We start from the raw sequence: 72,089 nt of genomic DNA, 5'->3' as shown, positions 1-72,089 counted from the left end.
CCTATCCAAATTCCCAGGGCAGGAAACCAATTAAGCCCTATTAAGCTGGTCCTATTCCCCTCCGTAACTATCAAATCTAAGACCCCCTTAAACCCCTTAAAGTTTACTCTAAGGCTGGTCTTTCCTTTTACGATTATTGGACTTTTTTGGAAGTCCATTAATTGAATATTTGTTGGACTAAGTGGAATTCTTTTTCCGCTTAGTTGTTCAATTTTCTCAAGGGTTTCAGTGGAAATTATCGACACTGAAGCCCCTGAGTCGATTTCCATTCTGCAAGGGACCCCTTGCAGAAGGACTGTGATTTTTAATTTTCCGTCCGGAAAATTGTGCCCCCTTCCCCGCCGTCTCCGATTGACTCGGGCCACCTCCCTTAGGTTTGGAAATTTCACCCGGGTTCTAGGGGTCTCCTTGCCACTAGCATTGGGGGTTACCTTACCCTCTGGCCACACATCGACTTCGTTCAGACGGGTGTCCCGAACGCGGTTTCTGCAGATGGCCTGGATGTGGCCGGTCTTGCCGCAAGCCCTGCACTTGGCGGTGCGGAATCGGCAGGAAGCGCGGGGATGGTTGCCGCCGCAGCTGCCACATCGGTTCTGGGTGTCGTTGTCGCGCGGTCTGGTTGCGGTGTCCCGCCACGGTCGTTGTGCCCCGGTCGGTGGTCTTTGCGGTGTTGCGGGTTGTTGCCGGCGGCCAGGTTCAGGCCCCTCGCTTCTAAGTTGTCTTGGTGCCATCTTTCCGAATCGCCTGGAGACTTCGGCGATCTCTTCCTCCCACTGCTGATCCACCTCCCCGCAGTCCACATAGCCCTCTTGGTTAATTTCGGGTGCTGCCGCCATGCTATTGCGGGGGGGGTCGCGATACCCGGTTGACTCATACGTTAGGAGTTCGTCGAGCACTTCCTGTAAATCGCCGGTAGGTTTGGCGATTATTCTATTTTGTAATTGTTCATCACGTAAGCCCAGCACGACTCTGTCCCGAATTCTAATTTCTAAATTATCGTATTTGCAACGTACTGCGGCTTCCCTGACGGCAGCGACGAATTTCTGTATGGACTCCCCCGGTCTCTGATTTCTCTTCTCGAAGATGCGCCGCCAAAAGAGTTCGGACCTTCGGGGAGTAAAGTGAACCTTTAATTTTGCGAGGAGGTCGGCATAGGGCACGCTGGAGACTGGTTGTGGCTGGCACAGCCCGACAGCAACTCTGTAGACCGGAGTGCCGCAAATTGTCAAAAGTGCCGCCGCTTTTTTCCAGTCGTCAGTGATTCCGTTCACTAACAGGAATCCTTCGACCTGACCGATGTATTCTTCCCAATCTTCGGGGAAGTTGGGGTCGAATTCCTTCAGTGACCCGATTTGCGCCATTCGGAGAATTTTTTTCCTATTCTGCCGCGGCCGCTCGGTTGACTGTGACTCGCTCTGAATTTGCCGCCTTCACGACAATTCTTCCTAATCTCTGGTCTTCTGTCAATCCCACCTTCGTCGCCAGTTGTTTGGTTCGAATTGACGAGGACTCAGAGTGGTTAACACAGAACGAGTTTATTGAATACACAAAGTCAACTGTCAACTGTCAAATGTTGCAACCCTTTTATAGAGAAAGCGTTTGAACTGTAACCAATACAAGCAGTCTGTTTTCCCGCTCCTTGGTTGTGGCGTCCAATGATTGCACCTTATTTTCCCGCTTTAAACCTTGCAAAGCTGCACTGTGTTTGCAATCTCTTCCATGGCTTATTGCTAACTATTTACATACACAACAGTTTACATTGCTAAAGAATGAAATTTTTTATGGCAGGCATGATCCTACTTGACAAGAAGGAGATTGAAAAGAAATGTAAAACTTAGAAATGAAGTAGGAAGAAATAAGCTCTTTTTTGCAGTGGAGTACTGTAACACTTCCAGCCAATTAAAAGGCAGCTGTACTATTAATAATTACAGTAGCTATTGTATCCTAGCTTGAACTACAGGAACACCATACCACTGGGTTGTGGTGTAGCTTTGGAGTCACTTTTTTACCTGCTCTACACTGACAACCTATATGGCTTGAGCCCAGCTATCATACTTCTGTAAGCCACCCAGAATCACCTTGAGTGAGTTGGGCAGCACATAAACAAACACAAATACCATATTTTCACTAGCAAATTATAGATGGCAGCAGTGGTGGGATTCAAATATGTGAACAATCAGTTCTCTGTGTGGATGCCACTTCCAGAAGTCCATTCTGGGCCTTGGCAACAAAAAATTAGCTACTGGTCCTGCCAAAGTTGTCCAAACCTGCTGAATCCCACCACTGGCTGGCAGTGATCAGAAGAAGAAAAATCACATATCCTTTAACCTCAGTATATTCAGGGTAGATTTTAACGCAGAATTTACCAATCAGTAGTAGGGACTCAGCATTCTGCAGCAGCATTCTCGTGATTTTGCCTTCCTCTAGGAAATTAAATACTCTGAAATGGCTTGTTCCCTCCCTTCCAGTGACATTGTTATTGCTTGTTGGGTTTTTAATCTTAAGGGAAGGTAGAGAAAGATAGGAGAAACAAAGTTACAAGCATATATGGTCTATAAGCTTGTCCTTTATAGATTATCCATGATTGCTTCATTTTAGTTATTAAACACTTTAAAATTTACTTGTTAACAAATGTTAGCTAGGAAGATTATACAACAAGAATAAAGACAATAAAGTCCAGAATGAAAAAAAAAATGAATACAATTGATATCATTGTTATTATAACTTTTAACAGTTTTTCTGTTGACATTTCATATCTGAGATCTGTATTCTAGCTGGAAAATATCAGATCTGCAAAAAGGGGGAAATAACAATGCTTTTTCTCTGTATAACCTGTCTAATAAATTCAGTTAATGTCACTTCAGTGGGTAACTCCAGATTCCTTAGCAGTAATTTGTCACTAAGGAACAGTTTCAGGGCATTTTGCAGTTGTATGCTGGTGTTTATTTCAGGCCTTATCACCAGCAAACATTTCATGCTAAAAGAAATTAATTCCCTTCATCTGTTATTATGCGAACAATGCAAAAGCGCTCATTGAAGAAGGCCATTATTCACTACATTAGGCATTGATACGACAGCTTTCTTCATCCCAAACTTGCATATAACAAGAAGTAACCTCTCATCGTTTGTTTTTCCTCCCTCCCCCACAATATATAACATGTATTACAAAGGCAGAGCATGTATGGGATTCCTTCCCTTCCCCCTGTGCTGCTTTGTAAATAGCAGTCAACATCAACAGTATTTTAAGATTTTGCTTTATTAAATGACCTAAATTTTTAATTAGCACTGTTCAGCAGGTTGCAGATAAGTCATCTAAGATTGGATCTACTGTGGGAATATAAGCAACTAAATTTCATTTTTAATGTGTGCCATTGTGTCCACAGGAAAAAAATGACAATAAAGATTATCTATCTAATAGATCTAAAAAATCAGTTCTTCTGTCAGAGAACTTGATTTCCCCCTTTTAAGTCTTCCACTGAGGGAAAAAATATAGCTAAGTATTTTTCCCCTCTAGTTCACTATAAACAGTACCACCTACCTGTTAAAATGGAGACTGAATTTGTACCACTGATAAAATGTAGGGAGTTACATTTCCAGTCAATGTGATTTTGAGCAATGACTCAACTTCTTTTTTAACACCAACATTTTTCAAGTTTATAAAATTCATCATTTTATCCAGGAGCTTTCAATATATGAAATCTCCAAAATCTCAAACAGGATTTTATATAGAACTTCTGAAACATCGAAGTACCTCATTGAAATTTCTCCTGAGATTTAAAATGAAAATGAAAGCATCTGTTGAGAGTTTAGTATTGTTGCATGCATTTTCTCCAAATAACAAAATAAATAAATACAAATTCTTTAATTGTGGTAAATTATGCCTAGTAATAAGCATTTGGAGTTTCTTCTTCTCTTAATTATAAGCAAAATTATATAATTTAATTTCAAGGAATTATTTTTGTCTGCATACAACTTAAAAGTAGTCTTTGGATTTTCTAAGATAAGGTTCTTATATTCTTTGTTATAGCTGCAAATTACTAGGCCAGGAAACTATGTTTTACTGAAGTCAAGGAACATATCTCACATGCAGAGATTTTTTTTCTGATTTCAGCACTGTTAATCTGAAATCTAACATTGAATCTTATGGTCAGTGTGCAATCTCCATCTTGAAAATTATTTACTAAACCCATGATCAGTTTATTAATTAGATTTTTTTTATGCTCATTCTCCCATTCTAATGCCTGACAGAGGCAGTTACTCAATGCTATTGGGGGGAGAGGGTAACCAGGACAGCAAATTTACTGTTCTTCTCTGTAGGGCTTTAGATTTCAGGAACATTCTAAATGTTGTGCTCTCAAGTGAGACAGAGGCTGCAGAACCATTTCCAATGCGAAATTAAAGTTCAGTTGCTTGTACCTTCAATTCAGGCACAAGATATCTTGTGTATCACTAACCACAGACTCAGTAATGAATGCATGCATCCAATGTGTATCTTGAATGGAGTTTGGACAAATAAAATACTATAATATACCAACTGAGGCTGTCAGACCTGAAGTGCAACAATCCCAATTATCATTAGGTTGAAATGAAAGATAGATACAGGCAACAGTCATCTGGAATTCTGCAGCCCCATTGTAAGACCCCTGGCTCCAAAAGCATTCCAAGAAGACAAAATACAGTAAATATGACTAAGGCAGGGTAAAATATAGTAAATATGACTAAGGCAGGTGTCTTCAGACTATATCCTCTGAGCTTGCTTCTTTTCTGTCAGAACAAAAAATTGCTTGTGGGTCTATTCCTATTAATGTATTTTGTTGTCAGATATTGTCTTATTATTAAGAAGAATGGGAAAATGCTTTAAAGAAATGTAACTGCATGCAGCAATTGCAAAACTACCATTGTGAACCATCCCTACCCCACCCAAATACCACAGATGAGTTCTTCATGCCATAAAGCAAGAATGAAGGAGGTTGTCTCAAAGGTGCTTTTCAAAATGCAACTGAATTGTTTTTTTCCCTGAGCAAGAAGAAGAAAATGTTTTGCTTCTCATCCAACAAGGTTCATCAGTTCTGATGGCAGGGGGAATGGAAGGATAAGTACTGACAGTTGAGACAGTGTGGGGGGAGGGGGGATGGAAGGATAGTTTCTGATAGGATGATGGTGAAAATGGAAGGATTATTATAAAACTTATTCATAAAACATGAAACTCAGTCAACTGAACACTCAAATTGACTGGCACCAATGGTTGACACGGGTTGCTGCCAGCATCCTAGGTATCAACCAGGTATCTCCTTAAAATGCAAGATGTTCCAAGTAGCGCAGTTTTTGTAGCTTTGCTGGAGTTATTGCAGCAAGCTGCAATTTCTTGATGTATTTTGCAAAGATTTTGGACATAGTTCCCAGTGCCCCGATGACAATGGGTATCACTGTTACACGTTTCATCCATAATCGCGTAGTTTTGATAGCCAAATCGCGGTATTTTGTAATTTTTTCCAGTTCTTTTTCTTCGACTCTGGCATCTCCTGGTACAGCAATATCAATCAACTGTATGCTTCGGTTCTCTATGACTGTGATATCTGGCATGTTGTGTTCCAAATGGTGATCTGTCTGTATTCAGAAGTCCCACAAGATCTTCACCCTCTCATTCTCGACAACTTTTTCTACCCTATGTTCCCATGACTTTACGGACACAGGGAAGTCATATTTTTTACACTGTTATGTATGTTATGTATGTATGTACACTGTTATGTATTTGCAGCTCAGCAAATAACACCAGGTGGCGCTGTACCGTTACCGTATTGGCTGGTTAGCTTTCGGCGGGAGATTCAGATGAACAGTTTGGCCGAGAGCGTACCTGGCAAGGTATATAAGGTGTACAGGTACCCCCTTTGTTCAGTACAGTCCTACCCACAATAAAGAGCTGTTGCTATACTCATCTGCCTGCTGACTTCCATGTGGTCCAGAACCCACTACACAATAGTGGCAACTAAGGTGGGATGCTGCTTCACTCAGAGCTGAAATCAGTAGCTGAAGTCACCAGGAACGGAGGAAAGAGTATCTTTCTCTGATTCCCTTCTACCGAAACAGCATCCACAGGACCAGGCACAGCATGGCAAAACTCAGTCAGATCCGCGAATTCGACGTCAGCCATCCCGAACACTGGGAATCGCATCTGGGCCAGGTCGAGGGATACCTGCTGGTCAACTGGATCACCGAAGACCATTTTAAAGTGGCGGCCCTGCTGTGCATCAGTGGGCCTGCCATTTATGATATAGCCATCGGGTTGTGCTCACCAACAGCTATCGGAACCATTTCCTATAGCAATCTCACGGCCAATCTAAACAAGCATTTCATGCCATGGAGGTCTGAAATGTTCTGGCATTTCTGGTTTGTCCAGTGGATCCAGTTACCTGGTGAACTGATGGCCGACTTTATAGTGGCTGTGCGACAGGCTGCCCGTCTCTGTAAGTTTCCCAATTTAGAAGAGAGGCTTCGCCACCAGATTGTTTTCGGTCTAAGTGAGCAGCAGCTGTGACAGAAATTGCTCATGAAGCCTACAATGAGCCTGCAAGAGGTTCTGGATGAGGTCCTGGCATACGAGGCGGCCAGCGGCTCAGTCCAGACCACTCACTGACCCAGCAGCAGCTCTGGGGGATCAGTCCACCATGAGAACACTGTGTATGGTGGAGCAGACGAAGACGAAGCAGCTGAAATTGATGCGGTACACCGGAGGCTGGACAATCGACAAATCCAACAGCGCGGAGACCAAGGGGCCCATCAGCAACCAACGCCATCGCAAAATTACACTGGAGGGAACGGCGCCAAAATTACCTTTGGAGGTGGAGCGACCAGTCCCAAGTGTGCTGGCTGTAGAGGGAATCATGCGAGGGCGGCCTGCAGATTCCGCTCAGCTAAGTGCCGGGTCTGTGGAAAAACAGCCCACATCGCAGTGGTCTGTTGAAGTCGTTCCCGGGATGAGGATGCATCACCGAAAGGTACTGGGAAACCCCTAGTCACCACCTCCAATTCCTTCATGAGTCTGAGAGCCGTGCCCCACACTGGGGTCCATCGGTTGCTTACCCCCAAAATTAAATTAGAGGTCCATTTGCAAGGCGTGCCTTGCAAGATGGAGCTCGACTCTGGGTCCGCCGTCTCTGTAATTTCTTACAAGATGTTTAAACTAATGTGCGGCCGGAGCAAGCGCTGGGCACAATTAAGACTGACCAACCTTAAACTAACTGATTTTCAAAATGCACCCATTAAAATTAAGAGGGAGGCCACCCTGTCGGTGGGGTTCAGGGAGTTCCATGGGCACTTGGATGTCCTAGTAGTTGAGGGCCGGAGGACTAGCCTGGTGGGGCTGGTTTGTGGCCCTGGGCATAGGGATCTCTGGGTTCCATAACACCCAGGCCATGAGCCTCGAATCCATCTGCAAAACGTTTGCAGACGTATTCGATGGCAAGTTAGGAAGGTACACTGGGCCATCCATTAAATTCAAACTGAACCCCAACATCATGCCTGTTAGAATTAAACCCTGGAGAGTTCCCTTCACTCTCAAACACAAAATTGAGAACGAATTAGATAGGCTAGTGGAGCAAGGGGTGTTAGAGCCAGTAGGAGGGGGAGAGTGGGAGACCCCTATAGTTACCCCACTAAAGGCTAACGGGGAGGTGAGGATCTGTGCTGACTATAAGTGCTCAGTGAACCGGGCCCTTAATCCTCATGCTTACCCGGTTCTGACGGTTAGCCACGTCCTCGCCTCTCTCCAGGGCGGTGCCATCTTTGCGAAGCTGGATCTCACGCAGGCGTACCAGCAGCTCCCAGTTACCAGGGAGATGGCAGACGCTCAAACCATAGTAATGCACAGAGGAGCTTTCAGAGTTAACCGTTTGCAGTTTGGTGTCTCTGTAGCTACAGGAATTTTTCAGGAGGTGATGGAGAAGACTCTGAAGGGCATTCTGGGAGTGTGCCCTTACTTTGATGATGTCCTCATCGCTTGAAGCTCTGAGGAGGTATTGGCTGAGAGACTGCAGGCTGTTTTAAGTAGGTTCTGCTCTGCAGGGCTCAAACTCAAAAAAGACAAGTGTAGCATTGGGGTGGCATCCACAGAATTCCTAGGGTTCAGGATTGATGCCAAGGGAATCCACGCTGCAGAATTGAATGTAAGGGCAATCAAAATGGCCCCTACCCCAAAAAACAAGGTGGAACTGCAAGCATTCCTGGGGCTCCTGAATTGTTACCATTCATTCTTCCCACACAAGGTAGCCATAACTGAGCCTCTGCACAGGCTCCTAGAAAAGCAAGCTGCATGGAACTGGACCAAGGTCCACGACAAGAGTTTTAAAAACCTAAAGGAACTACTATCTAGTAATTCCTCTGTCACCCACTTCATAGAGTCAAAGCCCATTTGCATCACTTGTGATGCATCTCCCTATGAAGTGGGCACAGTACTGAGCCACTTAGAGGAGAACGGGGAACCGGTGCCCATTGCATACTACTCCCGTACATTGTCAGGGGCAGAAAAGAATTACGCCCAGATTGACAAGGAAGCCCTGGCTATAGTGGCCGGGGTCAAAAAATTCCATGACTACCTCTATGGCAGGGATTTCACCATATTCACGGATCATAAGCCTTTATTGGGGTTGTTCACAACAGACAAACAAACCCCTCAAATTCTGTCGCCTAGGATGCTCAGGTGGTCCATATTCCTATCTGCATACACTTACAAACTGGTTCACAAACCAGGTAAAGATATGGGCCACACAGACGGGTTAAGCAGGTTACCCTTAGCAAATTCAGAACCTGATCCGGCGCCTGCAGCCCAAATACTGACCATCCAGGACCTACCCGAGTGCCCCTTACAGGCAAAAGACATAGCCGCTGAAACAACAGCAGACAGAATCCTGACCAGAGTTCAGTCTTGGGTAGTCATAGGGTGGCAAGAAAAAAGTCCAGGCCCGGAATTCCAGGCTTACTTCAATAGAAGACATGAACTGTCTGCTCACAAGGGATGCCTTTTGTGGGGAACTAGGGTCATTATTTCCGAGACACTGAGAAACAAAGTCATAAAGTCACTACATGAAGGACACCCTGGAATAGTCAGGATGAAAGCGTTAGCTAGCAGCTACCTGTGGTGGCCAGGTCTAGATAAGGCCATAGAGGAACAGGTTAATAGTTGCTATGACTGCCAAAGGTCCAGACCAGAGATGCCCCATGCACCTGTACACAAATGGGAGGCTACACATACCCCCTGGTCCAGAGTCCACTTTGATTATGCTGGTCCTTTCCAAGGATAGCTGTTCCTAGTGGTGGTAGACAGCCATTCCAAATGGCTAGAGGTGATACCAGTCAATAGCATGACTACAGCCAAAACTATCGAATTGCTCAGGGGCTCTTTGCCACACATGGCCTCCCTGACGTATTGGTCTCAGACAATGGGCCTCAATTCACCTCTGCTGAATTCTAGGCATTTACCAGGGCCAACTTGATTAGGCATGTCACAGCTGCACCTTTCCACCTGTCGACCAATGGATTAGCAGAACTCATGGTACAAACAACCAAGGACGCATTGAGGCGCATCATTAGTGGCGACTGGCATCAAAGGTTGGCACAATTCCTGTTAGCACAACACACCACACTTTGCACAGTCATGGGGAAGAGCCCAGTGGAACTTCGTTGGGGCAGGCTACACCAAGTTGGACAGGCTACACGCCGACAGAGTGGCTACGGAGACTGAGCAACCCAAGCCCTCTAGAGAACTTCTCACCAATGACCTGGTTTCGGCACGGAACAATGGGCCGGGACATGCATGTATTCCGGGGGTTGTGGTTGACAGAACTGGGCCCTTGTCCTACATTGTAGGGGTGGAGGGGGACCGTCAGATCAGACAACACATAGATCAAATCAGGAAGTGGGCTCCTGAAAGGTCACAGATCGATCAACCCCAACAACCGAAAACAACAGGACGGGAGGAGAACCGGTCCTTACAATAACAGGCCTAGGACCATCACGACAGCGTGGTTGCAAGGGTTGACCCTGGGATGGGTAAACCAGGAACACTGAGCCAGGACTCAACCACTGACTCCCAGATGAATAGCAAACTCTGAGGCGGTCATCCAGGGCTCACAGGCCACCTGCCTATCTCACAGACTATGTACAATCTTGAGGGGGGGGGACAGGCCTAGAGTCAAGTCATGGTTTGCCATTAACCATTGTAACTGCAGGAAAATATTATGCTTGATGTTTTGTATTAAATATATTGTTTGTTCTTTTAAGGGGGAAGGGGTGTTATGTATGGGGTTTAAGCAGCAGCTCAGCAATTACCACCAGGTGGCGCTGTACCATTACCGTATTGGCTGGTTAGCTTTCGGCAGGAGATTCAGATGAACGGATTGGCCGAGAGCGTACCTGGCAAGGTATATAAGGGGTACAGGTAACCCCCTTTGTTCAGTACAGTCCTACCCACAATAAAGAGCTGTTGCTGTACTCATCTGCCTGCTGTTTTCCATGTGGTCCAGAACCCACTACACAATATACACAATGCCCAGTGGATTAGTTTAGCAACTCGGTCATGTCTAGCTTTGTAATCAGTTTGTGCGATTTTGCTGCACTCACATATTAAATGTGAAACAGTTTCAACTTTGTCATTGCAAAGATGGCAATTTGGATTTTCAGTAGTTTTTTGTATCTTCACTTTCATGGCATTAGTTTGTAGTGCTTATTCTTGAGCAGCCATTATTAAGCCTTCTGTTTCTTTCTTGATGGTTCCCATCTTAAGCCATGCCCATGTCAAGTTGTTATCACACTTTCCTTCAATGTTTTTCAAATGCAGTCCATGCAAAGCTTTGGTTTTCCATTTATTTAATCTGTCATCCAGCCGTTTTTCCTTATATTGTGGAAGTATTATTATTATTATTATTATTATTATTATTATTATTATTATTATTATTATTATTATTATTATTATTAATCTGGTCATTATCACTCTCTCTGAGAGATGTTTAGGCCACTTGGGGGTTTATCTGTGCCCTTAATATCACCTGCATTAGATTGTGGAATCTTCTTGGAACGGCTGAAAGGGCTGAATTGTAGACTGAGGATAGGCAATGTCTTATTCCTCTCCCTCTGTTGAGGGAGAAGTGTTCAATTCTAACCTAAATGGATTCTTTATCTCTCTTTTAGACCAATGGTCTCTAACCAAAATGGATTAGATCTACCCCAAGTCTGCAACACAGCTCTTTCAACAATTCCAAGAAGTAAAATTTCCACAACCAATTGCACCCGGATTCAGGTGACCCTGAGGGCACAGAGTAGACTCAACAGCTCTTAGAGAGAGTGCTGATGACTAGATGACTGCAAAGAAATACAATCCTCCCATCCCCCCCATTCTATTAGAACCTCTCCTCCCATTTCCTACCCACTATCCTATCTCAGCTGACAGTACCTATCTTTCTATCCCCCCACCATCAGAACTGATGAAGCTTCTTGGATGAGAAGCAAAACATTTTCCTCTTCGTCTTCAAGGAAAAAACCAGACTAGTTGCCTTTTGGGAAAAAATCTTTGAGTCAACTATGATCTGGATAATTGAGAATCTCCACAGACAATAAAGGAAATTCCACCACTGTTAGAACAAACATCCATAAGGCGTAGAGCAGGCAAGTAATATCAGGCTTGTAGTGACATAATTTCATAAGTAATGCAAATGTATAATATTTCTGCCATTTCCATTGATTATAATACATCATGATTGCGTTACATTGCATTCTTTGGAAATGATGTTGCACATCTGACTTTTGGTCTGCTATATTATCAGTGTCAAAGCAAAATTCAGCTGCTATTTCAGATGGTTTCAATAACTGGACTTGCAATGACATTTTGAACATAGTCAATCATATATGAACCTATCATATTGTATGACCCCAGTCTGTGTTTAGTTCATAGTTTAGTGTACATGGGAACTCAAAGAATTGAGTTGATTGAGTGCAACATAATATTATTAAGCATGGACTAGCATGCTATGAGAATGAAACTGCATATGAAATGAAGAAAAATAAAATTAGATAACCAAGAATCTTGTACTTGCCTGTGTTACTGTTATATTCCTTGTTAGAAAGAAGTTTGGTTTCTTCTTCTAATCTTTCAGCCTGTCCAGCAGACTTAGGTTGAAGTATAGTGCCACAAAAATATGGTAATAAATTAGCTAACATCACATTCTGGATCCAATTAATCTTACCTAGCTCCTTGGTGCAGGTATTATCAATTGTTTCTATCCCAAAATTATCCTTCCTTTCAAAAATTATTTGTTAGGCTTCCTCTTATAAGCAATTACAAAATATAATGTTGAAAATTCTCTAAAGATTCAGTCCTCCTTTCCCATCAATTCTGTTTTGTTACACCTACAACTGTGAAAGTGAAAGTGACTCCCCTTTGTGGAGTTGATACTCTGAGGTTCTAGCTATTTGTTACCACGATCTAGATGACTATAGATTATAAAGCAAAGGAAGGATTGCCTGCTTTTTAGGGATGAAAGAGGAGACAGGCGCAAAGGATGTACCATAGATAGAAAGCTGTGCTTGCAAGAGTTTCCACTTCTGTTCCATTCATTAAACTATCAGAGTTCTCATTTCTATACTTTGTTCATTGTAGCTGGTCCCAAGTCTGATCTAAACTAGGTTACTTAGGCATTAAATTTAAGTGGGTTCAAATGAACTCTTCCTAGCATGCTTAAGCTGCTATTCTCAATTGCTTAGATAGCTGGAAAAAGCTGCCTCTGCATGCAGTAATCATGTCTATTGGCTTGCTGTGAGAGTTTAATCCCTGAATATGTAACACTTTAAAATGTCCCTTTAAAACTCTGTTTAAGGGAAGCAGTATTCTTCCTTGCTTAAGAATATAACAGCCTTCATTAGCCTGCAAAGTGACTCACTCTGTGAACTGTCACCTGGAAAGGCCAGCTCAAAATTCACCTCAGCCATAAATTGAGGAAATTACTTTTGTCAAGACACTAAGCCTAGAGTCCCTAGACCTTTCTAACTCAAAGATAAAAATACCGGTCTGCATTTAGGAATTGTTGGAAGGCTGCTACTATAGTAAAAAAGAGGGGCATAGAAAGCTCCCCATTCAATTCCAGTCACATTATTGGTCAGTTTATGTCAATGTTGCTTATAACAGGAACTGGGAGCTGAATTTGACTCAAGGACAGTTAATCCACCTTCTTGATCATTTCATCAGAGACAGAAGCTCTATCAGTAATAAACATTCTCTACTCTCCATTCCTTCAATCTGGACAAGGACACAGGCCTGATTTCGCCCTGCTAGGGGCCCTAAAAAGGGCCTAAAGTCACTCTGAAGAGGGGTGCCTCGTTGATCATGGAGAGATGGAGATCTTTCCATTCGATCTGAGGAAAGCCTTCCAAAATGGCAGGGGAAAGACTGGCTACATTCCTGTGGCCAGCCATTAGCTGCTGAAGAAGAAGAAGTGCATCCATTAGCACATCATAAACAGCATGTTTGGAACTGGGTGAGAATGTTGATACTTTCTTTACTATTTTAGATAAGATAACCTTTATTGTCATTTTTTTTACTGTGGGCACAATGGCACACATCAAAAATGAAATTTAGTTGCCTGCTCTCAAAGTGAAACACATACATGACACACACCTAAACATACTATATACACATATGTATAGACTCACACCCCTACATATACTGTACATAAATAAATATTAAATACTGTCCATCTTGAATATATAACAGAAGGAGGAAGCTTGAGAGTTCACAAGGTTAATGCTGTATGGAATGAAACTATGGCTGAATCTGGATATTCTTCTGTGGATACCATGAAGCTTCCTCCCAGGATAGTAATAGTAGTAATATTAATAGTAAAGTAAAGTTGGAAGGGACCTTGGAGGTCATCTAGTCCTGCCTTGCTCAGGCAGGAAACTATACCATTTCAGACAAATGGCTGTCCAGTCTCTTCTTAAAAACTTTCAGTGTTGGAGCATTCACAGCTTCTGGAGGCAGGTTGTTCCTCTGGTTAATTGTTCTGACTGTCAGAAAGTTTCTCCTTAGTTCTAGCTTGCTTCTCTCCTTGATTAGTTTCCATCCGTTGCTTCTTGTCCCACCTTCGGGCATTTTGGAGAATAGCTTGTTTCCCTCTTCTTTGTAGCAGCCCCTGACATATTGGAACACTGCTATTATGTCATCCCTAGTCCTTCTCTTCATTAGACATACTCAATTCCAGCAGTCATTCCTTATATGTTTTAGCCTCCAGTCCCCTAATCATCTTTGTTGGAAAACAATTGGTAACAATTTTACAATTGAATTTCCTGGGAAAGGCTCCCAAGAAGCTAAAAACCTCTTAATGTGAATAGAAGTGGTGTTTTAATTTCTATGGGGGACAGAAATACACAATACTGAAGTGGAAGTAACATAAAGCTACAGTTTTGATAAATTTGAGAACTGAGATAATTGTTAAGATTTTCTCTTTGGAAAAAAAAAATTAAGGTGAAATATAAGAAACCAATCCTTTATTTTAAGGGTGGAAAATGAATTTTGAATGACACAGTGATGGATTTGAGTACAGCACTATAACTAGCTTCCGGACTGCTTGGTGATTCCTAGCTTAAAGGAGAACAGCTGGCAATAAAGGAAAATATTTTGGCATACTTATCACCCAGATCTTCTTGGACTATAAACACCTACTGAGCTTGGACTTTTAATCTCAAGAGCTAGTAGAAGAAAAAGAAAAAAAAATGACTTGACTAGATCTGGCTAGGAGAGACTTTTGAGCTGTTTTCAGGAAGGTTGAACATTTGGAACTCTTTGAACATTTGGATTACAACCTTGACTGACTGACAATTTTTGGACACCTGAGACAAAGGATCACTATAAAATATTGCTTTTAGAACTGGAACTTTTAGAATTCTGGAACCCATTGGATTATAAAGGCTACATAAAAGACCAGAAACTTTGTTCTACTCTTACTGAGACTGGTGATACTAGAGGATCTCCAGGAATGATGCCTCAAGAAAAAACAAATACTTTTCAGAAGGAAATATACTCTAAGTTACAACTAATTCACCAAACAATTGTTGCATACAAAGAGGACATAAAAAGAAATCACAATGAAACTAAAATAATTTAGATAATATAAATGAGCCAATCTCCAAATTAAATCTACAACTAGAAAGTTCCCAGACAATGACTACAAAGTATGACCAAATAAACCAGAAATCAGAATATGAAGCAGAGGAAATGGACCTAAAGACAGAAGAGATAAAAGGAGGGAAATATAAACTACCATATACAAATAAAATACTGCAAGACTTACCCATAACAATGAAAATGCAAAATACACCTGATGACAAGGAAGAAGATTTTAAAAAATGGAACATAGAGCTGTCAGGGGAAATGTCACAATTTGGGAGATAAAAAATGAAAAGAGAAATTGAGGGAGAAGGAAAGTGGGAGTTGCTTAAATGGGTGGAATTCCCTCCCCCCAAAAAAATACCCTACCTAAATTGTTTTCCTCATGCCAAGCAACTTTCGCAAAAATAGAAAGAAAATTCCTGGACAATGTAATTGCCTTGGCTTGGAAAGCTACTTGGCAAAGAAAGAAAGTGAGAGAAGATTTGACCTATTAGAGGGAGTGTTATATGTTTGAATACTTGTTTGAATATGATTAAAGAACAGATGACCCTTAGATATAATTAGACTTTTATAATGAAAGTTATGATTTAGAATTAAAATAGCTTTTTTCTCTTTTTTTGATATGGGAAATATGAAAATAAGAGGAGGATTGGTATGAATAAAACTTTTAGCTATATAAACATAACTAATATTGAGAAAATCATAACTGACAAATATTGATGGGAAATCAAACTTTAAGAAGAGCACGAAAAACAAGATATTGATTTATGAATTGATATTATTATTTGTATAATATTAGTAAAATATCATGAAGATGTTTATATCTAACTTTGTATACATCAATAGTACCAAGAACTGTATTTGTGTAATGAGGGGAAAGTGGAAAAAATATGGGGAAGAAAGGAGGATCAGGCAAAAAGTACTGGATTGTGCAGTACTGAACAGATTTATATTGAAGAAATTAATGTCAAATATGTGAACCCAGACAACATGTTGTTTACTAAGCACTAAAGATTGTAATTCTTAAAACTCAATAAAACATTAAACCACAGAAATTAGAGGAAATAGCCCGGTAGGATGAACAGGACTAAATGGGTCAGTCTTCGTAAGAACACACTTGAAATATTGCATCCAGTTTTGGTTGCCATGATATAGAAAAGATGTTGAGACTCTAGAAGGAATACAGAGAAGAACAACAAAGATGATTAGGGGGCTGGAGACTAAAACATATAAGTAAAATTGTAGGAATTGGATATGTCTAGTTTAATGAAAAAAAGAACTAGGGGTGACATGATAGCAGTGTTCCAATAGTTAAGGAAATCAATCTATTCTCCAAAGCACCTGAAGGCAGGAAAAGAAGTAATGGATGGAAACTAATCAAGGAGAGAACCAACCTCAAAATAAGGAGAAATTAAGGAAAACAATTAATCAGTGGGATGGCTTGCCTCCAGAAATTTTGTGTGCTTCAACACTGGAGGTTTAAGAAGAGATTGGACAACCATTTATCTGAAATAGTATAGAGCAGTGGTTGCAAACCTTTTAGAGTGCCCAAACTGCAACCCAAAACCCACTTATGTATCGTCGGGTGCCGGGTGGGCATGGCCCGTTAGCTATGTGTGGCCCACTGGGTGGGCATGGCACACTCGGTGGGTATGGCTACGGTGGGCATGGCAGACTGGGTAGGCATGGCCAGCTTGATGTTGCTCCTGGGGTGGGATGCCTGTGGGAGCCGGGCAGGGTTGAGGGAGATCCAGGGAGTCTTTGGCAGGTGGGGCAGTGGACAGGAGGCATCTTGCTCAGCTGATGGCTTGGGGGGAAGGAGGCAGCTATACCTCCTCCCAAACGCTGCCGTCTCACGAAAGCAGGATGAAAACTCCAAAAAGCAACAAGGAAAAAAAAGTTAAAACAGAAGAGTTTCTCACAATGGTTTTCTTCCCTGGGGTGGAGGGCATGGGGGGAAGCTCCTGAGCCCTGCAGCTCTTCTGAGGTGGGGGAGGAGGAGAGTCAGGATGGGCTGTGCTGGGATCGAGGCTCCTCATGCCTTCCACTGCCCACCTGTGCTCTTCTGTCACAGATGCCGCAGCTCCACTTGCCTGGCAGGGCGGGGGTGTTCTTGCTCTCGGGGACGCATGTGGGGCTGCTACCTCGCTTGCTGTGCCAAGGCTGGACTGGGTGAGGAACATCCTCACCTCTTCTTCCCCCGCGGACATTGGGAGTGCCTACCCCACCTACCACTTGTCCTGGGGCAGCTGCCGCTGTCCAGTGCCTGTTGCTGGCCAGCCAGGTGCACCAAGCTCAGGCCTCTGGAAGATAGAGGGTGGAGGGGACCAAGAGCCGCAGCTGCCCACCTGTGCTCTTCTGCTGCAGATGCTGAGGTTCTGCTTGCCTGGCAGGGCAGGGGTGTGCTCGTGCATGGGGACGCACGTGGGGCTGCAGCCTTGCTTTCCGTGCCATGCCAGGTTAGTTCTCGTGAAAGATCATGAAGTTGGAATTGATTGACCTTTTTCCCCCAAAAAAACCCTTTTTCCGTTTCCTTGTACATGGCAGCAGTGGCAGATCACGAAGGAGAAGTGGCAGCAAGAGAAGAGTGCTCTGCAAGGGTTGGGTCGGGGCAGCAGGAGAAGGGCACTCTGCGAGGGTTGGATCAGAGTGGTGGGAGAAGAGTGCTTTGCAAGGGTTGGGTCAGAGTGGCAGGAGAAGGGCACTCTGTGAGGGTTGGGTAGGATCAACATTAGGTGCAATACACAAGGCAGCAAACAACTGTGCCATGCCAAAACTGGCCATTTGCTGCCTCCTGCCCAATGCCGCTGCCATGAGGCTGCAGAAAAAGCCAGGTGGAGGTAAGGAACCGGGTCAGGGCAGCGGGAGAAGGATGCTTTGTGAAAGCAGCATTGGGCAGGAGGCAGCAAATGGCCGGGTTTGGCATGATGTGGCTGTTTACTGCCTTGTGTATTGCACCCAATGCCACTCCGACCCAACCATTGTAGAGCGCCCTTCTTTCGCCACCCCGACCTGGTTCCTTACCTCCACCAGCTTGTTTCATGGCCTCATGGCAGTGGCTTTGAGTGCGATGCATGAGGCAGCGAATGGCCGCGGCTGGAGGCAAACAGCTGCGCCATGCTGAAACTGCCTGTTTACTACCTCCTGCCCAGTGCTGCTGCCATGAGGCTGCAGAACAAGCCTGGAGGAGGTAAGGAACCAGGTCGGGGCTCTGCGAGGGTTGGTTTGGAGTGGCAGGAGAATGGTGCTCTGCGAGGGTTGGATCAGATGGTCATGGAGCTGCTGCCTCACTTTCTATGCTGTGCCGTGGCTTGGTGTGGAGCCTTCATGCTGCTTCTTCCCCTGCAGACACCGGGAGCACCCACCCTGCCTACTGCTTGTCCAGGGCAGCTGCTGCCCTCCGGCGCTCTCCAGCCCATCGCTGACCAGCCGGGTGCACCGAGCTTGGGGCTTGGGTGGATGGAAGCCAGAGGGGAGTGAGAGCCATGACTGCCTACCTGCACTCTTCTGCCACAAATGCTTGTCTGGCAGGGTGGGGGTGCACTTGCGCACAGGGATGCACATGCGACTGCTGCCTCGCTTTCTGTGCTGTGCCAGGGCTGGACTGGAGTGGGCTGTGTGCAAAGCCTCCTTGCCGCTTCTTCCCCATGGATATTGGGAGTGCCACCCCGCCTACCACTCATCCCAAGGCAGCTGCCACCCTCCAGCGCTCTCCAGCCTGTTGCTGGCCAGCCAGGCTCGCTGGATATCTCTCTCCAGTCTCTCCCCCCCTCCAGGCTGGGGCTGGTCATATTCTCCCCCTTGGGCAGTGCTGCACCCGTCCCTGGCCAGCCCTCCTACTCCACCCTCCTGCTCCTTCTGCAGACAGACCGTGGCTTACTGAGCCAGGCGGCGCTTCTCCTCACATGCATCCTCAGGCAGAGGAGCCAGGCAGCCATGGCTCTCGCTCTCCTCTGGCCTCCATCTGTCCGAGGCCCAAGCTCTGTCCACCTGGCTGGCCGGCAACAGACTGGAGAGTGCCGGGCAGCAGCAGCTGCCATGGGATGAGTGGTAAGTGGCACTCCAGATGTCCACAGAGCACCCTTCTTCCACCGCCCCAGTTCCTTACCGCCACTCGGCTTGTTCCGCGGCCTCATGGCAGCGGCATTGGACAAGAGGCGGCAAATGGCCGGTTTCGGCATGGCATGGCTGTTTGTTGCCTCACGTATTGTGCCCAATGCTGCTCCGACCCAACCCTCACAGAGCACCCTTCTCCCTCCGCCCAGACCCAACCCTCACAGAGTGGCCTTCTTCCACTTCTGCTTCTCCTTTGGGATTCACCACCACTGCCATGTGCAAGGAAACAAAGGAAGATTTTTTGGGGGGGAAACGGTCAGTCAATCAATTCCAACTTTGCAATCTTTCACGAGAATTTGAAATTGATTCATAGACCTTATAATGAAGCTGTCATTATAAGTAAAATTATTATATAGATTATACTGTCAATTCCACTCAAAATCTATAGAAATGAATGGACAAATATTTGTGGCAAATTTCCATTCCAGTTTTACAACAAATTGCATTTTGAATCAGCAATAGAATGTATATCCAATAATACTTATATGTATTTGCTTATTATATTTATTTCCCATTTCTTTACTTAAAGGAAGACTCAAAGCAATAAACAACAATCTTAGCTTCTGCTTCTTCATATTATATGGATGCCATTCATAAATTCTCTCTCTGCACTGAGAAATTGAACTGCTGCAGAATAGATCTGCTATAGGCTCCCTAGACAATTGAAAAGACTTACCATCCAGTGATTTGGATTGCATTGTGAGCTACAATGAATTTGTTGTTGTTGTTAGCTGCAAAGTCGTGTTCGACCCATTGTGACCCCATGGACAATGTTCCTCCAGATTCCTCTAGAATCTTCTGGAGTCCATTTAAGCTCACACCTACTGCTTCAGTGACTCCATCCAGCCACCTCATTCTCTGTCATCCCCTTCTTCTCTTCCCCTCAATCTTCCCTAGCATTAGGGTCTTCTCCAGTGAGTCCTTCCTTCTCATTAGGTGGCCAAAGGATTTGAGTTTCAGCTTCAGGATCTGGCCTTCTAAAGAGCAGTCAGAGTTGATCTCCTCTAGGACTGACCAGATTGATCACCTTGCAGTCCAAGGGACTCGCAGGAGTCTTCTCCAGCACCAGAGTTCAAAGGCCTCAATTCTTTGGCGCTCAGCCTTTTTTATGGTCCAACTTTCACTGCCATACATTGCAACTGGGAAGACCATAGCCTTGACTATACGCACTTTTGTTGACAGGGTGATGTCTCTGCTTTTTAGTGTGCTGTCTAGATTTGCCATAGTTTTCCTCCCCAGAGCAAGTGTCTTTTAATTTCTTGGTTGCAGTCCCCATCTACAGTGATCGTGGAGCCCAGGAAAATAAAATCTGTCAATACCTCCATTTCTTCCCCTTCTATTTGCCAGGAATTGAGAGGGCAGGATGCCATGATCTTGGTTTTCTTAATGTTAAGTTTCAATCCAACTTTTGCACTCTCCTTCTTCACCCGCAACAAGAGGCTCTTTAGTTCTTCTTCACTTTCTGCCATTAGAGTGGTATCATCTGCATATCTTAGGTTGTTGATATTTCTTCCGGCAATCTTAATTCCAACTTTTGATTCATCTAGCCCTGCCTTTCTCATGATGTGCTCTGCATATAACTTAAATAGGCAGGGCGACAGTATACAGCCTTGCCGGACTCCTTTCCCAATTTTGAACCAATCAGTGGTTCCATGTCCAGTTCTCACTGTTGCTTCTTGACCCGCATATAGGTTTCTCAAGAGACAAATAAGATGGTCTGGTATTCCCATCTCTTTAAGAACTTGCCATAGTTTTTTGTGATCCACACAATCAAAGGCTTTAGCATAGTCAATGAAGCAGAAGTAGATGTTTTTTCTGGAACTCCCTAGCTTTCTCCACGATCCAGCATTTGTTGGCAATTTGATCTCTAGTTCCTCTGCCTCTTCGAAGTCCTGCCTGTACTTCTGGTAGTTCTCGATCCACATACTGCTGGAGTCTAGCTTGTAGGATTTTAAGCATAACTTTACTAGCATGAGAAATGAGTGCAATGGTGCGATAGTTTGAACATTCTTTGGAATGAACATTCTTTGGAATTGGAATGTAAACTGATCTTTTCCAATCCTGTGGCCACTGTTGAGTTTTCCAAATTTGCTGGCAAGTTGAATGTAGCACTTTTACTGCATCATCTTTTAAGATTTTGAATAGCTCAGCTGGAATACTGTCACCTCCACTAGCTTTGTTGTTGCTCAGCTTTCCTAAGGCCCACTTCACTTTACATTCTAGGATGTCTGGCTCAAGGTCAGTGACCACCTTATCGTGGTTATCAGGGACGTTAAGCTCATTCTTGTATAGTTCTTCTGCATAATTTTCTTCTTAATCTCTTCTTAATCTCTTATGCCTGTGTTAGGTCCCTGCCATTTTGGTCGTTTATCATGCCCATTTTTACATGAAATGTTCCCTTCATCTCTCCAGTTTTCTTGAAGAGATCTCTGGTCCTCCCTATTCTATTGTTTTCTTCTATTTCTTTGCACTGTTCATTTAAGAAGGCATTTTTATCTCTTCTAGCTATTCTCTGGAATCCTGCATTCATTTGGGCGTATCTTTCTTTTTCTCCCTTGCCTTTTGCTTTCCTCCTTTCCTCAGCTATTTGCAAAGCTTCCTCAGACAGCCATTTTGCTTTCTTGCATTTCTTATTCTTTGGGATGGTTTTAGTTGCTTCCTCTTGTACAATGTTGCGAACCTCTGTTCATAGTTCTTCAGGCACTCTGTCTATCAGATCTAATTCCTTAAATCTTTTGTCACCTCTACTGTATATTCAACAGGGGTATGATTTAATTCATACCTCAGTGGCCTAGTTCTTTTCCCTACTTTCTTCAGTTTAAGCCTAAACTTGGCAGCAAGAAGCTCATGATCTGAGCCACAGTCAGCTCCTGGTCTTGTTTTTACTGACTGTATAGAGCTTCTCCATCTTTGGCTGCAGAGCACATAGTCAATCTGATTTCTGTGTTGACCGTCAGGTGATGTCCATGTGTAGAGCCATCTCTTGGGTTGTTGGAAAAGAGTGTTTGTTATGACCATCATATTCTCTTGACAAAATTCTATCAGCCTGTGCCCTGCTTCATTTTGTACTCCAAGGCCAAACCTGCCTGTTATACCGGTTATCTTTTGGCTTCCTTCTTTAGCATTCCAATCCCCCATGATGATAAGTGTTAAGGAATTTGTTGTGCAGAGGTCTCCTTGTGCTACCAAAGAGTTGCACAGACAAGGAAGGGTACTGAGAGTAGTAAAAGTCACACACAGGAATACACTGAGTTATAAAAACAAAAAGTAGTTTACTTTTGAGGTGGTGTAAAGACAAAAATGCACAGTCAAAAAATAAACAGTCCAGGTCATAAACAATAGCTAACAGTCCAAACTACAAAGTCTTCTTACCGGTCCAGAGGTCAAATACACAGTTCAGGTTACAACAGTAGTAAACCAACAGCAGAGCAAAAACAGTAACAGTAGAGATCAGTGAATTCAGAGAGAGAGAGAAGCTACGTTCCTAGCTTCCTCTTATGGCCATGAGAACACTTACACACCCATTGGCCAATTAACAACTTAAAGACATAGCATTATGGTTAATATATTTTCAACCCAACATTGTAGGCTAACACCATATGCCTAACAATAAGGACATCATTTTTTGGTATTAGTTCTATAAGGTGCTGTAGGGCTTCATAGAACTGGTCAATTTCATCCTCTTCAGCACCGGTGGTTGGGGCATAGACTTGGACTACTGTGATATTGAATGGTTTGCCTTGGATTTGAACTGAGATCATTCTGTCATTTTGGGCATTGTATCCCAGTATTGCTTTTCCTACTCTTTTATTGACTATGAAGGCTACTCCATTTATTCTGAGGGATTCTTGCCCGCAGTAGTATACCTGATGGTCATCTGAATTAAATTCACCCATTCCTGTCCATTTTAGCTCACTGATTCCTAAGATGTCAATGTTCAGTCTTGTCATCTCTTGTTTGACCACGTCCAGCTTTCCTTGATTCATGGATCTTACATTCCAGGTTCCTATGGAGAAAAAATCTTTACAGCATCGGACTTTCCTTTCACCACCAGATGCATCCACAGCTGAGCATCCTTTTGGCTTTGGCCCAGTCGCTTCATTCTTTCTGGCGCTACTAGTACTAGCCCTCTGCTCTTCCCCAGTAGCATATTGGACACCTTCCAACCTGAGGGGCTCATCTTCCAGCATCATATTGTTTTGCGTTTTGGTACTGTCCATAGGGTTTTCATGGCAAAGATACTGGAGTGGGTTACCATTTCCTTCTCCAGTAGATCACGTTTTGTCAGAACTCTCTGCTATGACCTGTCCGTCTTGGGTGGCCCTGCACGGCATAGCTCATAGCTTCATTGAATTACGCAAGCCCCTTCGCCACAACAAGGCAGTAATCCATGAAGGGGCTATAATGAATACAGCCTGCTTTATAGATTTATTTTGAATATATCAAAAATCACACAGCATAATAACAGGGAAAGGCTAATTTCCCGTTCGTGCTCTTTATGTGACTAATGATGGAGCAGAACCTTACTGTTGTAAACTTTTCTCACTCTTTACTGCATAGGGTAGATAAGTTATGACTCTTCGGATGCTTAGGAGTATGCTTTCCACAGTCCTGTGTCACTGACCACATTGGCTGGCATGACTGAAGTTTCTGCAAAATGTTATTATGAACCACCTCTATCTAATTCAGAGGTGAAGCTGGAGATAAATTTCAGAGTTATCTTCCCCATCACTTCTTATCTTCTTAATATTTCTATATTACCACAATGATATCAAGCGTTACACTGGGCTCTGAAAACATGAACCCTGAGGATATTGTATTTATAGATATGGGTTCATGGAAAGAAGCAGACATTTTCTGCTTGTTTTATTGAAAATCAATCTTTTATTTTAAAAAGTGTTATGCATCAGGTATTATTTAATTGCTGCAACCAAAGGGACCTGCCCTCTCCTGATTCAATTAGGAAAATATATTAGATGCTCTTTTGTCACTAAACGTTATAGACCTTGAATCATTTCATCAGTTTTGAAGAATATACACACAGAGAGAGACACACATGAGAGAGTATTTCTTCCTTCTCTTTCTCTGTATGTAAAAATCAAACTTCCTCTAGGGTCCTTATTTTTGCCCGCAGTTCTTTTGCCTAAATATTTAATCATACTGAAAAAACTTTGACTCCCCTCTAAATGTTCCTGCCCCTCAAATCTCTCAATCTCATTTTCAAAGGTAAATGCCCAAAGGGATTTTATGTGATTTCCAGCTTAGCATCTGATACATTATTTTTTTATTTATCCTTTGTGCTTTTCTCTTTTTTAATTCAGTCTTTATTTAAGGGGGAAAAAATGAAGATTTTCAAAGTTGTTCTTGCAATACATACATACATACATGCATATCTTTGGATCTGACTATTTTAATCTTGCTATTTATAATAGAAAATACACAATGCACTTGCCTAAAACCTTATGGATGTCTGAACTGGAGGTGGGCTAAGTGAAAAAGAGAAGATGGAAAAGGAGTTGTTTTTATTGGAGTCATACAAAGAAGAAATAAGGAATTTGAGGCAAATAATGAAAAAGAACTATTTATGTAGCACCGTGATAAACCACCAATGATTCACAAACTGTCCTGAGAGTCCACATAATTTGTATTGCTCAATTTGGGGAGAACAATACCCCACTATTTAAGGGAGAAAGGAACAAAAAACTGCTTCCCCAAATTGGCAAGGCTTGTTTTAGATTTGGAAATTATTTACTGTCAATAAACTTTCCCAGTATTTCAAAATTCCAAGGTCTTCTTAATATCAAAATAACAGTCACTTCTTTGGCTATCATGGTTTGAAGTTGCTCCATGACTGTTCAAAATGTTGCATATAGTTTGATCTTTTCCAACCTGATAATACAACTAAATGTGTTGGATTGTGACTTCTAATATCTCTAGCATCCCAAAGCCACTATAGAACACAATATATGGGCTTATGTTCCTTCATCTTTTTCAACAAAGAGGAAGCATGGCTAGTTTACTAGCACTTTGTGTATTGGTAAAAGGAAAAGGTAATTCCCCACTTTGCTCTTTTCAAGGCAATAAAAATATCATGCTGGGATAAAAAGAGTCCAGAATTGAATGTGTGAAGCTTTCCACAGTGTGAAATAAAGTCGTAATAAGATGATCCAGTCCCTGCAGGAGAGTCAATTTTATCAAGAGGAGATGCCAGAAGGACAGATTTTATCAGAAACATGGTGAGGTGTGATACATGACTGATGCATTGAATGAAAAACAAAAGTGGAGAAAGCCTTATATAAAATATCATTTGTGGGAAACAAAAACAAATACATTCCTAACTTTTCATTTTTCTTAATTTTTATTCAATGGGTTCTTCTAAATGCTATACAAAATAGGGAGATGCCATTCCATTGAACTCTTTCTTGCTCCATGGTTGCTGAGCAAAGATATCTCAACATATGCAATGCCATTTCTTAAATCAAGGGACCAGTGGAAACCAGCAGACAGTATCGAAAGGTTATTTGACCTATTCTTAATGGTCAGTGGTACTTTACAGAAGGAGAGAGTACATTTGAGGATAGCCACATGGAGATAATATGAATACTTTCAATGGACAAAGAAGTATAAGATTACTAACTAGGATGATCCTTGCATACCCATAGTTTGAGGAAGAGTGGTCCATTATAAGTTTGAAAATCTCACTTGGGTTTTGAAAATAAAGATTCACTCACTTAACTATAGCTTTATGTTATGTGTTACTTTCTCACTTTAATTATGCATCTCTGAACACAGCCTAATGAGGCTTAGCACAAACATGAATGAAATAAAAGGATTAGTTCAACTCTATTTTAGCTTCTATTATTTAAAGCCAATATTTGAGATTCCAGGGATAATGAGCATAGAATTATATATTATGATTCCATTCATTTAGTGTCCTCAGTCTTCGTTATCATCCATTTTATGTTTGGGACATCAGCAGATCTGAGACATCAATTCCTGACCAGGTCATTTCCTTTCCCTACCAGATCATTCAACATCTATTTAGTTTATTAAAATTATCTGTTGGAGTTATAGATGAAGCTTTATTTGTTAACATTTCTTACACAGGATGCCGTAGCAAACAATTCAGTCTCTCAAATCAACATATGCAAAGAGAATTCTTGTTTGCACAGCCTTTCCATTCTTTATCCTGCACGGCTTAATTAAGGACATAATGGTGGTTATTACAGTCATTTTTTTAGACTGGCTGAGAAGTAATGAGGTCAGAGAGGAAGCACAGAATGCTATTTAATTCAAATCAGCTTACATTTTTTTAAATAGTACTATTCACAAAAGGACTTTGTTGCTATCATGTTTGTTTCAGAATGAATTTGTAGCTACATTTTTCTCTTTAATAATCAAACATTTATAATTTTTCTTGATTTCATGGTTCTCTTTCCCTCTCCATGTATTTCAGGAAATTGCCTACCTGAATTTAGAAAATAGGGAACAAAACCTCTTTCCACAAAAAATAGATCCAAATTATTTGCCTAATGAAGAAAACCCTACATCCTTATTCAATTAATTCAAAATGGCTTTAAGCAAAGTACGCCTGGCTATTTCAGCTGTTACAACTATCCATCCCAATAGCCATTCATGCACAAGTCTAAAAAATTTAATAAATCATGCAAGTAAATCCAATGAAATTCTTACAGTAAGCATCCAAGAACAAGAATTATTGAAAAATGGTGCATTTGCAGTGCTTGTTTCATAAATCATGAATGGTCTAGCTTATGACAGCTGTCTCCTTTTTTGCTACATTTCCCACTTCTTTGAGCATTTTTGATAATGAAGTTATGTTTCAGCTCAGGTAAAAAAATTAAAACTTTCCACAGCAGTGCACATGTAAAATAGCATAAGAAAGTAATGGGAAATTATCACAGCTACCAACAGTGTGATAAGTAGAGACTTCCCTGAGAAGTATAGCTTTCTGCATGAAGAAATTACCATGTAACTGACTTTGATGGAACACAGAGAAGTAGAATAACTAATGTGTGAAAGTTCTGCCTGCAATATCTTCTTAGGTGAAATTTCATTAATGCCTGTAAATCAGGGCTTTTCAACCAGTGGTACGGGTACCATCTGTGGTACATTGGCACCTGGCAGGTGGTACGTGACCATCCGAGAAAAGTGGTAGCAGGGGAGGGGAATGAGCTAAACTGGTGGTAGCACCATACAAACCTGAGCAAGAGATGGCTGGAGCTGTAGGGCTGTCAGGGCTCAGCGGAAGCGCCAGGATCAGTGCCAGGCTTCAGCTGGAGGTCGGCGCTGATCCTCATGCTTCTGCTGAGCCCAGAAGAAGTGCCGATCAGCTGGAATATTGCAGCATCTGCAGGGTCTTGTGATTTACATTCAGATGCTTGGCAACTGATTCATATTTATGATGGTCACTGTCCCAGGGTCATGCAACCACTCAGCAGATGGGGGGAATAAAAATCAAACACCCACCCCACCCTCATTGCCAATCCTCAACAGAAATGCTCACTGTTATGTATTGGGCTCAATTGTAAAACCGTGTGATTAGCTGGGGCAGCTTGACGTCAAATTCACAAAGACTTCCGACCTTTGGTATTCTGTCTTTGGCTGGTTCCTGTGGTTTCCGATCCTGCTTCCCAAGGCCCAGGGAATGAATCCACTGAGCACGTGGTCGCTAGCATGGTTTGCTAGCCGACCGTATGGGGGGAATACCTTTTCCCTCCAGGCATGAGCTGCCTCTCCCCTAGTGGACTTCAGCTCTTTTTGGGAAGCAGGATCCCACCCTCATTGCCAGTGTTATGTAGCGGGTTCTTCACGCAGGAAAAGAGATGAGGCAAGTGAGTTTAACAAAGCTCATGGTTTATTGCTTGCAGGATCTGAACTGAGAATTGGGCTGCAACTAGCAGCAATTTATAGCCTAGCCCCTAGGTGGCAGCCAATAAGTTTAAAGCAACCATTGCTGCCTAGTTACAGCCAATAGCAGAACTGGATCGGAAACCACAGGAACCAGCCAAACACAGAATACCAAAGGTCGGAAGTCTTTGTGAATTTGACGTCAAGCACCCAGAGGGATGGCCTTCCTACTTGTCCCAGGTAGAAAACTACCTCCGGGCAAAGCAAATCGCAGAAGAGGGGCTGAAGGCCACCACATTGCTCTGCATGTGTGGCCCAGCCACCTTCAACCTGGCTGAAAACCTATTCGCTCCGACACCACTAGAGTCGATTTTCTATGCGGGCCTCAAGAAGATGCTGGGAGAATATTTTCAGCCAAAGATGTCAGAGATTGCCTGGCACTTCACATCTGATCAACAAGTGCAGCAACCCAGCGAAACAGCATCAGAATTTATCGCGGCCTTGAGACAGGCCACACACCTCTGTAAATTTTTGAACCTTGAACGATTGCAAGACTGGCTCCTCTGCGACCTGCAGAACCGAACGCTCCAACAAAGACTTTTTGCCAGACTGAAATTAACATTTTCAGAAGCTCAAGATGAAGTTATGGCAGATGAGGCCACCAGGGTAGCAGTCCAAACAGTCCAGCCTGCCCAAATGACAAAACATGAAAAAACAGTCCACCATGAGGATGCCAAGCGCTTATAGGAATCTTCGGAGGAAGAAGATCCTGAAGTCAACAAGCTTCACAAGGAAACGGATGTGTAGCAACACAGCAGAAAACAGCAAGAGAACACTTACAAGGCAGTTCTCTTTTCATTCATTATTTATTTCCCCTGCAGGAGACCCTTTCTTTCTGAGAGAGTTTATTTGTTTGTTTGTTTGTTTATTGGTTCAGTTTCTACAGCCACTCATCTCAGTCAATGGCTCTGGACATCTTACAATTCATAAAATATATTACAATTAAAATTAAAATAAAATAATAAAAACAATAAAACCAGTAAAACATTAAAAACACCAATTTAATGTATGCAACAGCAGTTAACAATTTGGCTAGTTAATAATATAGCCAGGAAATAGGGCCTTGGTACATTCAGTGCCTCAGGCTTGGAAACATAGCCAAGTTTTTCAGTGTCTTACAAAAGGCTAACGGGTTTGGGACCATTCTGATCTCCAAAGGGAGAATGTTCCATAGAACAAGGGCTACTGCAAAAAATGTTCATCTTCTGGTCCATAGCAGCTGACATTCTTTGGCTGACAGGATCTGCAACATGCCCATTCTGATTAACCTACTTGGATGAGAAGACACTCTTGAAAAAAGGCAATCCCTCAGGTACCCCACTTCCAAGCCATGTAGAGCTTTATAGGTAAGTACTAGCATTTGAATTGCACCCAGAAATATATCAGTAACCAGTTCAGCTTAACACAAAAGAAGTGTTACATTTGCCATATGGCTGTCACTATCCATGTGAATGCATTTTGCACCATTTGGAGTTTCCAAATGGTCTTCAAGGACAGCCCCATGTGGAGCATATCACAGTAATCTAACCCAGAAGTTACAAAGGCATAAATTACTGCGAGCAGGATTTTTCCATAGTGGTTACACGTAAATCTCTTTGGAAACCTTTTTGAATTGAAAAATGCTTTAACTAAGTAAGCATTTAAAAAGAACCTGCGGCAATTAATGTTTTAATCCCATTACAACTGTTTCTTTGCTGTGTTTAATCAGTATGCAAAAGTCCATCAGTAGCAGAGAAGAGGAAAGATGCCAGTGAACTAATGGAATGGAAAGCTGTATTGAAGGAGCAAACAAATTCCACTCCAACATTCATTTTAGAAATGTTTTGGCATTCAGTTATATCGAGAGCAAATGAAGAAAGAGAAAATCTATTTTTTCCCCATTTCAAAAAAATGATGTATTCGGTAGCAAGAAGACACATAGCTAGCAGAGTGGATGGATGAGAAGAGGAGAAAATCTCCAATTATTGAGATGAGCATCTTTAAACTCGACTATTTGGATGTCAGCTTCAATCCAAATCACCTAACTTTACCTTCTCTTGGGATAGAAAAATGAATGGCTCAACTCTCCCACTTGATTTCCATCACAAGATATCACCCACTCTTCCCTGTGAAACATAAGCAAGAAATTGTCTCCTAGAAGCCAGGTGGCACTTCTTTATTTTAAAGAATGAGCCAAACTGGAATATTGTTTCTTGATCTAAAGAAATTAATTTTGGAGTCATGCATGCCAGTGCACTTCATGTTAAACATTAGGCACTGAATGCAGCTAGGTAGCACCAATAACACCTGAGGCAATTTCCTTTTTATTCACTCTCTTTCCTCCTGCCAGCTGGAGTCTGGACTAAAAATAGCATTGGTAGTGACAGAATAATGAATCCTGGTGATAAGTGTATTCAATAGCAATGAAATGAGCTCATTACCTATGTGTTAATGGATGAACAATGTTGAAAAACGGGAGAGATACAAGAACTTACAATAAAACCTGAAAATCCACTTCTTTTTTGATCCAAAAACAGAGGTAGTTGCTTGAAGGTTAGGAAATGTTCAGCCCAACTGGCAGTAATCAAGATATTTAATTAAAAATATGTCTAGCAAATAATTTTTAATCCAAGACACTCCTCTGTATTAGAAATAATTGGCTCCTGTGTTGGCAGAAATTATGGCCATTTTTTGTGCTCATTAGTTTTGTGCTATTAGTTTTGAATTGTGTTTGGTTTGTTTGGAATGTTGCTTGTGGTATTTCAGTTGAAGAAGCTCTCTCAGTCTCAGTGGCTGGTAGGCGGGGTCAATGTCAATGTGCCTGTTCACTGATTGGAGAGGGAAAGAGAAAGCCTCAAAGGCTGGTTCTCCACCTACCAATCAGTGAACACTGTGTTATCTTCAGTAAGGAACACACGAGACAGCTGGCTCAAGTAACAACCTTTAATAATGGCATGGAACCGGGCGCTGACAGACTTTCTGCGCCGATATTTATACTCCAGCTGGCACGCTGGTGACCAATCAGGAACTTGCCAGTTTCCCGTGGACAGTGAAGTCCAATCCGCGGCAGCTGGCTTTGACAGCCGGAGCTGTTACATTTTGTCGCGACTGCGCTGTCTCCGCAACTTGACAGCTGAGAGCTGTCAAGCCATTGCGGCTGCGCATAAGTCTTCGGCAGCTTTTGACAGCTGTCAAAAGCTGCCGTGTGTGCCGGCCGGGTTTACCTCATAACCCTTTTTGTAATGTACATAACCATAACACATTAATACATAGCAAACACATTGATATTGACCCCACCTACCAACCACTGAGAGCGAGAGAGCTACTTCAACTGAAATGCTGGAAGCAACATGCCAAACGAACTGAACACAATTTAAACTGCACTGAAGATGTCCCCCCGAATAGAGACAAAATGTTTGCAACCTAATTACCAAGCCCGGAGATCAAACCAACAGCCCAGCTACCAACCCGAGCTACTAGTTTTCAAACACATCTCAGATAACAATGAATCATTTAAACTCAGAAAATATAAAAATCAAATCCTGGTTGTTGATAGCAATAAAACTTCAAATTGCTTAATTTTAGCTTTGTTGTGCCATTATTATACATTATGTCTTCTATGAATAGTTGTGTTGGCCAATATATATATAGAATGATTAGGGCCAAACTTTTCTTCCTATCACAATAGGTTTATTGAAATACGTAGAATTATAGTTAATTACAACTAATGTTAAATTCCATTGGTTTTACTGATTCTACTCAGTTGCTTTATATCATAAATTATCTTTTCTTCTTTGAAATGAAAAATTTATGGAAATCAAATGGTTCTAAGTTTTTTTTTGGGAAGTTCTGAAGACTGAAAAAAGAACTTGCATCTATAACAATATTTTTATTGAGTTAATTAAAGAATTGTTCAGAATTGGATTCCATATTGAAAAACTTAGTTCCATCTGAAAACCCTTCCAAACTTTGAATTGTTGTTACTGTGGAAATACTATGGAAAAAAGCTCAGGAAGATTTTCAATTAACATGATATACATACTTTAAATCCAAAAATACACTAAGGCAGAAACTTGTCCACCCCAAGGATGAAACACCCAGACACAAACTAAGCAATGTGATATACTGTATGGAGTACAATGCAGTGAGACATGAACATTGGAGAAACAAAACAACCACTTCACAAAGGTATGGCACAACATAGGAGAACAAACCTATCTGGACAAGATTCAGCAGTCCATCTGCATTTGAAAGGACAGTCTTTGAAGACTGCAAAGTGCAATTCTGGACAGAGAGGATTCCATTCTCCACCACTGTTTTTTGTTTTTGTTTTTTGCAAGGTTTTTGGAAGGGTTTGCCTTTGGCTTACCTCCTAGCAAACTAAAAGCAAAGAGCGAGTGACTGGCCCAAGGATACCTGGCTGGCTTCATACTAAAAGTAAAATTAGAACTCATAATCTTCCAGTTTCTTGACAATGTTTTAACCATTACACTAAAATGTCTTTCTGAAGACCTTTAATATTTTATTGAAAGGATCTCTCTATATTCATTTCTTCATTACCTGGCATCTGTAGGTGTAACCCTTGCTATAACATAGAAATTGGTTCTGAATTTGAGAAATAATTCTGTCAGAGATTTCCCAACCAGAATCTTTCATCATCTACAGAATTTATGTTTAGCCAAGTCTGAGAAGAGACTGGAAAGCCATTTACCTGAATTGGTATAGGGACTCCTGCTTGAGCAGGCGGTTGAACTAGAAGACTCCAAGTTCCCTTCCAACTTAGTTATTCTGTTATTCTGCCAATAGCCAGGACTCTAAATGAATCTTCATTCTGGGGTATCCAATAAGAAAAAATATTTCACCTCTAGTTGTGAATTTTTTACAGCTTTTACATATACCACTGGGAAACTGTACTTAGACATGCAAATAGTACAATACAGATACAGCATTATTCAAAACCAAGCTGTTGTCTGACTGGAGACTAATATGCCCAGGGCGATTTTTCCCCACTGTCTTGGTGAATATGCTTACTATAATTTTCTTGGCATAGAGACGGAGGTGGTTCCCCAGGATTTCCAACTAGACTTTCTTTTACTGTACCAGGACTCTCTGCAGGCAATGTATGTGCTACATTACTGATGAAGGAAGAGATAAGCTGACTTCGTAATAATGCCGCTGGGGGGGGGAGGGCGAAAGCCCTAATAAGCAGGCATATACATAGAATGAAGGCTATTGCTAGGCACATTTGATTTGTGCTTAGATTGTAAGCCGCCCTGAGTCTTCGGAGAAGGGCGGGATATAAATGGGATTAAAATAAAAAAAAATAAAAAAATTTTTTTTGAGAAAACTAGTAAAGACTAATTGCAAGCATTATTTTTCCTTAACTTCTAACAATGTAAGAAGCAGCATTTGATCCACCTGACATTTGTGATCAGTCCCATTAAAGGGAATGTTAGTTATTCTAGTTCTTTTTATGGCAATTGATAACAGTATTTATTCTGTGAATTGTTCTTCTATAACTACCTGATTTGGTACAGTAATCAAACAAAACAGGTACAGACTTTAACAGATAGTTAGGACTGCAGAAAAAAGCAATTGCAAATAGACTGCCTTCCATAAATGACCTATATACTGCATGGGTCAGAAGAAGGGCTGAGAAAATATCCACAAACCCCTCACATCCTGCACATAATCTGTTTCAATTCCTGCCCTCAGGACACCGCTCTAGGGCACTGCATGCCAAAACTACCAGAAATGGGGACAGTTTTTTTTCCTGGTGCCATTAGTGTGCTGAACACTTAATTTTCACAGTTCTGTATTATGTCTATTATCCCTGTAGTATGGCTATATTACTTTTATCCTTCTCATCTGTTTCACTACCTCCCTGTTGGTATCATTATTATGATTATTATACTTTTTATATGATTATTATTACTTTGTTGTTTTGAATGTACACTGAAAACATGCACCAGAGACAAATTCCTTATGTGTCTAATCACACTTGGCCAATAAAGTATTCTATTCTATTTTATTAACTGAATGTTAATCAAATATCTGAATTAAAATGAAATGCTAGGAAAATCCTGAATCCCTTCAGTGCACACTTCCTTAAATTAACTTATATCTTAAGAGCCACTTTTTCCCCTAAACCAGGGGTGTCAAACTCAATTTCATTGAGGGCCGCATCAGCATTGCGGTTGCCCTCAGGGGGCCGGGTGGGTATGGCCAGGGTGGGCATGGCCTACTGGGTGGGCATGGCTAGAGTGCATATGGCCTACTGGGTGGGCATGGCCAGCTCTACATCGTTCGCATCAAGGGTGCCTATGGGGGCCTGGGCAGGAGTGGGACAGATCTGAGGGTCTCTGGCAGAAGGAGGGTCTCTGGGCCAGGGCCAAGGCAGTGGGGGCCGTTCCCTCACTGTTTCCAGGATGGCTTCAGGGGCCCCATGAAACCACTTTGTGGGCCGGATCCGGCCCCCAGGCCTTGTGTTTGACATGTCTGCCCTAAACTAATTTGTTTCCCAAATCAGCTTCTGTCACCCTCAGCTAAAAAAACGCTTCCTGTGTTTCTATTTCCTTACTGGTATGAGTGTAAGCATGGAAAAGGGTACTTGTTCTCTATTAACAGATGTGATGTGCAGTGTGTCAGGATAATGACACACTAGGATAATGACCTAGAAAGTTGTGGCCTGCAAACTTTTTTTAAAGTAAAGGGAGAAAATCCACCAGAACTGATATTTCTCTTCTCTATTAAAGGTCTGGATGTTCACTAAGACCAGCCAATGAGATCTTGCTTAAACATTGTTTTATCTTGTCATCTGCAGCTACTCATAGATAGGTCCTATGCAGTGTATTGACCCTCTTCCATCAGTTATGTGAGACCCCCATTGTTATAGCCTTCTGTGCCTAGTGAAAAGCTATTTCTTCTTTCATATCTTCCATGTGGAACTCTCAAATGAAGTGAGTCCAAACTAACTTTTTTAATAATGTTTCATTTTTATTTTATTTTTTAATTAAAGTATGTTTTCTTAACACTATATGATAACGAAGTACTCTGAATAAACTGTGGGAAACCATTGACAAAGTATTGGCTAACTCCAATGGATTAATGTAGTGCCATTCCTATTTTGGTCTTATTAACAATTGAAATGGGATAATGTAATGATTCATATTTCAAAGCAGTGAGAAGAGCAACTGCAAGCTTGTAAATGTTTTGACAGGAAAAGATCTAACTCATAAACCTTTTGTCCATGCTGCCAATATAATACATGTACTTTTCTATCTTGGAAAATTTACCATTCATCATGGAAAAACAAGCAAACAAATCAGCACTTCTAGTGCTAAAAGCCTTCAAAAAGAGGGCTCTCAGGAGACAAATAGAAAATGTATTTAGGTAAAGTAGGATATATGACCATCTTCATTTAGTTCCCTTTGGTTGAGAGAGCCTGGTTTCAAAAATACATACACTGTAGAAAAATAGATCTAAAATGCAAGGTCTTAAACTCTGGCTTAGAAATTAATGAAAAATAATTGATAAGATGAAACATAGTTAAATAAATAATAATAATACTTAAGGTGATATAGTTAACATATTAATTTCAGCCTATTATGATCTATTCTGAACCATGAAAACATGAATTTTCTGTTTCCTCTTTTTTCTATATAAATCATTAAAAGTTTATAATAGGTTTGAGATTTTGGAGAAGCTGTGGGTTAGATCACATGAACAACTTTGTGCACTCTGGACATTTTGTACTTGAAATATCAACAGCATGACTAATAACAATAGATTCATAGAAGATAAAGTACACGATATAGAAGAAATCCAGTTTATCTCAATTCTGAGTATAGAGAACACTCAACTAGAGGCATAAAAGCATGTATTTACTACAAAACAGGTGAAAACATTCCTTTATATTGCTTTGTCAAGGTTATGATGTTATAGTGGTAAACAATTCTATACTTTGAAATATCTTTCATTGGAAGCTGATATATGCCAGTGAGCTTCACATCCCAGCTATTCAAAGCTATCAACTACCAAATACACACACACACACACACACACACACACACACAAACACACACACAAATACATATATAACTTCCTCAAATAATGTTCATCAATTCTAATTTGCTGATAGCTTTTATGATTAGCAACCCAAAAATGTACTTCAAAACTGTGATAATTAGAAGACAATTGTTCAGCATCAGTGTCTTATTCAGTGTAAAGAATGAAAGAAATAAAAACCAGATTCTGTTTAGACATAATTCATTTGATTAAAGTATTTATAACCTACACCAGCTAAGGTCAGATGATCTAATAGTTATCTTAAACTCAGAAAAATTGCACAGTTAAACTGATATAAATTGCACAATAACATTTAATAGTATAACAAAAAATCTTTTTTAGGGTTTATAAGAATTCCAAAAACCTGCTAATTAATATTTTTAACAATATTTAATAATTTTTCACAAATATGGAAGCTCTCCCCATTGCCTTCAATTTTTAATTCAAAGCTGGTAGAAAATAAATACATAAATTACAAAATTCAAATCTGTTAGCTTCATTCATGGCAGGAGTGTCAAACTGCCAGTCCTTGGGCCGGATGCATCAGGACAAAACCGTACCCACTCTATTGCCAGCAATGGGGGAAAAGTTCAGATATGTCACGTGTTGTCATGTTATGTTGCGAGTTTGACATGTCTGATTCAGGGCTTCCACAAAAAGGTGTTATTGATTTTGGGGTAGTCAAGATCTATAACAATGAAAAAAGTTTGCATATAGCACCATAGCCAAGGAAAAGAAGGAGACTAGTCATAACCTATTAGTCATGATGTTTCTTCTTTTTCTGGAAGTTCACAATGTAATACCAAAACACTAGTGACTACTATACTCCTAATATTACACAGGTTTTATGTTGCTCAATCTGAAAGCTATATTGTTCCTTCTCATTTAGCATACTTCAATCCCATGAGATCCATTTTATGCCCTCACTGCATAAAGTAGCAGTATAATCTAAAAGCTGCAGAAAGAACCATATCATATACATACTGTGTTTCCCTGAAAATAAGACCCACCCCCCAAAATAAGCCCTAGCCTGATTTTTGGGGGTAGGCCTAATATAAGTCCTCCCCCAAAAATAAGCCTGGGGGATGGGTGTGGCCATCCTAAGAGGCAGTGAACATGCTGGGGCCAAGGGTGTCAGCAGAAGGCCACAGCCTGCCAGCCCCTTGGCACAGTGCAGTTAAATCTGAGCACAGACATAGAGTGGGGGGAAGCAGGTGATCCTGATGTGCTCTGCAGCCGCCTGGCTCACAGGAAGCTTGCAGGAGGCACCACCGGCAGCAGGCAGAGGTATTGGGGGGGAGGCAGACAATCCCAATGCGGTCGTGGGCAAACTGAGGGATGGTGAGATGGAGTGAATGGTGGATGGGAATCACCTGCCTCCTCCCCCCGCCTCTGCCTGGCTCCACCACACATTTTGCACCCAGAGGGAGACTGGAAGTTTTGTCTGCTTGCAAATGGGATGCTTTGAAATGTAGTGAATTGCTCAGTTTCAAAGTGCCCCATTTGAAAGCAGACAAAGCTTCCAAATTGCTCCATTTCCATAGCTGCTCAAACACTTTTAGCTCAGATGGAGAAATGACAGAGACTGGAAGATTTGTCTGCTTGTAAATGGAGTGCCTTGAAAGCCAGGTGGCCACATAGTATGTCCAGATTGCCTGCCCCCACTTCACCTCTGCCTCTGCCTGCCTCCACCACGCACTTTTTGCCCAGAGGGAGACTGGAAGCTTTGTCTCCTTGAAAATGAGGCGCTTTGAAATGGAGCAATTTAAAAAAATTAAAAATTTCCAATTTTTTTATTATTACATTTGATTAGTGCTTAATAAATATCGTGTTGTCGGGTTAATTTGTTTGCTTAATAATACAAGTTGCATTCTTAGTCACTATCCCTTTTTTCCAACATTGATAAAATAAATTTCATGTTTGAAAATGTTCTGTATCTTCTTTCTCTTTGATCCTCAATGTAAGTCTGTTCCATTTCAGCACAATCCAATATTTCTTGATTATCTCTTCATCTAGTGGTGTTTCTTCATTCTTCCAGTGCTGAGCAAATACAATCCTCACTGCTGTTAGTACATACAATATTAAATATACACTTTGCTTACCAAATTTTTCTGGTATTATACCTAATAAGAAAAATTCAGGTTTAAAATCTACACGTTTTCCTAACATCTTTTCAAAACAAGTATATATTTTTGTCCAACTTTTTTTTTGCTTGAACACAGGCCCATCAAGAATGGTAATATATGCCAACAACAACTTTTATTGATTAGCCTTTTATTGATTGAGACCACCATGATAATTCAATACCCTGGTCTAAAAGCTCTTTAGATTTTAGTTTGCCTTCAGTCTCCAAAATGTCCTTATATATCAAAATATTTTCATATTGCACTAGGTTTGGGTGAACAAATGCTTCCATTGTTGAAAGCCATCCTGGGATTTTCAAACAGATTTTAGCTTTTATCTTTTCCCACCCAAAAAGTAGTGAATTTCTTACATAGTGGTTTTGAGTTTTATTCTTCTCATAACATAAAAATGCATGCCATCCAAGTTCCAGATCATGTCCTTCTAGGTATAACAGTCTTTTATGTCTGAGAATTATCCATTCTTTTAGCCATGTTAAGACACATGCTTGATAGTATAAGATCCAGTCTGGTAATTCAAATCCTCCATTTTCTTTGGATTCTTGTAGCAGTTTCAATTTAATCCTAGCTTTCTTTCTTTGCCAAATAAATTTCAAAATCAATGTATTCAAATCATCAAAAAATTTCTTCTCTATTTTTATAGATGCTGCTAGGAAAAAGAAAAGCAATTTTGGTAATATATTCGTTTTCACAGTAGTTATTTTTCCTAACACTGATAGTTGTAAGTTTTTTCTATTTTTCCAGATATAATTTTATTTGATTAAGTAATTTTACGTAGTTATCTTTCTAATCATTGCATATCTTGCTGCTAGGTATATTCCCAAATATTTAACCTTCCTATTTAAAAATCCATTTTTTCCTGACAATTGTTCTTTTTGCTTACATGTAAGTTTTTTAACTATAACTTTTGTTTTTTCTCTGTTTATTTTTAATCCTGCTACTTCTCCGAATACCTCAATACTTTTCAATAGTTTAGGAGTTGTCTCCAATGGTTCTTCTATGATAAATATTAAGTCATGTGCAAATGCTTGTAGCTTATAGCTTTCATCTTTTATCTCCATTTCTTTTCTGATGTTCCTGTTCAAAACTTCCAAAATCAATATGAATAGCAATGGGGATAGCGGAAATCCTTGTCTTTTGCTTTTCTTTATATTAAAGTTCTCTGTGTAATCCCCATTTACAATTACTTTTGTTGATTGTTTATGATATATTGTCTTAATTACATTTACAAACTTTTCTCCAATATCCATGCAGTTTAATTGTGTCATAAATTTCCAGCTTACATTATCAAAGGCTTTTTGAGCATCTAAAAAAAATAGTGCATTTCATAGTATTCTAATATATCTAATATAATCCTTAAGTTGTGTTTTATTTGTCTTTTTGGTAAAAATCCATTTTGGTCTGGATGAATAAATTCAGTCAAAAATCTTTTCAATCTCTCTGCTATTATCGAAGCAAAAATTTTGTAATCCACATTCAATAGTGATATTGGTCTATAATTTTTTATCTGTAACAGATCTGAGTCCTCTTTTGATATTAAGGTAATATTTGCTTCTGCCCATGTATTTTGTAATTTAGCCTCTGATAATACCTCATTACAAACTTCCTTTATTGGGGAGATTAATGTATCTTGAAAACATTTGTAGAATTCTGCAGTCCATCTGGTCCTGGGATTTTATCACTTTTTTTTGTCCTTTTATAGCTTCTATCAGTTCCATCACTGTTATTTTTTCGTTTAGCATATTTTTAAAGTTTTCTGGAATTTTTGGTAGTTTGGCTTTTGCCATATATTGTGTTGTTTTTTCCAGAGAATTTTTTTCTATATCATATAGTTTTTCATAATATTTTAAAATTATTTTTATTGCCTCATTTTGGAGTTGCACATCTCCCTTGTCATCTTGCAGTTTGTTTATCAACTTTTTCTCTCTTTCTTTTTTTTAGTTTATAAGCCAGCCATCTTCCCGGTTTATTTGCATTTTTAAAATTTTTTTGTTTTGCTCTTTTGATTTATTAAAGTAATTCTTCTGACTCTATTAGATTTATCTTTAATTATCTCCATTTATCTTTTAAGAGTCTTCTTTTGTGGATCTCTGAAGTTCTAGTTCCAATTTCTTAAACTCTTCCCTTAGCATTGTACACTGTTGCTTTTTCTCTTTATTTTTTTAGCCATGTAAATTATAGTTAATCCTCTGAATTATGCTTTGGCTGTATCCCATACGTTCTGGAGTGAAACATCTTCTTTTTTATTTTCCTTAAAAAAGAATTCCATTTTTTTTTATTAAAAAGTTTTACAATACATTTTATTTTTAACAAACAAAACACAACCCCTCCCCACCCCCTTCCCACTCCCCAACCCTCCCCAACCCCTCCCTCCCTTCCCCCTCCCCCTCCCCAACTTCCCAGAGCTAAGTACAGGGTATAAGAATAGGAACAATCATAATCTACCTTATGCAAACAATCATAAACTATTAAAACTATCACACTTTAACTTTTATGAATTAACTCCAAGCAGTATAAATATCACATCAATAATTATTCAAATGCTGGATAATACTTTTTAGTCCCATATCTACTCCACAGTATTTCTCTGTTTCAAATAGTCTTTCAAGTGCACTCCATATCCTCCAAGTTGGAAACTTTTACAGTCCATTCTTCTATAATCGGCAGTTCTTCCTTCTTCCAATATTGCCCTACTAAAAGTTTTGCTGCCGTAATTAAATTCAGCATCCGCTTGATATCCATAACAGTAGTGTCAATAAAAATACCCAATAAGAACAGTTACAGACAAAACAAATTTACATCAATCATTAAAAAACCAATTTTTTAATCTTCTTTCCACCTGGCCTGTAATTTTCCATACTAAAACAAAATTTATGCAATCTTTCCTTCTCTTAAGATATTATACAGCTTCAAGTACCATACATTCGTTTCCAAACTTAAAATTTCCTTATATGTAGTCACATCATTTTTATATTTTCTATTACGTGTTTGATTATTACCCATATACAAGTTAACTTGCATCTATACTTTTTCCCAAACTCACAACAGAGCATGTCTTAAAATATATACCTTAAACACATTATCCACCTTCTTATCACACAATAAATATACATACCAACCAAATAACAAATCAAGACCTTCAAAATTTCAGTAAGCACTACTACAATTCTTCCCAATTAAGTTTTCATAATTATTTTAAAATTAAAACAACATAAAATATTACAAAACATAATTATTTTATATAACTCTACATTTGAGGGTGAAAAATATATCCCCAAATATTTAACCCTTTTAACAATTTCAATTCCCGTTTACTCTTCTAAAACCGCCTTTTATGATACTATCATATTCTTAAACAACATTTTAATTTTTGTATGTTAAGCTTAAATCCAAAAACTTTCTCTTATTGCATTATTATCTCCTTCAGTTCTACAACTAAATCTTCAGGCTCGTCTCATTCGTCTAGAAACAGCACGCCTCCTCCAATTTCTGGCCTCCTCCAATGATACTGAAATTTGATCCACTCCTGTAATTTTCTCATCTGTCTGCATTGTTCCTTCAGCACCTTGTAAATTCTCTCTGTGTCGTTGAGACTCTCCCTCACCTTTCTTCTTTGTAGATTCCAAAAGTGGTATGAGGGCTGCTTTTAAAACATTACTATAAAAATCACGTGCCTGAATCACTGTAGTAAGACGATGCCTGATACTTTCATACGTCACCACCATACCCACTGGTATCTCCCATCTGAACTTGATATCACGTCGTCTTAATTCTTGTGCCAAAAAAGCAAATTCCTTCCTTCTACTTAAAATTCTTGGAGGGATCTCTTTTAAAATCAAGACTTCTTGCTCAGCAATTGCAAATTCAGTATTGTAGGAGGCTTGAATAACCTCATTTCTAATCACTCTCTTTGTAAAATAAACCACCACATCTCTGGGTAATTTCCTTTGTCTTGCAATCCACGAATTAACACGGAAAATTTTATCTATATCTTCCATTATTTCATCTGCTGATCGCCCCAGCACCCCTTCCAGAGCCTCAGAAACTATTTTCTTCACATTTTCTTTAGGATCCTCTTTTAAGCCTCTGATTCTCACGGCAAACTCCATCTGATGATACTGTACCAAGGTCAAATCACAATCAATTTTCTCCACCACATTTTCAGTTTCTGTCATTTTTACTTCTAGTCTAGTATTACTTTGGCTGAGATCTTCCACTCTTTCGTCCAAACGCTCAATACATATAGCCATGCCTTGAAATACAGATAAGATGTCTGCCCTTATTTCTGTTAGTTTCTCTGTGATCTTTTCATCCATAACCTCAGCTAGTTTTTCTGTTAACTTCTCATCCAGCTTTTCATCCATTATCTTAGCTAATTGTTGCAATTGCTTTTCCATAACCTCTTGTATCATATTCTGCAAATCTTTAACTGTAAGGGCTGGTGCAGGTGCGGGTGCAGGGGGCAATAAAGCTTGCAACAAAGACTGCTGCACCGGAAAAGCCCCCGCACTTCTAAGAACTTTAAAAGATGTAGCCACCATTTTCACCCACTATTGTCTGCTATGCACTTTCACTTTCAAACTCGGCAAAATCCATTGAGTTAAAGATCAAAAGTCCACTTTCACCTGAATCTCCTGTATCGCTCTGCCTGCATCCTAGTTCTCCAAAGTTCTTTCTTGCTGGCAGGGATGGTTGCAGACGCCCTGTTCTGCTCCAAAAAGCCCGGAGCAGAAGCGCCTCACAGTCCGGAGCATACCCAGGCTTTGGGGGGGCTCAATCCTTCAGCCATCAAAACTTTAAGTTCTGGCGGCCCCGGAGAGCTCTACCCCTACCTGGGTGCTCACCCCCTCCTCTTCTCTCGAGGATGGGGCTTCCGAGCCACCGAAACAGCTGATCGGTGCTGTTTTCGGCAGCTCTACGGAGCCGCGGGGCTGACAGCCTAAGAATGGCTGCCTCCGGCGATGCCTTGCCATCCGGAAGTCCATCAAGAATTCCATTTCCTTTACTGCCATTTCTGTAAAGTCTTTCTTTTTTAATATGTATTGATTCAATGTTCACCTTGATTTCTTCTTTACTCCTTTCCAGATCAGTGCAATTAGCTCTATTTCAAAGCACCCCATTTACAGGCAGATGAAGCTTCTTTATGAGGTGCTTGGGAATGGAGAAAATAGCTTTCCAAGCGCCCCATAAGAGTCCAAATACTTTTCGCCCAGATGGAGAAATGACAGAGTTTGGAAGCTTTGTCTGCTTGCAAACAGGATGCTTTGAAATGGAATGATTTGCTCCATTTCAAAGCACCCCATTTTCAAGTAGACAAAACTTCCAGTCTCCATCATTTCTCTGTCCGGGCAAGTCAAGACAGTTAAGGCCTTGCCCTCTTGATGAACCTGTGTTATTAGGGTTGTATTAATGTGACAGCCGACTGAAGGAGAGTGGGTTATAAGTATTACTGGTATGTACTGCAAAAACAGTGAATAATTCAAAATTTCTTTCTGGTTGCTGATGGTTCTTCTGACTCTGATACAGTGGTCTGATTAAATATGGAAGTCAACTGTAGATGTTTTATCAGCTGACCTTTTGTATTATATTTCCCTCTGAGTAATCCTAATCAACCAAATATGCCTGACAGGAATGAACTGGATGACAGAAAGAAGTGGTATTACAGTATGACATTTTTTCTTTTCCTATATTCATGAACCTGATTGCTTCATACCATTCATTTCTAGCTGCATGCATTTGTATGTCCAAGACTGGACTCATTCAGGTGGACCAGCTATAAATGATAATTTTTCCCCCTAGTTTGCATGCCAGCAATATCCTTTCTCATCTCAAGGCAATAGAGAGCCATTTAAAACCCCAAAGCACTTTCTTTAAAGATAAGAATTCATAATTTAGATACATTAGACACACTTGAGGAAAGGAATCGAATGATACAGCTTAAATTCAATGGAACCAGTTGCACTGAAAGCTCTGAATCCTACTAGATGCCCAGTTAGTTTTGAAATCAAAATGATATGTGTTTTATTCTCATTTTTATTTTTTAATCACATCAATATTTTAGCAACATTTTATTAGCCATGCCATGGAAACCAAGCAAGATTCATAAACATAAACAATAGGTGATAACAAATGGGTCAAAAATTGCAGGAGGGTTTTTTGTTGTTTAAAGTACATTCTTCAATGTCCAAGTGAAATATTATCACATTAGAATTTTTCTAATATACTCACCTACTTAAAGAATAAGCTATGAATTTGTTTGGCACTCTAATCCTGCTATATAAGGAATAGGGCACAGTCTTGAAAAGTTTCATACTTATTATTGCTATAGGTTATGCTTTCTTCAATCTTTTGATACTGAGATATGGGCCACTTCATTTCCCAGTTGGCCTCTCAATCGATTTTTTTTAAAAAAATCTATGGATGAGAGGTGAAATGCTGGATTTTAGTTTATGACACAGAGAAAATAGTTATTCATGTTGAGATTTTGGAGAGACAATATGGAAGAGGTTTTCTTCAGAAGAGTAATAGAGAATGAATTCTAAGGAGATTTTAACCACCTTGTGGTTAAATAGGCTGTGCATTTTGTGTCCTTAAAAAAAAGAATGTGAGAAAAAGAGACGTAGCCATATTAAAACTGCATTTCATGTAACTGATATAAAAATAAGATAGTTGATGGGAAGACTAGAAACATAAAAGTGGGTTGAAATTTTCATTGTATATGTATATAAAATATGTTGAGTATCATTCAGAAAATTGTTGATGTTTACAGTGCAGAATGTATAATAATATTTGCACATGCATCCTCAAAATTATTTTTAACAGGGTATATTTTATCAAAATAGACAGCTATTAAATGTTAGTAACTTTTGGGATGGCCACTTACTACTTTATAGGTCATGTTAGTCTTTACTATTTGAAAGACATGTTTCTTTGAAGGGCTACCTATTCAGGGCTGGAAGTAAGTAAATCATTAAATAGATTTTCCAAACCCATCATTCTGTGACCTTGAAATGATAATTGGCAATGACTTCTGGAAATTTCTTGAAGTTACAACCAAAAATTTTAGAAGAGCATGCACAACCATTGCCTAAGGCTGACCATCCCACCCATAAAATATGAAGGTTTTGTGGAGGCCAGAAATATATATGTAGGGATGGATATCTGGATACTTCTTAATTACACTATCCAACTTATTTCATCTCTAGTTATATTGACAAAGCTGTTCAAATTACAGTTCAAAAACATCTAAAGAAAAGCTATCAGTTCTGAACTACAGTACACCTACAATTCAAGTTGGTAGCAAGAAAATACAGAAAAATATTCAGCTCTTTTTGAATCTTTATTAATCTCATTTTAGTCAGGTATTTAATTTAAAAAATCCTAAACAATTTGAACCAGGAACTATATGTATGAGTTTTATTTGACTAAGATAAAGCCTTGATATAACCAGGCTAAACAAAATTCCTGGCCAAAGGAACAATTTATTTCAATTAGACTAATTATCTTGGCTATAATTCACTAACTTAAAGAGATAAAAGCTATTAATATGTCTTGTGCTTATACCATTACTTTTAAATCTTATATTATTTTTAGGGTTATTAGCTTTAAAGCCACTATTGCAAAGATAAGTTAATTTATATTAAAATTAAATTGAAACATAATGTTCTACAACTACAATCTGAGGAGAAGCATAAAAGTATAGTTTTAAACATTTATTAGTATAAGAACTGGAGATTTCATTTATTTGGTTGTTAACTTGACCTTTCAAATTTGCTTATGCAACTAGTCATGCAGCAAAGTAAAAAAAAACACCACCTATTATATACAATAAATATAGTCAAGACAGGATTGCAACCAGCAGAACTCAGATGAGCCTTTAGTATTTTGTTTTTTTAAAGAAAACCATTCCTGGTGTCATCTATTGCAGAGATCCCATATGTCCATAAAGCAACACAGGCATTTACATAGGGTGGCATGATGAATGGGAACAGTGCAGCAGACAGAAATATGCTCTGGCATGTAGCCTTAATGTGCACTGAATAATTCCAACCCCTCCTCCAGATTTTTTCAGCCTTTCTAAGTTTGTTTGATAGTGCCTCTCTGCTCCCAGAACAGCTCCCTGGGCTGCCATTGTTACCATATTACCACAGATATAGAGTCATCTTTTATGTCAAATATAGCTTATCAGCTCATTAATTGAATAATGTAGAAGAGTCCAAATCAGAGTCTTAACTTAAAGGCTCAGAGCTCTATTGAATATATATCTAACTTTTTTGAAAGAGGGGAGTGAGAAAAAATATGAGAAGAATTATTGTGTAGAACTTTTGCTGTTCCTTTGTTGAATATTTAAAAATTCTACAAAACCCTAATTTCATTCAGTAGAAAGAAATTACAGTATGTATACAAATGGTGTTTGACTTTAATGGTGACCACTTATTTCTCCGTAAAACAGCAGTCTGTGCCTGCTCCAAATAATAATTTGAGATACCAGAAATGAAGAAAGACAGTTGAAATAAAAACTTTCTTTTATATCCTTGTTTCTACTAGGTTTTGTGCAAATGTACATGAATTAATCTAGGCAATAATTTATGTTAGACAGGATTTCTTTTAACTGTTGCAAGGTCCAACCAGGATACTATTTTGCAAATGGTATTGAAATTTAGTCAACAGTGTCAAACTCTGGATAGAATTTGCTTCTATTATGCAGACATGATCTTTCTGTTACTTCAGTCACCTGTTTATTAGAACCTGGCTCCTCCTGGTTATTAAGGTAGGCTGGGAGGTGACCGCAGAGTGAGCTCATGAAACAGTTTTAGCCTATTAGAGAGAGAATGTGGTTCCAATTGCTTAAAAGAGTTGATAGTACACTCCTCAAGAAATCAAGAAGACATCTTTGTATTCTTCACCACTGGATAATTATCAGCCAGTTTATAATCTTCCATTTTGGGGAAGGTTTTGGAAAAGGTTGGTTGAACAATAGTTATAGATGATCTTTGAAGAAATAGATTATCTTGTCCTATTTCAGGCCAGGGTGTAGTACAGCGACAATGCTGGTTGTACTTCTTGGTTACCTTTGACAGAGTTAAGATGAGTGTAGTGTAGCCAACCTACTGTTTTTTGATATCTCAGTGGTTTTTGATACTGTTGACCACTATATTCTTCTGGACCAGCTGCAGGAATTGAATATGGAATACACTGCATTCCATAAGGTTGAAAAGGTGGTTGCATGGCAGATTCACAGAGTACTGGATGAAATTGATTATTTGGACCCCATAACCTATCAGGCCTGGTTATGACAGAAACAGCATTGATCACATTCTTGATTATCTCTAGTAAGGGTGGAATTGAGGTTGCACATCCATTTTACTCTCCTTGGCTTCTCAGTGGCCTTCAGTAGCATTGACCATGGTAACCTTTTGGGATAACTGTGGGGCTTGGGCCTAAAATATGCAATCTTGCACTGGTTTGGCTCCTTTTTCAAAGATTGGTTCCAATCAGTGTTGATAGAGAGTTAGAGGTCCAGCCCATGGCTGCTGTTTTGTGTTGTACTGCAGGGTGCAGTACTCTCTCTATTTCTTTTTAACATCTACAGGAAGCTACTTGGTGAGATCATATGGCCACTGAGGTACCATCAGATGATACTCAACTGTTTTATTTCAAACCCTGGTGTGTTGTTGTCACTGCCGTCTCTCAATGCCTGGAAGCTATGGGCAACAACCAGCTTCAGCTGAAACCTATAAGATTGAGCAGCTTTGGATACTTGAGACTTTGGAATGTAGGGCTTTAACATCTTTATTTCTGGATGGGGTTGTACTGCCTCAGACAGACCCTGTGCTCAACTTGGGGGTTTCCCAGACTCTCAACTCCTACTCAAAAAGCAGATGGTAGCAATGGCTAGGGGAGTTTTTGCGCAACATCATGTTGTTGCTTGTTATGTCTCCTCCTGGTCATTACAAGTACCATTGAAAAGCATTTGGAAGCTATGGTTGGCACAGAATGTAGCTACATGGACAGTTCTTGGGTGGGATGTCCCATGTAGTACATCTGCCGTGCAAGCTGTATTGGTTGCCAGTTTGCATCCGGGTCCAATTGAAGTGTTAGTTAATACTTTGAATGCCCCTTATGATAGGGGTCAAGGTTACTGTTACACCACAGTTGAAATGAGAAGCATATAAATTTAATAAATAAATAAATAAATAAATAACCCCTCCTTCCCTTGACAAACATCCATAGTTGCATATAGTATGACTTTCTTCTGAATGAGTATGTTATTTCCATATAAAATGAACTAAAATAGTCACTATAAATGTTTCATGTATAATTTATCAAAGGAGATAATCTAATTTTATATAGGGTATGGCTGACTGATGAGAACAAATGAGTTTGAAATGGCCATATTAGTCTCCCTTTAAATTCTTTGTTAGCAATCCAAAATTTTACACAAATATGAGCTGTCACTGTTGTGACTACAGCCTGTGGATGGCCTTGGGTTAGGCTGAAACAGGCAACAAGATTTGTCCCATGTTTGGGACCTAGCAAGGTATTCTAAAATACTTAACAAACACTTAACATGACTGGACAGCCATTTGCCTGAAATGGTATAAGGTTTCCTGCCTGAGCAGGGTGTTGGACTAGATGACCTCCAAGGTCCAACTTTATTATTATTATTATTATTATTATTATTATTATTATTATTATTATTATTATTATTATTATTATTATTATCACATATTTCCCTTGCCTCTCGGCTAACAAAGCGAGAAAGGGCCTGTGGCCTAGAGGTTAGAACAATTGCCTAATGTGCAATCAGCCCAGGTTCGAATCTCAGAAGGGTATGGCTGACTGATGAGAACAAATGAGTTTGAAATGGCCATATTAGTCTCCCTTTAATTCTTTGTTAGCAATCCAAAGGGAAAAAAATTACACAAATATGAGCTGTCACTATTGTGACTACAGCCTGTGGATGGCCTTGGGTTAGGCTGAAACAGGCAATAAGATTTGTCCTGTGTTTGGGGCCTAGCAAGGTATTCTAAAATACTTAACATTTAACACATATCTCCCTTGCCTCTCAGCTAACAAAGCAAGAAAGAGCCTGTGGCCTAGAGGTTAGAACAATTGCCTAATGTGCAATCAGCCCAGGTTCGAATCTCAGAAGGGTGTGGCTGACTGATGAGAACAAATAAGTTTGAAATAGCTATATCAGTCCCCCTTTAAATCTTTATTAGCAATCCAAAAAATATCTCTGGACAAAACCAGCAACAATAACATCCCCGCCCCTTTCAGATACATATTTTAAGCAAATAGCTGTGTTCTGTGGCATTTACAAGCAAATGCACTCAAATCTGTAGATATATAACTTGTTTTTCATTCCCAGTAATGTGCTTCTATCTCTTTTTGAAGGCCTTCATTCTCTAATCATCTGCGTGTTTTCATTATATGGCAGAAATAATTCAGGTTAACACTAATAAAAATTTCAGTAACAACAGTGAGTATTGATATTTTCATTATACAGTCTTTAAAACATTTGTCTTTTTACCACCAATCATGACAATTAAACAATCTAAGTATTACAATATGTCTCATTGTTATGACCCCTAACAGATGAAATGGTGCAACACTTTTTGAACCATGGTACCTCAAATGAAGTAACTTATAAAGTTCATGCAAATCCAGGATGCAGGACTGTCAAGGGTATGAAATTTGAGAAAATTAGGGCTGCTTCGTTGCTTCATTGCTGTTGCCATTTTACCTGCAGGAAGAGAGAGGGGGATAGAGAGAGAAAAAGGAAAAGATTTCTAATGCTATCTTCCAGATTTCTCACAAGGAAACTCAATGGGGAAACCTGCACCCTTGGTCATTCTGTATCTCTGTTTGGATAAGGAAATTTCTGTGAAATGATGAGCTAATTGGGCACAGGTTGTCTAGTCTAACATTATAAAAAGGGAATGTTTATGTGGGCTTTTCATCATCATACATAAGCACTTTAGAGTGGAAAATACAGTATGTGTGCTAGTGAAGGCTGATTAGAATGGTGATGCATTTCAGATATGAATAAAAAACAAAAGCTATTATAAGACATATCTTCTGCACAATTCCAGCTTATTAATAAGAATGAAAGAGGAGTTAGCAAATCACTGATTATTATTTTTAAATGAATCATTTGCCATGGGAAGCAAGTTTTTGGTGGATGGTTCCATGTTCATTTTTTTGTGGCAAAAAATTGTTCAAAGTTTTCCTGGGTTGAAGGGGAAATTCAAAGCCTTGGGTTCTACTGTGCAAGAAAATGTGAATTGCAAGTGGTTGTGAAGATTCAGAGAAAACAAAGATGAACATATTTGGCATCTCTTTCTGGTCTCTCTCAGTGTAAACAACTGGCTCTTCTTGCCTTCCTTTTTCAAACAGAATCCATAGTATAATTGTGCCTGCCTTCATACTTGAAAATCTAGCAGCCCAAAGAAACAAAAATGAACAATGACCTCAAAACAGCACAGAGGTGAGGCTACTTAGATTGTTCAGTACTTTACTGAGATGGTGTCAGCCTTTCAGGTTAGACAAAGTCAGGAAAGAAACAACACAAAAGAATATTATATATAATGTGCAATACCCTGAGACCCTTCTCCTCCCTTCTATAAGAGAGTTAAGGCTATCTTAATTTTCTTCCTTTCCTCTTCCTGTTTCTCAGGGGTAAATCCATATTTTCCTAATGTCTGCCACAAATATTCTTCAAGGCTTTCTCCATATTCCTCTAGAAACAATATTCTCACCATTGCCTGAGACATATCTTGTACATTTGCAAGAATTTTCAAAATTTGGTTGTATTTAACCAAGTCAAACTATTTTCTCTGGCCTAACTTTCCTTGAACTCACTTTTCTTACTAAAATGTCACAACTTTATCAATTTTAATTTGCTATCATTTCCTCAGGAGGTACAAGTACTGCTGGAATATCTTGACTAAATGAAATTGATGCAAAGAATCCTCATACTGTAAGGCAGGCATGTCAAACTCACAATGTCACATGACGTTGCATGATGTATTGGGACTTTTTCCCCATTGCCGGCAATGGGGTGGGCATGGTTTCAGCATGATGCATCCGGCCCATGGGCCGGCAGTTTGACACGCCTGCTCTAAGGGTTCCTAAAGAGGGATTTTGATTAGTTTTCATCTTAATTTTCGTCTAAGCAGCTCTTCAGGATACCACTACCATCTCAATTTCTGCAAAACAAATAATATTTCTCCATTGCTTTTGTTAAAGTGCTCTTGATCCTATCTTCTGGAGTATTGATTATTCCTTCCAGTTTAGTATCATCTGCAAATTTGATGGTGTCCCCATGCATACTTCCCTTCATGTAGACACAGTTCCATTAAGGACTATACATTGAGTGTTTGGTCAGCCAGATAGCACACTCACTAGCAATATTTTTGGTGAGGGTGTTATTTAACCTACATTTTTCTATCTTATCAAATGGTAGGTTATGGTCTACTTTATCAAATGCCTTTCAGAAGCCCAAGTAAATTATGTTCACAGCATTTCACTGGCCCGCTAATTTAGCCACTTTGTCAAAGAATACAATAAGATATGTCTGGCATGGTCTTTTTTGGACAACCCGAGTTGACTTCTGGTTATAACTTTGCTTGTCTCCTGGTGTTTGCATATTCACTGCTTGATTATCTTTTCCAGTATCTTCCCAGGTATTGATATCAGGTTATTTGTAGTTTCCTGAATCCATTTCCTCCCCCTTTTTTTGAAAATGGGAACTGCATCAGCTCTTTTCCAGTCTTCTGATATTTCCCCAGTACTTCAGGTTATTTGAAAGATATGGTCCAATGGTTCTGAGATCAGAACTAGCAGAACTGTTGATTTGAACTAATAATAATAACTAATAAGCAGGCATATACATAGAATGAAGGCTACTGCTAAGTTTGTAAAGCTGCCCTGAGTCTTCGGAGAAGGGCGGGATATAAATGTAATAAAAATAAAAAAAATAAATAAAATGTTACCGTTTTCTTGCCTATTTTGACTTGCATTCCTAACCTGGTTTTTTACAGTACTCTTTTTAATAGGTTGGGCTATTTTTCCTTTCCATTGTTCTCATGCCTCTTTTCAGATGAAATCCATTGAATTTGGTTGTCATTGCTGTATGAAACCCAAAATTAGAACAAGGGAAATATTAGGTTATGCAAGGTATTTGCACTTTGAATCTACTTACTGATAAGTCAAAGCCTCAGAACCCTGATGTTCATTACTTCTGCTACAAAGACCTCACAATTTCTTTGGGACATGTTGTGTGAGAAAAAGCCATTTTTAGATAAATAGAATCAGTTAAATCAATTTGATATATAGAGATATAAGGAATTTGGCTTTTTGAACTGCAGCCTGTTCAATGTGTCTTCAAAGTGCCAATAGAAGATATTTTTTCTTACTGTCATCTGGCATTTCCGCACTGTTTCTTCCATTTGTTTTATTGTTTGTTTGATTTATTTCTCCCCTTTCTTCTCTTGAAGATAAGCAGATGGCAGAAGGGCAAGAGGTAACCTGAGATCATTACTACCTATGAATATGTATGCTTACATCATTGTTTCTTATGTATTAATTTTCTCTTCCTTTCTGATATGTATAAATGCAAGTGAATCCATTTTGTCTGCAGGGGTGTGACTCAATATACTTTGGAGATATTCTTTGTGCCCTGAATAATAAATACTGCAGTAACACTTGGTTATTTGTTTTGGATCCTACATTTTGATTCTACACTTTCACAGACTCTTTGTGGATGCTTTGTGCCTTCAGTGAGAAGATCCAAAGAAGCATCTTGCTGGTTGAATTATATGCACAATCTACCGTAAGTGATAAAACAGTTGCTAATGGGATTAGGAAGAATCAGTAACAGAGAGACAGCGTTTCCCCTTTATTTCATTGCTGAGAAAGATTTGAAACTTTGCCATATGAAGATGAAGCTTGTCATTTGATTGGTCAAGAAATAATTACAGAGATCAGACCAACATCATTCTTCTTTTTTCATCATTGTTGGCAATACCAAACCTGCAGCATTTACAAAAAAAATTATTTGCACTTCTATAGCCTAAGTTGTAATAATGCTATCAAATTAATTAGGTCAAATTATCAAATTATTACTAGACTGGCTAATAATAATTCCAGGCTTTAGGTATATCATCCCTTCTTAAATAACGGGATTTAAGTGATTATGAAACCTTTCATTCCTTCAATGAAACCTAAGCACAGTTTAAACTATCTGGGCACAATTCCATCATTTGAAATATGGAACACTTCTAACAGCACTGAAAAAGAAGCAATTTCTAAAACAAAATAATCTGAGAATTGTTTTTTGAATTCCTGTTGCTCAAAACCAAACTGTAAATTTAATAGTAGGCAGTTATGTGTGTTCCTTAGGAAATTGCATACAATACCTCAGTTCATGGAATAGGACCAGGCTACTCAGGGACCATCTTTTCCCAGTTGTTTCAGCCTGCTCTACTATGTCTGGAAGAGAAGGCATGCTATGGATACCATCAGCTAGGGATCTACGTTTGGTGGGTTCCAGGAGACATGCCTTCTCTGCTATGGCACTACCTTATGGAACATTCTTCCCCCCAAAATTAGATCAGCTCCATTCCTTGTGATATTCCAGAAGATCCTCAACCCCTTGTTAGTAACAGGACTGAGGCTTCCAGGAAAGAAGAGATGTGCTTAGATTATTCCATTGTTGAGGTGGCAATTTTTATTCTTTCTTTACCTAGGAGCGTTTATATTTATTTTTATTCTGTTTATATCTTATTGTAGAGTTACACATTTTGTATATATTTACTTTTAATTGATTGTTGGGTGCTGTGCACAGTTACTTTTGGTGAGATGATCAGCTATACAAATTTAATAAATAATTCAGAATCACTTCAAATAGTAGAATTGTAGGTTTTTGGAATTTTTTATATTTAGTATTTTAGCTTTGTCTTGAATAAAATAAAAATATTTGCAAATTGTACACTTGTAATTACCATAATCATCTTTTCATTATTGCTAGTAATACCAATAGTTGTAATCTTCATATTAGTACTGGCACTGAATAATAGAGCAGAAACTTATATCCTGGACATAGGCAGTCAATTGTTTTTTTCTGGCATCAAGCGTGAGTAGTGTTTGAAAAGTCCTGATTGAAAACTTAGCTTCTTGTTTGGTAAATTGTCCAGTGATGCAAGGTTTCCCTGTTCTGTCAAACTGAAGAGTCTATACTTCTTGAAATTAGATGTGAATGCTTGTCAGGAAAAAGATTTTTGCTTCAATCTATGCAGTAAAGCAGAACAGATGTTCAGTAAGTACAAGGCAGATTTGCTTGCTGCTGAATTCTGTCAGCAGAAAAGTATCAGAGAAGGATTTATTATAAATTAATCATCTATAAACTCTATGGTGAACAAAAACCTTTCTTTTTCTTAGTGAATGTTTAGAGTTGGCTTCTTTGGCATCCCCATTTTCTGAAGTTGGCAGAACACCTGCTTGTCTTTTGGCACTGACATTAGATGAATGAAAGGAAAGCATTTCCAAGGTGTACTGATTGTCCACACTGAGAAGCATGACCAGCCCTCATTCTATTACATGTGTTTCTCACTTGAATTATTAGTAATAAAAAATAAAAGTAAATTTAATTTAACTGTTTAAGATGAATCCATCTACTGTGATTCATTCAATGCACAAATATATAGTGACCCTCCAAAAGTAATACTGATATATTTAGGACATTGAACCTAAGTTATATCAAATTCTTTTGTTCATTTAGACATAACAATCTGTATCTTATCTTATTTAAAATAATTCTAATTATTTTAGTACAAGTGAAACAAAATTTATAGAATTGAGAATTTTGAGTAAAGCATTTAGGATTAAGATAAACCTTAAGCTTTTTTTCTTTTTTTCTATTTTTATTCTATGATATTATTTCCAGTGAATTCATAAATTACAGAACAGATTTCTTTCTCATGTTCATCCATTAAGATTTTCTAATTTTAATTGCCCATTTGGAAGGTAGATTTAATTTTTACAAACACAGCTTATTACTGACTATAAATTTTACCTTTACAAGTTACAAGTTGGGTTAAAGAGTTTTAGAACTCTGTTTTCCTAGGGTTCAATTAGAGAGTTATTTGATTTCATTGGAATTAAGGTCAATACCTTTCTCCAGAGGTTGACAGTATATATAGTTCACACCCCAAGATATATATGAAAAATATTAAGTTCTAGAAATAATTTTGATTCTTTTATTCATAAAAATGTTTCATGATAGAAATTTTTTTGAATAGTTCACACAGCTTTTACAACAAACTGAATCTTCTGTAAAATGTTTGGAATAATTTATTACTGGTGAGGCAGCTTTCAGACACTTAAAATGATCAAGTTACCTCAGAATCAAAATGTGTTCAAATTAAACCTTTTGCAGATTCTTAAATTTCTAAGTTATGAAGGATATTCTTAAATCAGTAATATACTTTATCGGAAATTTAAATAAGTAGATTAAATCAACCTTACCTATTTACATCTATGGGGATTCTCAATCATCCAGATCATGCTTGTCCCAAAGATGCTTTTCAAAAGGCAATTGGACTTTTTTATTCTTTAAACTGAGTTGTTGTTGTTGTTAGCTGCGAAGTCGTGTCCGACCCATCGCGACCCTATGGACAATGTTCCTCCAGGCCTTCCTGTCCTCTACCATCTTCTGGAGACCATTTAAGCTCACGCCTACTGCTTCAGTGACTCCATCCAGCCACCTCATTCTCTGTCGTCCCCTTCTTCTATTGCCCTCGATCTTTCCCAGCATTAGGCTTTTCTCCAGTGAGTCTTTCCTTCTCATTAGGTGGCCAAAGTATTTGAGTTTTAGCTTCAGGATCTGGCCTTCTAAAGAGCAGTCGGGATTGATCTCCTCTAGGACTGACCGGTTTGATCGCTTTGCAGTCCAAGGGACTCGCAGGAGTCTTCTCCAGCACCATAGTTCAAAGGCCTCAATTCTTTGGCGCTCAGCCTTTCTTATGGTCCAACTTTCACTGCCATACATTGCAACTGGGAAGACCATAGCCTTGACTATACGCACTTTTGTTGACAGGGTGATGTCTCTGCTTTTTAGTGTGCTGTCTAGATTTGCCATGGCTTTCCTCCCCAGGAGCAAGCGTCTTTTAATTTCTTGGCTACAGTCCCCATCTGCAGTGATCTTGGAGCCCAGGAAAATAAAATCTGTCACTACCTCCATTTCTTCCCCATCTATTTGCCAGGAATTGAGAGGGCCAGATGCCATGATCTTGGTTTTCTTAATGTTAAGTTTCAACCCAAGTTTTGCACTCTCCTTCTTCACCCGCAACAAGAGGCTCTTTAGTTCTTCTTCACTTTCTGCCATTAGAGTGGTATCATCTGCGTATCTTAGGTTGTTGATATTTCTTCCGGCAATCTTAATTCCAACTTTTGATTCATCTAGCCCTGCCTTTCTCATGATGTGCTCTGCATATAAGTTAAATAGGCAGGGCGACAGTATACAGCCTTGCCGGACTCCTTTCCCAATTTTGAACCAATCAGTGGTTCCATGTCCAGTTCTCACTGTTGCTTCTTGACCCTCATATAGGTTTCTCAAGAGACAAATAAGATGGTCTGGTACTCCCATCTCTTTAAGAACTTGCCACAGTTTGTTATGATCCACACAATCAAAGGCTTTAGCATAGTCAATGAAGCAGAAGTAGATGTTTTTCTGGAATTCCCTAGCTTTCTCCATGATCCAGCGTATGTTGGCAATTTGATCTCTAGTTCCTCTGCCTCTTCGAAATCCTGCCTGTACTTCTGGTAGTTCTCGATCCACATACTGCTGAAGTCTAGCTTGTAGGATTTTAAGCATGACTTTACTAGCATGAGAAATGAGTGCAATGGTGCGATAGTTTGAACATTCTTTGGCACTGCCTTTCTTTGGAATTGGAATGTAAACTGATCTTTTCCAATCCTGTGGCCACTGTTGAGTTTTCCAAATTTGCTGGCAAATTGAGTGTAGCACTTTTACTGCATTGTCTTTTAAGATTTTGAATAGCTCAGCTGGAATACTGTCACCTCCACTAGCTTTGTTGTTGCTCAGCTTTTCTAAGGCCCACTTCACTTCACATTCTAGGATGTCTGGCTCGAGGTCAGTGACCACCTCATTGTGATTATCTGGGACGTTAAGCTCATTCTTGTATAGTTCTTCTGTGTAATTTTGCCACCTCTTCTTAATCTCTTCTGCCTCTGTTAGGTCCCTGCCATTTTGGTCCCTTATCATGCCCATTTTTGCATTAAACGTTCCCTTCATCTCTCCAATTTTCTTGAAAAGATCTCTGGTCCTCCCTATTCTATTGTTTTCTTCTATTTCTTTGCACTGTTCATTTAAGAAGGCATTCTTATCTCTTCTAGCTATTCTCTGGAATTCTGCATTCAATTGGGCATATCTATGTTTTTCTCCCTTGCCTTTCACTTCCCTCCTTTCCTCAGCTATTTGCAAAGCTTCCTCAGACAGCCATTTTGCTTTCTTGCATTTCTTTTTCTTTGGGATGGTTTTGGTTGCTACCTGTTGTACAATGTCGCGAACCTCTGTCCATAGTTCTTCAGGCACTCTGTCTATCAGATCTAATTCCTTAAATCTATTTGTCACCTCTACTGTATATTCAACAGGGATATGATTCAATTCATACCTGAGTGGCCTAGTGCTTTTCCCTACTTTCTTCAGTTTAAGCCTAAACTTTGCAAGGAGAAGCTCATGGTCTGAGCCACAGTCAGCTCCTGGTCTTGTTTTTACTGACTGTATAGAGCTTCTCCATCTTTGGCTGCAGAGCATATAGTCAATCTGATTTCTGTGTTGACCGTCTGGTGATGTCCATGTGTAGAGCCGTCTCTTGGGTTGTTGGAAAAGAGTGTTTGCTATGACCATCGTATTCTCTTGACAAAATTCTATCAGCCTGTGCCCTGCTTCATTTTGTACTCCAAGGCCAAACTTGCCTGTTATTCCAGTTATCTTTTGGCTTCCTACTTTAGCATTCCAATCCCCCATGATGATAAGGACATCATTTTTGGGTGTTAGTTCTATAAGGTGCTGTAGGGCTGTGTTAAATACAATTACACAACATTTTGCTTTTCTATATTACTTTATATAAAGTAAAAGTTTATATAAAGTAAGTTACTTTTTATATTATTTTATATTCAGAAATAATTGGGTACAACTCCTCATAGTTTTTAATTCTGGATTTAAGACTTTCTTGATTTGAGCTTTTTCTATTATTGCAACGTTTTGGATCAAATCACATGGGATTCTTAGCACATCAACATAGTAATTACTGATTATCATCAGAGGTTTATATGTTCTTCTAGATCAAAAGGATTCAACTCAGCCAGGTGCTTCCAGTGAAGAAAATTGTAGTTTAGAAACCAGTGATGATCTCAGATATGGCAATGCAGCTTGTTTTGAATAAAATAGAATACAGCTGGAAGGGACCTTGCAGTTGTTCTAGTCAGCCCCTTGCTCAAACAGGAGAACCTATACCATCTCAGACAAGTGACTGTCTACTCTCTTCTTAAAAACTTCCAATGATGGAGGGCCCATGATTTCTGGAGGCAAGCTGTTCCAGTAGTTAATTGCCTTCACTGTCTCCTTAATTCCAGGTTGCTTCTCTCTTTGGTCAGTTTCCAACCATTTGCTCTCTGTACCGTTGTATCAAGGAATTTTTCTTGCTCTAATTTAAGGAGGAAACCAGAAATTGACCCACTTGACCCTGGACTAATACTCCTTACAAGCAAATCACTGAAATGTAGATGTCCTTGATCAGTTGAGCTACAGAAGGGTGTCAATTTCCATCAAGTTCATAGCTGCAATGTAATCATCTTTGTAAATACTAGAACTGACCTCCCTCGTTTCTTTATCACTTTTTGAATGTATTCATATTTGTAATTAAACTTTCTTTAAAAAATATAAGTACTTCTCTTTGGTGACTTTTTTTGAACTATATTTAAATTGAAGCATTGGGGAATTTTTTCTTTGGTGTCAAGTTTATGGCAATTCAGGAGGAGCTTTCTGAAAATATATTTTAAAAAATTGTTCTGGCATTAGCCGATTTATTCAGCTACAAAGAATGGATGTATGACAAGGTCTACTACATAACTTCATATTTTTCTGCAATTAGACAAATATTTAGATATGTTTTTGTACATTTTCTGGGAAAAAGAACAAGGGATCAGGTTTTGCAATGTTATTTTGAGGCAAGATTAAAAATTGATAATGTTTAGTTAATTATTTAAAAGGAGATTTCCTGCATAAGAGGAAAGATTACTTCTTGAAATATATTTTGAAACAGAAAAAGATTCCATTTTGATGAATAAAACAGAAGAAGTATTTTTTTTTACAATTCAACATCAAAGATATAGACTGAATACTGTCTTTAAAAAAATAAAAAAGCAAGAATTGGACCAAAATTCGATGGAGATTTTCAACAAAGATTCACAAGGACTGAACCTGACTAGAGGAACAAAGAAAGAGAAGTTTGCTTAAGAGCTATAGCTAAGGACTTTGCCAAACTTTTGTATATTAAAAAAAATCTATATAATTTATGACAAATTTTAAAATTAGGTATAAATGGAGCAAATGCTCCTCAAAAAAGACTTTTTGCTATTTGGAAAAATTGAAACAGGATATAATTTATTTACAAAAGACATATATAAGGAAAAACAAGTTTTGACCATATTTAATTTCTATTAAAATTATTGATCAATTTTTCTATGAATAAATTACAAATTGCTCTCATTAATTTTGGCAGATAAGCTAAAAACGTTTTCACCACAATTTATCCATTAATATGGATTTTTACCTAAAAGACAATTAAAAGATAATGTGACAACTGTGCTAGATGTAATAGGATTCATACAACAATACAATGAAAAACAAGCTGTGTTAACTGTTTTTTTTTAGGTGCTGAATAAATTTTTAACAATTTGGACTACTCTTTCTTGTTTAAAGTCCTTTTCTCATTTGGTGAGAAAGACATGGTTATCCTCTGTCCTCTTTGTTTATTTTGATTCTTGAAGTTTTGAATAGAGGCATTAGACAAGATGAGAAGATAATGGGCCCTAAAATTAAAAATGAGACTTTAAATTGAGAACTTTTACTGATAATTTGGTTTTGAGAGAAAAACTGAGAGGGATTTGAAAGACACTCACTCTGCTGGACCTTACTGAATGGACAGAAACAATTTCTCAGATATCCAGGTCCTATGCCATTTTTGAACCAATGCACACATCTATAATTTTGAGGACAGACTGTAAAATCACTTAATAAGTTTGAGAATTTTCCTGATCACAATTTGGAAATCATAGTAACGTGACCATTTACAAACATCATTTTATCATTAAGTATACTAAATTCTTGTTCCTGGTGGTCCAATTACTACCTGCTTGACCTAATCAAAGAACTTTTTGAATAAATATTTAGCATTAATTTGAATACATCAGAAATTATGTATAATAGTGTTAATCCTAATATTAAAAATTGTATCTTTTCACTTCATTAATTTTCAATATTTGAAACAATTGCCAAAGAATCCCAGTAAGTTCATGCAAATGAATTATAGTAATTTACTTAGAAAATCAAATCAGACTTAATAAATTACTGTGAAGAATCTTTAACAATATTAGGCAGAGTAACTGTAATTCAGAAGAAATTACTTCCCTGATGTTTGTTTTTATTTCAAAATAACAATTGGTTTAGCTGATTACAACTTCTATATTTGCCTCACTAGCATTTTATTTGTAAATGGTAATGCTTACTTTCTTAATGGAATAAAGATTTGATTATGGTGTTTACAGATATGGAAATGGCCAAGGTATGGTTTTGAAGGTAATTTAGTCCATGTTCAGAAGACCTTAAAGATAAGGTATAGATGATATTGCACACTCACATATCTAGATCTATTTCATCATATTACTGGTTACAAAGAAATGAAGTTCTACTTGAACTTATGGTGGACATGCCTGTCTATAGCACAGTTTGGAAACATATATGTAAAGAAAGATCAGTATGTAAAAATATCATCTAATCTTACTTTATGCTTATTGAACATATTTACTGATATTCAAGTTTTATGCTTCCTGAGGCTTGACATACAATTACTGCTAATCAGAAGAAACTTGATACATTAAACTTTAAAACATGGTACAGTACTCTAAATTATGGGACATTTTAATATGTGGGGAAAAATACTTTTAATGTTAATGTTTCAAAGAGACTTATAAACACAAACATGTTTTTGCTTCCATGGAACAAACTATGTATTTATTTATTTATTGATCTTGTATACTTATTTATTCTTCCAATGTTACAAATCTAAAGTTTATAAGGCTTTTAAATAGATTCTTGCTTAGCATTTTTATTCATAAAAAACACAAAATATTTAAGTGTTGTTGAAGTCTTTTTGTTCAGTATAATTGTTATGTAGGAATCATTTTAATTAATATACTTACATTTTGTATGCATGAATCCTTTAAACATTTTTTTAAAAGAAGGCAAACTGGTAAGATTGCTTTCCATAAAATCTGATAACAGATGCACCATTTGAACAACCATTAAGTAGCAGCACTAGATAGCAACACAAGACATTAGTTCTTTGTTGTCATCTTGTGACCATCTAGACCAGGGGTAGGCAACCTCGACTCTTTTATGACTCATGGACTTCAACTCCCAGAATTCCTGAGTCAGCATAGCTGGCATAGCTATGCTGACTCAGGAATTCATAGCTATGCTGACTCAGGAATTCTGGGAGTTGAAGTCCATGAGTCATAAAAGAGTCGAGGTTGCCTACCCCGATCTAGACATTTGCACCAATTATGTTGTACAAGTTCAAATTGTTTAAAAAAGAATAGTGGTTTGGCATCACTATTCTTGCAGAGAAATATTTACACTATCACATCTAACCAACTTTTTTATTTATTTTCTCTTTTTATGATGTTATTAAATGTTTTATTAAAAACTATTACAAATTAATATAAAGGAAAAAAGAAAGAAATCAAAGAGAAAGCTAGAGATGAAAGAAAAGGAAAAGAAGTAAAATGAAAATAGGAAAGAAAGAAAACAGTGTCTTTCAATCTTTTTTTATTGAAAAGTTTTAAAATACATTTTATCTTTAACAATCCCCCCTCCCCCTCCCCTACCTATCCCTCCCTCCCCCCCTTTCCCCCCTCCCCCCCGACTTCCCAGAGCTAAGTACAGGGTATAAAAACAAAGAACAATCATAAGCATCCATATGCTACCAACAATAAATTCTTAAATCTATCACTCTCTAGCTCATATAAGATAACTACAAGCAATACTAATATTTCATATAGAAAAGAAAAAAAAAGAAAATAGAAAGGAAGACTTATTCAAATGCTAAATGAAACTTTTTAGTCCCATATTTGTTCTGGATATATTCAATCCATTTTTTCCACTCCATAATATAACGTTCTTGCGAATGATCTTGCAAATAAGCCGAGATCTTTGCCATCTCTGCCAGGTCAGAAACCTTTAAAGTCCATTCTTCTATAGTCGGCAATTCCTCCTTCTTCCAATATTGACCTATTAAAAGTCTTGCTGCTGTAATTAAATTCAACATCAACTTAGTGTCCACAACTGTAGCATCTGTAATTATACCCAACAAAAAGAGTTGCGGACAAAACTTTATCCTTTGCTTGAAAATCTTCTGCATATTCCACCAATTTTTTATCCAAAAAGCCTTGACCTTTTTACAAGTCCACCATATGTGAAAATATGTTGCATCTTCGCCACCACACCTCCAGCTTTTTGGCTGATAATTCGGATACATACTTGCAAGCTTTTTAGGATCTAAATGCCATCTATAAAACATTTTATAAAAGTTCTCTCTTAAATTTTGAGCTTGTGTAAATTTTACGTTCCTCACCCAGATCTTTTCCCACATGTCCATTGTAATAACTTCTTGGATGTTCTGGGCCCATTTTATCATACAATCTTTAACAAGTTCTGTTTCTGAGTCAATTTCTATCAATGCAAGATATATCCGTTTAATATGTGCTGGACCCTGATTTCTAATTTGCTTTATCAAATTTTCATCAGCCATTGCAAAACCAGTTTTCTGATCTTCTTTCCACCTGGCCTGTAACTGAGTATATTGAAACCAAGTTTGAACAATCTTCTCATCTCGCAAGAGGTTATACGGCTTCAAACACCAGACATTTCTTTCCAAACTTAAAATCTTCTTATACGTAGTCACATCATGTTTGAAACCAACATTTATGTTTTCTATTGCATGTTTTGGAATTGCCCACAATGGCATCTTACAGTCTAACTTATGTCTATACTTCTTCCAAACTCTCAACAATGCCTGTCTTAAAATATGCACTTTAAACACATTATCTACCTTCTTATCATACAACAAATATGCATGCCAGCCAAATAACAAGTTGTGGCCCTCAAGATTTAATAATCTCTCTTGTGTCAAATTAATCCAATCACTTATTCCTGCTAACGCAGCAGCTTCATAATATAATTTAAGATTGGGCATTTTGAGACCACCTCTTTCACGAGTATCCTGCATAATCTTAAGTTTAACTCGTGGCCTTTTCCCTGCCCAAACAAATTTATTGATACCCCGCTGCCATTCTTCCAGATTGGAATCTTTCTTAAGAACCGGTATCATTTGAAATAAGAATAAAAATTTAGGCAGGACATTCATTTTCACTGCTGCGATTCTTCCCAACAAAGACAATTGCAATTTTTCCCAACTCTCCATTTCTTTTTGAATTTTTCCCCATAATTTTTCATAGTTATTTTTATATAACTTTGTATTAGAGGGTGACAAAAACACCCCCAAATATTTGACCCTTTTAGCAATCTCAAATCCAGTTAATCCTTCTAAAAGAGCCTTTTGCGATACTGTCATATTTTTGGCCAGAATTTTAGTTTTTTGTGCATTAACTTTAAATCCAGAAACCTTCCCATATTGCATTATTATCTCCATCAGGTCCACAACAGAGTTCTCCGGCTGGGTCACCGTAACAACCAGATCATCTGCGAACGCTCTCAATCTATAATCCTGATCTCTAATTTGTATACCCTTAATTCTTTCCGAATTCCGTATTTTTACCAGTAATATCTCCAATGTTAACACAAATAACAAAGGCGATAACGGACACCCTTGCCTTGTGCCCTTCTCAATATTACATGCTTCAGTCAAGCTATTGTTAACTATTATTCGGGCAGTTTGTTTTTGATATAATGCCCTAATTGGTTGCAAAAATTTATCCCCAAAATTCATTTTATCTAAAACTTTCATCAAAAATTGCCAATTCAATTGATCAAAAGCTTTTTCAGCATCTAAAAAAATTAGCGCCGCAGGGATCTGGTTGTTCCTTTCCAAAAACTCTAACACATCAACTATATGCCTCACATTATTTTTCATTTGCCTACCACTAATAAACCCAGTTTGATCCCCATGAATCACCTGTTGCAGAACCCTCATCAATCTGTTAGCCAACACCTTAGCAAATATCTTATAATCTGTATTTAAAAGTGATATCGGTCTATAGTTTTTTACTTGAGTAGCATCTTGATCTTCCTTTGGAATCAAAGAGATAAAAGCAGTTCTCCAAGACGGAGGCACCTTTCCCCCTCTCTGAATTATCTGGAACAGTTCCTTTAACGGCTTTATCAACTCCATTTGTAAATTTTTGTAGTAAACCGCAGTCAAACCATCTGTACCTGGCACTTTATCCAACTTCAATTCCTTAATTGCTATAAGAATTTCTTCTTCTGTTATCAATTGGTTAATCTCCTCTTTTTGTGCTTGCGTAAGAACCGGGATGCTAGCATTCTCCAAATATACATCAATGTCTTTTTCATTAATCTTCTCCTTAGCATATAATTTAGAATAAAAATCCACAAAGGCTTCCTTAATAAGATCCTGTTGAAACACAACCTTTCCCTTATGTTCAATTTTATCTATATTAGAAGCCCTTTGCTTTTTCCTTAGTCTATAAGCTAGCCATCTACCTGGCTTGTTAGCATTGCAAAAAGTATTATGCCTAGCAAACCGCAAGTTGGTTGCCACTTGATCAGCCATTAATTTGTCAAATTGTCCTCTTAATAGCTTAATAACCTCCTTAGTCTTCACATCCAATGGGTTCAAAATTAAGGCCTTTTCTTTTTCCCTAATTTCATTCTCCAATTCTTTCCTTCTGGCTTCCAAAGTACGTCTGTGTTTATTATTCATATATATCAACACCCCTCTCATATAGGCCTTGCTAGCATCCCAAACCATGTCCATAGAGGTATCCTTATTCATATTAATTTCAAAAAAATCCTTCATCCGCTGTTTACATTCTTCCACATTTCTCTGATTTCTAAACAAATTCTCATTTACGCGCCACGAGCGCCTATCCCTATTGTCCTTCTTGATCTCTAACCAAACTGGACTATGGTCCGAAATAGTTCTTGCACAGATCTTTACCTTCTTAATCCTAGAAAAAAAAATCATTAGTCAGCAAAATAAAATCAATCCTAGAAAAAGATTGATGTCTGTCAGAAAAAAAGTATAATCCTTTTCATGTAGGTGTGTGTCACGCCAAATATCTCGCAGTTCCAAATCGTCCTTCATTTAAAAAAAAAGATTTAGGCAATCTGGCATGACTCGGAGCACGCTTAAAAGAACCAGCCTTATCCATCTGTACATCCAAAACACCATTCCAGTCCCCCATAAAAATAAACGATTTGTAATCCAATTGAGTAAGCTTTGTATGAAGTGAACTAAAAAAATTCAGCTTGTTGTTGATTAGGAGCATACAGTCCAACTAAGAGCGTTTTTTTACCTTCTTACCTTCTATCTATCATAACATATCTTCCTTGCTTATTTGCTTCAATTAATTCTGCTGTTAGAGTACTTTTAACGTAGACAACCACTCCATTTTTCTTATTCATCGCAGAAGCAACAAATTGCGTGCCCAACCTTAAGTTTGATAAATACTTTTGGTCCATAACCCTAATATACGTTTCTTGCAAACATATAACATCAATCTTAAATTGTTTTAAATATTGAAAAACTTTCTTTCTCTTCTGTGGTGAATTTAATCCATTAACATTCCAGGTTAGAAATTTAGTCACCATGCGTGGCACCCCGAAGCTTTTGGAGCACATCTTTAATAACCCCTATATTTTCTTTGGGCCGCGCTCCTCCCACAGCTTCACTATAAGTATGCTTTGAGAGTTCCATAAACTTCTGCTGGTCTTGCTCTTGTATTTGTCTTGCTCGTTTTAAAGCGGCACTCGTCACCCTCTGCTCTCCAGCAGCAGCCGACAAAGCTATAATTTGATCCCCTCCAGCACCATTCTCCTCTGTCTGTCCACCTTCGGCCTCTTGAGGTTTTCCCTCTCCAGATCCCTTTGCAGCTTCCAGGAGTGATAGAGCGGTTGCTTTTAAAACATTATTGTAGAAATCACGCGCCTGAGTCACAGTAACCAGACGATATCTTTTACCTTCGTGCATCACCACCAATCCGACTGGAATCTCCCATCTAAACTTAATATCACGTTGCTTAAGTTCCTGCACGAGAAATGCAAAATCCTTCCTTCTCCTTAAAATCTTTGGAGGAATTTCTTTTAAAACCAGAACTTCTTGCTCAGCAACCACAACTTTAGTATCATAAGCAGCTTGAATAACTTCATCTCTAGTCGCTCTCTTTGTAAAATAGACCACCACATCTCTAGGTAACTTCCTCTGCCTCGCAATCCATGAATTTACACAAAAAACTTTATCCATGCATCCCTCTATTTCAGATGCTGGCTGGCCCAATACTGCTTCCAAAGCCTCAGAGATCAGCTGCTTTAGGTCTTCTTTAGGATTCTCTTTTAAGCCCCTGATTCTAATAGCATACTGCATCTGATGATACTGGACAAGGCTCAATTCTCCGTCCATTTTATCCCTTAAATTTTCATTCTCCAGTACCTTTACTTCTAATATAGTATTCTTTTGACTAAGATCCTCCACTTTTTCGTCCAAACATTGCACACATTCAGCCACGCTTTCCACTGTAGACAAGATGTCTACCCTCATTGCACTAAACTTCTCTTCCATCCTCTCCTCCATTACGTTAAACTTCTCTTCCATCCTCTCCTCCAATTTCTCCAGTTTCTCCTCCAACTTTGCCATCTTATCACCCAGCATTTCTGATATTACCTGGGATTGCTTTGCAAAGGCATCTTGTAAGTCCTTCAGCATCAATGCCACAGGAGGTGCAGGAGGAAGCAAAGCTTGCAACGATGTCTGTTGCACTGGGGAATTTCCCGCACTCCGAAAAATTTTAGAGGAAGATTTAGCCGCCATCTTTCCTCACTTTCACTTGTTGCGCACTTTCACTTTAAGTCTATAAAGTCCATTAAGCTAGAGAGTAAGAATAAAAATCCTCTTCACCTTGACCTCCTGTACCGCTCTGCCTGCTCCTTTTTACTCCAAAGTCTTTCCTTCTGGCAGGGGTGGTCGCAAACGCCTGGCTCTGCTCCAAAAATCCCGGAGCAGAGACGCTAAGCAGCTGGGAGCAACCCAGGCTTCGGGGGAGCTCAATCCTTCAGCCGCCCAAGCTTTCAGCTCAGGCGGCCCCGGAGAACTCAACCCCTACCTGGGGCCTCACCCCCTCCTCTTCTCCTGAGGAGGGGGCTTCAAATCCACCCAAACAGCTGATCGGCGCTGTTTTAGGTGGAAAAACTCAGCTGTGAAGTGGACAGCCCGAAACGGCTATCTTCGGCGTCGCGCCGCCACCGGAAGTGAGTGTCTTTCAATCTTCTGTACAGCAATTGTAAATATAATTACAAATTTACATCTTTATCTTAGTTGCAATGCAAAGTTGCAATGTGGCTCTCTTTCTATAATTTATCTTATCAAAACCATAAATCATAAATTCATTATTTTAAATCATATGTCCACTTTTGCAAGTAATCCATAATGAGTTTTCAGTCAGCAATAAACATAGATACTTTCTTTTCTGTCATCAAAAGAGTCAGTTTGGTTTTCTCAATGAGTTCATGATGGTTGAAGCAATGGTTAAAAGTCTCCACTGTCATTGGTGGCCTTTTGAGAAAAAAGCATATACAGCTAGTCCTTCCTTAGCTACTGTAGTCAGGACTGGCAACACCATAGCTAGATGACATGGTTAGTAAGCAAGATAACATGTGATTTCAACAGAGTTACAATCTCACTTTTGCCATGGCATCATGTGATTGATTTAACTCCCAGTTTCCCCATTTACTGACTGCTTGTCAGAAGCAAGTTGTGAAGTGCACAAATGGCAATCACATGATAGCAATATGCAGGGCTTTTTTTCTCATAGAACGCTCAGAATGGAGTTCCGGCACCTTTTTTGGATGGAACCTTGTAGGGTAGGCAAGGTGGGTTGTATGACATGTGTGAGTTCCAGCACCTTTTTCTTTTACAAAAAAAGCACTGGCAATATTTTAGAATGGTCATAATTTCCTGCCATTTGTGAAGTGCCCACATTTGAATTATATGGCTATGGGATATGAAGACTGTCATAAAATTACTTTTTCAGCATCATCATAACTTTGAACAGTTGCTAAATATGACAGATATTAAGTGAGGTCTATCTGTTTAAAAGTTCATCAGAAGGAGCAGAAAAGCAGAATAACAGTCTTGTAAAGGGCTGTGGAAGTCTTCTAGTCTAACTCCTGTCCAAGCAGGAAACCCCATATCATTCCAGACAAATGGCTGTCCAATCTCTTCTTAAAAATTTCCAGTGTTGGAGCACCCACACTTTCTGAAGCCAAGTCGTTCCACTGATTAATTGTTCTCACTGTCAGGAAATTTTCTCTTAGTTCTATGTTGGATTTCTCCCTGATAAATTTTCATAAGTTACTCCTTGTCTTACCCTCAGGTGCTTTGGAGAATAGGTTGCTGCTGTCTTTGTGATGGCCTTTATATTGGAAGATTGTTATCATGTCACCCCTAGCCCTTATCTTCATTAGATTAGACATACCCAATTCCTGCAACTGTTCTTCATATGTTGTTTTAGCCTCCAGATCCTTAATCATCAGCACACCTGATGTACATTAGGTGGCTTGCTCTATAATATTTTACCTTTAAAATTCATCCAGGCATATGCTAAAATTGCAAATCATCCGACCCTTCATTTTTCACACAGAATAAATGTGAACATTAGCACATTCTGGTTGCGCTTGAATTTTGATTGCTTGATTGAATATAAATCACTTCTACAAGTGATTGAAAATACTTTCTTTTGCAGATGCATTAAAATGAATTAAACTAAATCCAAAGCCTGATTAATACAAATGCTTTACAAATATTTGTTAGTTCTACTCAATAGAGTAGAAAGGTAAGGAGGTATAAATGGAAAAAAGTGAGTGAATGAGTGAATAAATGGCACAGAGAAAGGAAGGAAGAGAAGGAAAGTATGTGATACATGTTTGGGTTTGGTTGCTGTTTTTTATTTTGATTTCTTTCCATTCTACCAATTTATAGTCTATTTGCCAAGTACTTAATAAAGATCCTTCTGAGTTGTATATCCAGACTCTGGAATTTCTGTTTGACTCCTAGCAACCTTCACAAACCTTGAGTTGGTATTTGATCAATTAAACTGTTTGGCTTTTCTCTTACCTTGCTTTGTAATTTGTATTTTAATTTAATGACATTTTCATTCATTCTCAAGAACAACATTCAATACTTGGTTCTAACTTGTGATTAATGTGCCATAGTCACACAACAAACTGTTTCAGGCTTCAAACTGGGTCATTTATTCTAAGTAGGTTAGAGATTTACAATATTGTATGGTATGTGCTAACATTACTTCATTTTCTACTGTTCAATCTACTGACTTTCTTTTAGTTTAATATAGCATCTATTTATGTATAATACAACTGGTTTTGATTAGTTGTTAATTAAAGTACTTGTATAAACATACATTGCCCAAATGAATGATAAATTATAAAAGTTGTTAAAGGGGGTGAGGGACTGCTTTAACAACATAGTACAGATTCATTTCATAATAACCATGGAATCATGGTCTCAATTTATAGGAAATGAATTAGGGCTTATATTAATAGATATTCATTTTTAAATATGTATGATCCAATGTAACATATGTATATTGGTAGAGCAAAAGGTACTTTCTAGATTTAAAAAACATAAATATACATATTCAGAATCATATTATTTTTTATTTCTAACTTAAAAAATTATCACTCTTTTATTGTTCTTTACTTTTTCCTGAAACATACTCAATTTGCTAAATCAACGTTGTTATTTAAGGTAAGGTTGAGGAAAATGTAGCTACTCTTATTGGATTAATAATTAATTAAGAATTTGAATTAGTAGTCAAGGCACCAGGCTAGAAACTGGTGCTCAAGTCTACCATTAATTATGAAAACCAACTGGTTGGTTTTCTTGGGCCAGTCATTATCTCTCAGCCCAACTCACTTCACAGGTTTGTTGTTGAGAGGAAAATAGGAGGAAGAAGGAACATTAGATATGTTCACTGCCTTGGGTTGTCAATAATAAAAGTGGAATAAACATGCATGCATGCATAAATAAATAAATAAACAAATAAATAGAAAGCAATTATTTTTCAGACTGCATTCGTCTTTGAAAACTTTGATGCAATTCTTGGCTCAAAACTGCATACCAAATGCAAATAGGTATACTGTACGTATTATAATTTCCATGTTAAAAAAATCACAAAATAGGTTGAACAAATTCATGCTTCAACACACGTACACAAAATGAAGCTGGCTCAAGCCAGAAAGAGACTATTTAGAAAGGTTAGTAAATAACAAAAGCTCTTTTGCTTTTTCTGTACTTGCTGCCAGATTTTGATAAGAAAAAATATTTAATTCCTGTGTGTGTGTGTGTTTGTGTGTGTGTGTGTGTGTGTATGTGTAAATTGTTAGCAATCTAAAAAATTACACAAATATGAGCTGTCACTGCATATTCTGGTCTTGTCCCGTGTAAGATTGAGAGTATCTTGGCGATGTTTCGATGAGGTCCCACTCGTCATCTTCAGGCTGATGTCTTCGGCTTCGTGCTTGTGAAAGCAAAGTGTGCTTGTGCAAGCAAGGCTCTAATAAGAACCTGTAGAATTCATTTTTCCCCTTGAGAATGTGTGGATCACGTGGGGTCATTTAATAGTATCTTCATGGATTACTGCCTTGTTGTGGCGAAGGGGCTTGCATAATTCAATGAAGCTATGAGCTATGCCGTGCAGGGCCTCCCAAGATGGAAAGGTCATAGCAGAGAGTTCTGAAAAAAACGTGATCCACTGGAGAAGAAAATGGCAATCCACTTCAGTATCTTTGCCATGAAAACCCTATGGACAGTACCAAAAAGCAAAACGATATGACGCTGAAGATGAGCCCCTCAGGTTGGAAGGCCTCCAATATTTTTTTTTATTTTTTTTATTTTTATTCCATTTATATCCCGCTCTTCTCCGAAGACTCAGGGCGGCTTACAAGCTTAGCAGTAGCCTTCATTCTATGTATATGCCTGCTATTAGGGCTTTCACACACACCCCAAGCGGCATTATTACAAAGTCAGCTTATGCTACTGGGGAAGAGCAGAGGGCTAGTACTAGTAGAGCCAGAAAGAATGAAGCGACTGGGCCAAAGCCGAAAGGTTGCTCAGCTGTGGATG

This window comes from Vipera ursinii (genome assembly GCF_947247035.1).
Source record: "Vipera ursinii genome assembly, chromosome: Z".
NCBI classification, from domain to species: Eukaryota; Metazoa; Chordata; class Lepidosauria; order Squamata; family Viperidae; genus Vipera; species Vipera ursinii.
The sequence above is the reverse complement of the archived record's forward strand: the minus strand, read 5'-3'. Positions refer to the sequence as shown.